General features: G+C 43.7%; 1 pseudogene; it reads right to left on the bottom strand.

Moving 5' to 3' along the window:
* Positions 1-24563: 24563 nt before the first annotated feature.
* On the bottom strand, positions 24564-47248 carry LOC114510250 (annotated as a pseudogene).
* Positions 47249-72089: the final 24841 nt, after the last annotated feature.

Here is a 72089-nt window from a genome sequence, read left to right as displayed (position 1 = left end):
AACCAGAAGGAGGCTGGGCCTTGGCGGTGCCTCAGAGTGGAGCACGAGACTCAGTTTACAGGATCTTCAATTCAAATCGAGAAGTGAGGCTCTTCACCAGACAAATGCTGATAAATTCTGAAGATCATTTCATAATTACCATTCATCTTTGGTTATTTAAAGGAACAACTGTTCATTTTATTTCCTTTATTGTCATTAAATGGATATATGCACATGGAAATGAAATGCCAAACCATCTGAATGGACAACATGTTAAAGTAAAGCCTTCCCTGTGGTCATTACAAGTCCTTCACTTTATCCTGTTCTGTTTGTAGTTGGTGTGATAGTTAAGCCCATCGTTCTAAAGAAAATATCACGTGGTTTGTTGAGAGTGATTTGTTAGGGACTGACTTGTGTCCCCTGCCCCAAAGTCCTATGAATGAAGTCCTTGAAGTCCTTGAAGTCCTTGAAGTCCTTCAAAGTCCTTGAAGTCCTCATTCTCAGCACCTCAGAAAGTGACCAGGCTTGGAAACAGGGTTGTTTAACAACAGGGACGCTGGTGTCACTAGTTAAAATGTAGACATACCCGGGTAGCACAGGCCCCGCCCCCAACTGTGGCAGGTGTCCTTGTGACGGGGCGATCAGGACTCCCACTCCACAGAACACCTGGCACGACTGCAGGGAGGCTCCCCAGGCCAAGGTCCAGCAGAGCTGGGAGAGGGCATGGGACAGGTGCTCCCAGGCATTTTCAGAGGGACAGGCATCATACCAACAACACCTTGGTCTCTGACTTCTGGCCTCCAGAGCTGGGAGACACCAAGCTTCTGCTGTTTAAGCCACTATTAGTGCCACTTTGTTACAGTAGCGCTAGTGAACTAATTCATGATGTTGTATACTTACTGATTTATTCCCTGCTGGACACACAAACTCTTCCGGTGTGGTGTTTCCCAAGCCCTCCCCAAGGCCCCAGAAGGCCCTCCCTGTGGATGGAGAGCACAGCACAGGGCAGGGCGGCTGCCTCCAGATCACATGCCTGCTTTTGGTCAGTTGTTTGGTTTATATTCAGTTGCTTCTAAGTAACTTCCCACTGGAAAGGCTGGAATCTTATTTCAGTAAAAATATTGTAATCTAAGCATAACCTCTGCTATTTACTAGTTAACTTTTCAGTTTATATTTTCTATTGGTTCACACTGTTTCTAAACACTATGTTTAGACCTCTATGCCCTGATCAGTCAATGTGAGACAGTATTTCTGACCTACCCATTGTATGGGCTGAAGAAGACAGCCCCTGCCCACGGCCGGCCCCTTTGACGGCCACGTGCGCCGCATTCTGTGACCTCGGTCAGGTCTCCCCAGCTCCAGAGATCATCCCTTATTACTTAAACCTCATTTCCTCTAAACCAAGTAATGTGATTTAATCACAGAGAAGCAAATATTATTGTATGCCCCTGAACACAGTATTTCAAATATCAAGATCAAATGGAGTATATTTTCTTACACTTTTTCAACTAAGCAGAATTTTTAATTAAACTCATCTTAAAATGTTCACTTTATTGTACATATTCTTTCTCTAAACCTCTCTTTCACAAAATTCACTATGGAGTTTTTATCTTGTTATTAAAAAATTAGTTATGTATTTAATAAAACAGGTAAGACTACTGACTTCATTTAAGTGGGTATATGGTTCTTGTCCTGGGATCTCATGGCTCTTCTTTAATTCCAGTATTTTTCACTGTTCATCTCTTTTCTTCAGTCATATTTCAGCACTCAAGGAATGCATCTGGATCCTTGCATGTTGTCAAGCACATTTATTTTTCTTACAGGAAGGGAATGGGATAACATTTTAGAGGCGAACTTGTTTTTCCCAAGACCTTTGCAGGCATGTTTTCCCTACCATTACTAATGAAAAACCTGATGATCTGTAGATTTTATGCATAGTTTTGGTTTCTTCAAAGTGGCCTTTGAGGCCATGGTTTTGTAACCGGAAAAGACACCGGCGTTCAGGCTGCCTGTCACTACCAAATCCAATAAGCAATGACAGTGATTGAATCTTTTATAGGTGCTTTATTCAGATGGCCAGTGATCCAGAGAAGATGGCGGGTTCATACCCTAACAAACCATCTTCCTCTTTCCCAGCCAGATCTTTTATAAGGGGGTTGGAGGAGGGCAAACAAGGTGTCAGCGGAAAGCCTTTGAAATTCAACAGTTGCCTCCAAGGGGGAAGGGTAGTCGCTTGCTTCTTCCTGGTACAGAAGTCTCCAGATGAGGTAATCCCCAGTCAGTGACCCAGGAGGTCAGCTGCTGAATCCCAGGCAGCAGGATGGGTCTTATCTGTAGTTACTGAAACAAAAACTTAACATACACATCACTTGCTCGATTTATGACTATTTACCTTAAGCTAAATTTTCCCAAGTCTTAAGCCCCTATCAGTTTGATTCCAAAGCATTGATTTGGAAGGTGAATCTAAAAACTACTGGGAGCTGGGGAGGGAGCAGGTTCCTGGGCGGCTGATCCCCACCCTGCAGAGGGTCTCAGGGCTCCAGGTTCATGACAGTCCTTCAGGTAGCTCTGCCTGAGGGGAGAGGACTGGGCCTTTGGCTCTGATGTCTGCCAGGTGTGGGTTGTGGAGCTCACTAGGGGGAGAATGGGAGGTCCTGGTCTGGGCACCAGGAGCTGGGGATGCTCTCTGCAAAGAAAGGCAAGTGCTGGCAGCTGGCAGTGGGACCCAGCTCACAGTCCTCAGCTGTCCACCTGAACACCCACCACCTGCTTGTACCTCCCTTCCCAGGCTTGAAGGCTCCCTGACTTCACCTTTCCCCTGTGTCCCACCATTTCAGGAGGATGAGTCTTTACCTGGGCATCCTTTGTTCTGACACCCCACAGGGCCTTTTAAATATAGTCCAAAGCCTCTCTTTAGCAATCTAAGAATGTCTTCCTTTTTATGTTATTTCTTTCATTCATTACCATTCTCTTCTTTTTCAGAAACTGCTCTTAGACAGATGTTGGTAGATTTCCTGGGCTTTCTCATACACATTCTGATTTTTTTCCTAGAAAATTCTCTTTTTGTTTTCCATGACCCTTTTCTTGCTCGCTGCTTCTTTCTCTCATAGCAAGTTGTTAGGTTTATGGATTCATTTTATTTTTTATAGAAGGACTATATTCCGAGGACACTCTAGAAGCATTTTGTGATTTTCTTGCCCCCTTCTTTGTCCCTATTCTCAAAGTAGTCAATGTGTCACCAAAGAGCAATTTTATTCCTGTATCTACTGATGGAGGAACCACCTCCCTGCTTCAGGGCCTGGGGTGCTTTTCCCTCTCTCTGCAGATGCATCTGTTTGAGTTTAGGCTTCAGTGCTGTCAGGAAGGCTTTACTGCATGGACTGGTCATCATAGATTTTTCATCACTTCACTGTTAAATATTTGCCCTTTTGATAGGGGACTCAAGACTTGGAAAATTTTAGCTGAAGGTAAAAAGCTGTAAGTCTAGCAAGTAATGTGTATGTTAAGCTTTTGTTTCAGAAACTACAGATAAGGCCCACCCTGGCTCCTGGGAAAAGCAGACAACCTCGTGGGGCACTGGCTAGAGATTACAGCCTGGGGACAAGTTAAGAGCATCTGTGCCTTTTGTGTGACCACCACACCCCCCTTGGGAACAGCTAACTGCTGAGGATGGAAATGCTGCAGCTTCGCTCACCTAATCCTCCCTCAATTTCAAAGCCCTCACCACACCTTGTTTGTCCTCCCCCACCCCCTTATAAAAGATCTGGCCAGGAAAGAGAAGGGAAGATGGTTTGTTAGGGTATGAACCTGCCATCTTCTCAGATTGCTGGCCATCTGAATAAAGCGCCCATAAAAGATTCAATTGCTGTCATTGATTATTGGATTTGGTAGTAACAGGCAGCCCAAACGCTGGTGTCTTTTCCGGTTACATATTTTGGTGACTCTGAGCCAGGACAGACTTTGGGACTCTCCGGTAAGTTTGGGTGTTTGGTGGGGAGTCCCATTGGCTGCCTGGACTGAGGGGCCCCAGGGGCTTGGAGTCAGAGAATCCCAAGCAGCTGCCAAGTGATTTCACTTGGGGATTCTCACCCCTTGCTCCCAGCACCTCTCGTTGTTCATCACACTGGACTGAATCGTTGTGCTTTCTGGTTCAGGTTGAAATCCCAGGTCACAACTTAGATCATCTGTTATGTTTGGGTACCGTCTGTTTGGAGCTCCATCTGGTCCGAAAGGGCATCTGTCTGGTCCAAAAGGACTTCTGTGTTTGGAGCTCTGTTGAGCTCTGTCTGGTAATATGGGGGGGAACCCTCCGTTTCGAAAAACAGCCCGCTGGGGTGGGTTCTGGTAAATTGGCCGATGTATACTTATAAACTGATGATGAAAAAGAGAATGGTTCTTTATTGTAACACTGTTTGGCTCACCTATAATCTAGATTCAGGGGAGCGCTGGCCGCTAAATGGGTCTTTGAATTACCATACTATACTACAATTAGAATTGTTTTGTCAAAGATCAGTGAAATTGGATGAATTGCCTTACATAGAAGCCTTTATGAGTCTGCATAATAAAGAAGCAGAATTAAAAGGAAATAAGCTAATGGTTCAGAGAAAAGGGAGTTTCTATGTAAAAGATAGTAGAAGTACAGAGGAGAGAGACCAGGAAGATCTAGATGTTGTGGCTGCTACAAGCATGTTTAGGGTTCCCACAGCCCCTCCTGGTCCAAGGGATCTTCCTCCTTATTCAGCGGAGGAAACTAGGAAAAGTGCGCCTGAACTGGTATCCCCATCTCTAATCCTCCAGGGGACCAAATTCAGCGGAAAGGAAAAACCTGTACCAGAGCAGGGCAATATCTTTTGAGGAGACTTCCAGTAGGAGTAGGGCCAGAAGGCCAGCCTGCTGGATATTATTGGGCACATACTCCATTTTCTACGTTGGATCTGTTAAACTAGAAAAGTTCAAGCCCTTCTTATAGAGATGATCCTATTAAAATGACTGATTTAGTTACATCCATTTTTTGCCAATTGGGTAGATATACAAGCTTTATTAAACATCTTGCTCATGGGGGATGAGAAGAGATTAGCTAAGGCAAGTGAAGAGGCTCAAAGAATACACCAACAAAACCCAGATGGAGCCTTGACTCCACTAGAGCAATACCTCTAACTGAGCCCAACTGGGATCCTAAAGGGGATGGCCTTTCTCTCTTAGAGCATTATAAGAGATGCCTCCTTGAGGGAATGGGGAAAGGCATCCCTGAGCAGAAAATTCTGAGTATGGTGCAGGCCATGAAACAAAAGTCCACAGAGGACCCTTCCCAACACCAGGAAACAGTTGAGATTCCTGGGGATGGCAAGTGACTGCTGCATTTTGAATTCCAAGCTTTGGGATCACTGCTAATCCACTGTGTGAGGCTCTGAAGGGACCAGAATATAGCCCTTTAGAATGGACAAAGGAGCGCACTCAGACTTTTGAGTCCCTGAAAGTGCACCTGGCTTCAACATCAGCCTTGGGGCTTTCAAAACTACTGAAGCCCTTTCAATGATATGTGTGTGAGAAACAGGGCATTGCCCTAGAATTCCTCACCCAAATGCTTAGTGGCATTTGCAGTCCATTGCATAATTGTCAAGGAAATTAAATCACACTCTCCAGGGGTGGCCAGGCTGCTTGAGAGTGGCAGCCACCTGTGAGCTCTTGGAGGAAGCTGAAAAAGTTTGCCTTGGGGCAGCCTATGCCAGTATGTGTCTCGGCAAGTGTTGAACCTGCTGAAGCAAAAGGGAAATATACAGCTCACTGCTGAAAGAATGGGCAGGTACCAAGCCCTTTCTTCTCGACAATCCCAACATCTCCCTCCAAAGTGTAAGTAAAGTAATTCCTGCCTTTCTTCTTCTAGACCCTGACTTGGCTGCACTAATTCATGACTGTGCTGAAATAACTGATGAAGTGTATTCTAGCAGAATTGATTTACAGGACCATCCTTTAGAAGAAGTAGACTGGACTCTATATAGATGGAAGCTGTTATATGGACAAAGAAAGCAGAGAGGCTGGATATGCAGTTGTGACTCTTCAAGGAGTAGTGGAGGCCAAGGCCCTGCCACCCGGAACCTCTGCCCAGAAGGCTGAGCTGATCGCATTGATGAGGGCACTGGAATTATCACAGGGAAAAGAGTAAATGGGTACACAGACTCGAGGTAAGCTTTTTGATTTTGCATGCACATGGTTCCATCTGGGAAGACAAAAGACTGTGAACCTCCAATAAAAAGGAAATTAAGCATGCAGCCAAAATTCTAAAGTTATTAGAAGCTGTCCAGGCATCCTTACAGGTGGTAGTCATGCACTGCCTGGGGCATCAAAGAGAGGGAACTGAAGCAGCTAGAGGAAACAATCTGGCTGATAAAACAGCTAAGGAAGCTGTTAAAGGAATGCCTTTAATACCTTTGATACCCATTCTGGACTTGTCACAATTTGACCCTGAATATTCAACTGCAGACTTAGAAAAGGCTAAGGGCTGGGGTTTTGATGAAGAAACCTGACAGTCTATGGAAAGGGAATAAGAAGGGAGTTATACCACTTCCTGAGCATTTGGTAGAACCAATCATGAAGCATTTGCATGAGGCCACACACTATGGGAGAGACTCATCAACCACCTATGTCAAACTGTGGCTCACAGGTTCTGGAATTTCCAAAGCAATAAGAAAAGTAACTGCTAGATGTGTTGTATGTCAGAAGAACAACCCCAAAACTGAACCCCACCAATAGAAAGAAGGAAAGCAAAATCAAGGACAGTGCCCATTTGAGGACTGGCAAATAGTCTTTACCCAGATGCCAAGGCTCCAAGGGTGGAAATATTTGTTAACCTTTGTGGACACCTTTTCATGATGGGTAGAAGCCTATCCCACTAGATCAGAGAAATCTTCAGAAGTAGTAAAAGCATTACTGAAGTAAATTATCCCTCGCTTTGGTCTCCCTGACAGCACTCAGAGCAATAATGGACCTGCTTTTGTTTCAGAAACCACACAGAAGGTTAGTAAAATCTTAGGAATTAAGTGGAGACTACACAAGGCATGAAGACCCCAGGCTTCTGGGAAAATAGAGAAAATGAACCACACCTTAAAGAAAAATATAGCCAAAGTGTCAAGAAGCTCATCTCCATTGGGATCAAGCTTTACTTATTGCCCTGCTCAGGATAAAGGTGGCTCCTCGAAGTGGGATTCAGTTGAGTCCCTATAGAATTGTGTACAGGTAGCCATTTCAGGTCACAACTGGGTTGAGAGATATGTATATAGATAAAAATCTGAAGGTAAAAAAAATATGTGCAACATTTAAATCAAACCTTAGCTGTGATGAATGACCTTGCCTGTATTAGAGACTTTTCTCCCACAGGTTTGCTGCATTCCTTTGAGCCTGCAGGCAAAATGCTACTCAAGATTTGGATGACAGCATCTCCAAAAACCCAACTAGGAGGAAAGTGGACTGGACCTTGGGACATATTCCTCACTACCCCCACCATGGTGAAACTGACAGAAAAAACCTTGGACTCATCACACCAGGATAAAGAAAGCACCAGAGGAACAATGGGTTGCCGAGCCTCAAGAAAACCTGAAAGTCATCTTTCATAAACAGTGACTTTTGTTCTCTTCATTACCTCCTGTTTGACCCCTTGTTATAGACAACTTATTCCATTCAAACAAGATGAGAATATTTGGGTATATTTAGCAAAATTGTTCTGAATATTTCTAACTTTTATTTTGCAGGAGGAATTTGTTGAAAAAGTTTCACTTCATGTCTTATAAGTGTCTGTACTCCTTTAGAAAGTCTTATAAATTATACTGTGTTTGATGATATTGAAAAGAAAATTACCTACTCTGATATTTATAATTGGGGACTGGTGGTAAATATAAAAGACAAGGAAATGTTTTCATTGAAAGTCGCTAATGTAGCCCCAGCTAGAGAATGTGTAATTTTTGTCAACTGCACTAAAAACTGTCTTGTGCTCTCAGCAGGTGTAAAAATGAATTGTATCACTACCACTAATGTATCTTATGCTTATGCCCATGTTAAGCTACCAACAGGATGGTTCCTGATTTATGGAATGACAGTCTATTCTTATGTTCCAGCAAACAGCTCTGGGGAACCATGCTCTCTGGGAAGACTGGTGGTGTTTATGCCTCAGAAGCCCCACTTAACCCAGGTTCAACGGGATGTCTCCCTTACACCTGACTGCATCAGTGACTTACATCTCTTTAGCCCTGCTGAATATGTGTCTTTAACTATATTTGTGATGCCAACCATAGTAACTCATTTAAATATAGAAATAAGCAGGTTAGCCTGTGCTGTGGTGAAAGCCTTAAATGCCACCTCTCAAGCTATTAGTGCCATTAGTCAAGAATTAGAACAAGTCAGAAAAGTAGTGCTGGATAATTGTGCAGCTGTAGACTGCCTTCTTGTAAGCATAATCATGGATGTGAAAAATTTAAAAGGACTCTGCTGTTTTAACCTGATAGTTCACAGCTTATAGAGCATAAAGTAAAGCAAGTAAATGATGTGGTGTCCAGTATGAAGCAGGGAGAAGGATTCTTTGGCATTGATTGGTCTAAACTAACCTCCTGGCTGCCCAGCATATCTGGTCTTTGAGAAGCTTTTATTATTTTTATCCTTGTCATTTTCTTCAGTATCATAGCTTGTTGTTGTATACAGTCTGTCCCCTTATGTAAGTCCGCAGTTAAGTGTGTTCCTAAAACCCCCACTGAACAATCCAGTGCCCAGCAACAGGCACAGCAACAAAGTGAATACTTCCACATGAAGCTGATCTCATAGAAATGAGATAGTTTAATACTAATGGTGGGAAATGATAGGGGGCTTTAGACTTGGAAAATTTTAGTTTAAGGTAAATAGCCATAAATCTAGCAGGTAATGTGTATGTTAAGCTTTCGTTTCAGAAACTACAGATAAGGCTCATCCTGGCGCCAGGGAAAAGCAGCCGACCTCCTTGGACACTGGCTAGAGATCACCGCCTGGAGACATCCATACCAGGAAGAAGCAGACAACTACCCCTCCCCCTGGAGATAGCCAATTGCCCAGGACAGGAGTGTTGCAGCTGCTGAATCTCAAAGCCCTCACTGCACATTATTTGTCCTTCCCCACCCACCTTATAAAAAGATCTGGCCAGGGAAGAAAGGGGAAGATGGCTTTGTTAGGGTATGAACCCACCATCTTCTCAGATCACTGGCCATCTGAACAAAGTGCCCACAAAAGATTCAATCGCTGTCATTGCTTATTGGATTTGGTAGTGACAGGCAGCCCAAACGCAGGTGTCTTTTCCGGTTACAATTATTCATAATTTATTAACTTTTTCTTAAATGATATTATTGTAATCATAGTGATACTAAACAGGAATAGATGTTGAAATAACCAAAGAGATTTGGAGTCTGGAATATTATTCTTGAACGCAGATAAAAAATTGTAAAATACATTCAAAGTGTAGCCACTTGCGGTCAGTCTCTGGTGGGTCGCAGCGGGAGATCGTGGGAATCAGCGGTGCAGACATTTTGCCCCTCAACCTCCACCAGGGCCCTGCTACCCGCAGCCCTGAGTGCCTCTGCTCTGGCTGGGCCAGGTAGCTCCGATCCCTGCTAGTGGATGTGGCTGGAGCCTGGATGTGAGAGCACACGTGCCCTGCCCTGACCCCACGGTGCCCCCAACCCCACTTTCCACAGCCCCAAAGGCCCGGGACACCAGAAGAGCAAAGTGTACGAGGCATCTGTGCTGGAAAACTGGAACTTAAGTTGGAGGTTGTAGTGCCAGGGAGAGGAGCCAGCTCCTGGGAAGCAAGCCTGGGTTCGGGAAGATGACGCAGGGCGGAGCTTGGCCCAGCCAGCCTCCAGTTGTGCAGAGAGGATGTCAGGATGTCGCGAGGTGCAGTGGGGACTCACTGGAGTGCACTGCACAGTCCCCGCAGCACTGATGGCCCCGCACCCACGGGCACTGAGCTCCCGCACTCCCTCCTTGACCCTCTGCTGCGCTCGCGCACCCTCCTAGCCGTGATCATTTTGCGGGGTCTTTGGGGCAGGTGAGAACTTTCTGCCTGCGGAGGAGAAAGAAGAAACGTTTCATTGTCTGTATCGCTAAGTGGTGATACAGAAGGAAAATACTAACCCACGTTGTTCTCAGTATTAATGCTGCTATTGAATCGGTGCAGGGGTTAAAAAAGTTCAGCCAGGGAGACACTTTCAAGTAGGAATTGAAAGGTTTTCTTAGGCTCCACTGAGGAATAAATGCTAATCAGCCACAAAATTAGGCAGTAAAGAGCTTTATTGGAGTTTGCACTCCCAGGAGAGATTTCTCGGTCCCCACGGTGGGGCCAAGAAAGCCGCGCCAGAGCAGGGAATATGGTGGGGTTTTATCTTGGTTGGCTCTCTTTGTGGGAGCTGGGGATTGGTACCCTTTGACAAAGCAGCAATATATCATTGGTGGTTCTCCTTGCGCCCTGGTTTGACATCAGCCGTCTTTTCCGGGCTATAGTTCAGCCACCGTTTTGCCCTACCCCACCCATCCTGGCATTCTGACCTCCTTGATAGGATAAGGGGTGCCATGTTCCATCCAGCTACTTCCTACTGTCAGGGGGGCATAGAGAGGAGGGGCTAGAAGTTGGCCATTTCTGGTTGTCAGGGAGGGGCAAGTAGGTTTGGGCCTGAAGCAGCATCTGGTTAAAGGTAACCTGGGAGGCTTTGGAATTCTTTCCTGGAGGAATCTCAGGAAACAGGCGCCAAGCATTAATAGTATGCAGATTATTATGACTGGCCCTAGGAACAAGGCCAGGGTGGTAAAGAATAAGGAATGCCACTACGGGGTTATTGTTTTGAGAGAGGTGGGGTCTCAGCATAATTTGTCCCTGAGGTTCTGTAGGGTATTAATATTTTCTTTTACTATGCTGCTCTCATTCACATAGAAGCAGCACTGTTCCTGCAAGAGACATATTCCCCTTTTTCTACTGTTAGTAGGTCTAGGGCTCTGGGGTTCTGGAGGGCAACCTGGGCTACTGAGGTTATCTGTCTCTGCAAAGATACCAGAGAGGTGACAGAGGCATCAAGGCCCTGCTCCAACTCGGCCCATAATTGGCGAGTGGCTTGGAAACTGTGTGCTAACCCAGCGCTGCCTATTCCAGCTGCTGCCAGGATTGTGGTGAAGGTTAGATCTACTAGTATGGGCAAGAAAACAGCTCGTTTTTCTCTATGCCTGGTTAGTTTGTTCCTAAGCTCTCCTTTTCCATGCCACATAAGCTGTGGGGCCAGCATGGTCAAGAAGCAAGGGAAGGCCGAGGAGGAGTTAATGGTCTGCAGCAGCAATCCATTGCACCAGAAAAACGTACCTGGGGGACTGGTGGTGGTTCCCGATATCTGCACAGTCTGGTTTCAGGAGGAAGTACCCGGAGTAGTATAACATACTTCGGGATTGTTCGTTAGGTTTTGAAAGAGAGGTACATTTTTTAGGAGAAAAGGTGTTGGGGATTTTGTAACATTGAGAGGAGTAGGTGTGGGGACTGCTGTAATAAAGGAGCAGTCAAGAAAAGCACACAGGAAACAGTCGGTAACGTTTCCTATGTTAGTGATATTGAAGAATTGGATTCCTTGGCATACGAGGCCTAGCCAAGAGAAGGGGGTATTTTCTTGCTTTTCTTGCTGGATTTTTGTTAGTAGAGACTGTTCCTGTGTTAGTATAGTATCTGTCAGTATGGTTTTATTCCATGGGCCTGGGACAAAGGCTCGGTATATTTCAATTGAACTCTGGGGGGTTGAGTATGAAAAGTCTTGGTATAATTTTCCTTTTTCTCCCTTTTCCCACTTGGAATTCCATGGATCTGTGATAGTTAGGGCCCATGGTTGTTTTTTGGGCCATTCATGATGCCTGCAGGAGTAATAAGGGCAGCCTCCATATGTGTCTGGCCACCACTTGCATCTTTCCTCTGTCTGATCATAGAGGAAACATAGTGGGGGAATCATCTAAGTGTCCGTAACTGTCTAGTCCTCTAAAGCTACTGGCCAGTGCAGAGAGAAGGATGGATGCAGTGCACCCGGAGGGAGGGCAATCCGCAGAAGTGACAATGTGAGAAATTACTTGCCCATTTGAGTGTGTTTCACACACAAAGAACCTCCATACATACTTATTCTGCAGTTTGAGTATGGCCTTTGCCCAAAGTGGGAGAACAAACAGGAGAAGAAAGAGGGTTTGCAGCAACTTCATCTGGGGAGCCTGGTGTTCAAGTAAAGAGGACTTGGGTGTCTCCTATGAGCTGCGCTGACCACTTTTCTGAGGCAGGGGCCAGCTTAAGGTGGGAGAGGTGGACCCACACTGGCTGATCCACTAATTTTGCTGCTGTGAGGGTGGTTAGAATGACAGTATGGGGTCCCATCCACTTGGGCTGGAGTGGTCCAGGTTGGAGCTCCTTGAGTAATACCTGTTCTCCAGGCTGTAGGGGAGTGGCCAGGCCTGTCTCCAGACACCCCCCTACTGGAGGAAGAACTCTGTCAGCGTGTTCACAGAGAAGATGTCGGAGGAGAGAGAGAGAGGGCAGATAGGAGGCCAGAGGGGGAGTGTGTACTGGCAGGTTATTGTTAATTAGGAACAGGTGGCTGTACAGTAATTCTCGTGGGGCTGCCCATATTTGAGTGAGGGCTAGAGGGAGCAGCAAATTTCTAGGAGGGCCAGGAATTTCTAGTTTCTAGGGTAAGTTTGGTTAGGTGGGTTTTCAGGATGCCGTTAGCCCGTTCTACTTTACCGGGGGACTGGGGATGATAAGGAATGTGCAGCTTCCAGGTGATGCCAAGGGAGGTGGAAACCTGCTGGATCATTCGGGAGATGAAACCTGGGCTGTTGTCCAACAGGATAGAGGAGGGCGGTCCAAATCATGAGACAATGTGGTTGAGGAGGAAGTTGGCTACCATATCTGCCGTTTCTCTTGTCGTGGGATGGGCCTCAATCCAACCTGAAAATGTGTCAACAAAAGTTAAAACGTAGTGGAATTTCTTGTGGAGAGGCATGTGAGTGAAGTTGATTTGCCAGTCCTGGCCAGGGAGATGTCCTCTCATCTGGTGAGTTGGAAACTGGTATTTAAGGCCTCCCTGGGTTGACGTTTTAGAGCAGACCCAGCATTCATCATACGCCTGCTTGATGGACTGGAGAAGATTTGGGAAGGAGAAGTGGGGATCTAGGAACTTGAACAGAGCCTTGGGGCCAATGTGCAGTGACTGGTGGATTTCTGAGAGAAGGGGGACAGCCTGCTCCTGGGGAATGGCAATTTTTCCATTGAGGAAGATTTAACCTCCACTGCCAATGTGGCCACCCCGGGCATACAGGGAAGAGTATTCCTGAGGAGTATAGGAAGGAGGTACAGGGGTGGACAGGAAGAGTATGGGGGAGGGAGAAGCTCCAGTGGTCAGTTTTTGTGCTGCAGCATCAGCCCAGGCATTGCCCTGGGAGACAGGGTCTCATGAGGTTTGATGCCCCTTGCAGTGAAAAACAGCTACTTCTACAGGTAATTCTAAAGCTTGGAGGAGTTCAGAGATTAGAGATGCATTAATGATAGGAGAGCCTTTAGATGTGAGAAACCCACATTCCTTCCAGAGAGTAGAGTGACTGTGAACAATGAGAAAGGTGTATTTAGAATCTGTGTAGATGGTTACTCACTTGTTCTTTGCCAGAGAGCGAGTTCGGGTGAGAGCGATGAGTTCTGCTTTTTGTGAGGTGGTACCTTCTGGCAGCAGTTGTGCTGCTAGGGTGGAAGCAAGGGTGACCACTGCGTAGGCTGCCCTTGGCCTTCCGTCGGCCCCACCACAGAACTGCCATCCACGAACAGAGTGAAGTCAGCATTGGGGAGTGAAATGTCAGACACCCTGTCTAGGGGCTGCCTGAGAAATTCAAGAACTTCGGGACAAGAGTGAGTGGGTTCAGATCAATGGTAGGCGCTGGTAAGAGGGTGACTGGGTTGAGCCAAGGGGAGAGGCGAAGGGATAAAGTGGTACTCTCTGTTAGCAGAAGGTGCAGCTCTTGGATGTGTGAAGGGCTCAGTAGTGAGAAAGCCCGGTGTGAGAGCAGATCAGTAAGGCGGTGGGATGAGAAAACAACCACCAGCTGGCAGAGAGTCAGCTTGAGGGCCTCCTTGCTTAACTCTGTGGCACTACCCAGGGCGTGGAGACATGGCTGCCACCCCCGTAAGGTTGGATCTGGCTGCTTGGAGAGGTAAGCAACCGGATGGTAGGAGGGGCCAACAGATTGGGCCAGGACACCAATTGCTATGCCTTGGCATTTGTTGGTGAAAAGGTGAAATGGATGGGTGGGATGGGAAAATTTAGAGAGGGGGCCTGCAGGAGTGTGTCCCGTAACATGGTGAAGGCTTTCTCTACCAGCTTGGAAGAAGTAAGGGGTCCCATAGGAGTTTCTTTTGCAGCGTCGTACAGCGGTTTGGCCAAGAGGGCAAAGCCGGGAACCCAGTGCCTGAAGAACCCCACTAATCCCAAGAAGGAGAGAATCTGATCTCCATTAGTGGGGAGTTGGAACTCACGGAGGAGGTGAGTGCTGTCTGCAGTGAGACTCTGTGTGGTAGGGGTTAGGGACAGACCTAAGTAGGTGATAGTCTGTGTGGAAATCTGAGCCTTGCTGGGGGAAACCCGATATCCTCTGTCTGCTAAAAAGTTAAGGATGAGCGAGGGCTGTGTGTTGTTGGGACTCTTGTAACGAGGGACTGCACAGGAGGAGGTTATCTACATACTGGAGGACAGTGCTTGCGCCTAAGTCACAGGCGGTAAGATCCCAAGCAAGAGCCTGCCCAAAGAGATGGGGGCTGTCTCTAAAGCCTTGGGAAAGGACTGTCCATGTCAGTTGTTGTGAGAGGTTGGTGTCAGGGTCAGTCTAGGTAAAGGCAAAAAGAAAATATGAATCCTGGTGGAGGGGGATAGTAAAGAAGGCATTTTTGAGGTCCAGAACAGAAAAATGGGTGGTGGTAGGTGGGATACCGGAGAGGAGAGTGTAGGGGCTTGGGACCACTGGGTGGATAGGGACTACTGCTTCATTAATGAGCCTTAGGTCTTGGGATAACCGGTATGCTCCTGATGGTTTCTGAACTGGAAGAATTAGGGTGTTACTCGGGGCCAGAATTAAAAGTCCCTGCCCCATAAGGCGGGAGATGATAGGTTTGAGACCTCTGCGATGGGTTTCAGAGATTGGGAACTGGGGTCTAGGAGGAAAGATGGTGGGGTTTTTCAGCATGATGGTGACTGGGGTGTGGTGAGAGGCCACAACAGGCTTGGAGGTGTCCCAAACCTGAGGGTTGACTAGGGTGGGTGAGATTGGAGGTTGGGTTAACGGGGTAGGGTCTTTGAGCAGAGGAAGGAGGAGGGGTTTAGGCTCGCTGTGATCTGTAAGGAGGCCCCTAGGAGCTGCAAGATGTCTTTTCCTAGGAGTGGAATGGGGCAGGAGGGTATGACCAAGGAGTGTGTGAAGGGGACATTATCAAGGCTGCCGTTTAAAGGAAAGGTATGAAGGGGGTGTGATGGAGTTCCGTCAACCCCCATGACCGATATCTGGGAAGGGGTAAGGGGACCAGAATGTGATGGCAAGACTGAATAGGTAGCCCCCGTGTCCACTAGGAATGAGATGGACTTACCCACTACCTGTAATGTTACCCTGGGCTCAGCGAGGGTGATGGGGGTCTTCAAGTCTGGGCGGTGTTTGTTGCCCATGAAGCCAAGGAGCTCTAAGGCCAGAGAGGAGTCCTCACCTTGGCTGCCTGGTCCCCCGTGTGGAGGCACCAGGAATGAGCCTTTAAGAGGACAGGAATCTCTCTAATGGCCAAGCTGCCAGCAGTCGGAGCATGGTTTGGTGGGCAGTCGAGGGTTTGGACATTGGTGGGCCCAATGTCCTTCCTTACTACATTTGAAGCAGGCTCCTGGTGATGTTCCTTTTGGTGGTCCAGACTTCGACTTGGCCCCTGGGTTGTGATGTCCTGGGTCTTTGGCCAGCCTCAGGGCTGCTACTATAGCCTGGGTCTGCAGGGCTACCTTCTGCTGCAGGTGCACTTGGTGAGCAGCCTCAGCATTTTCGTCCCAGTTGTTAAAAACTTTAAATGCCATGTTTACCAGATTTTGGATGGGGGTTTGAGGACTGTCTTCTGCCTTTTTCAGTTTTTTTTTTTTTTCTGAATGTCTGGGGCTGACTGAGAGATAAAATGGGTGGCTAGCATAGTGGCCCCTGCACTGGATGTAGGATTTAAGTGAGTATGGACAACTATAGCCTCAGTGAGGCAGTTAAGGAACAAGGCTGGGTTTTCTTCCAGGCTTTGGGTAATTTCTCTGAGTTTGTCATAGTTAACTGCCTTCTGAGCTGACCGTTGCATTCCTGCTAACAGGCACTTAACCATTTGGTCACGGCGCCATCTGCCTGCCTGTCCCGTCTGATAACCCCAACCCCAGTCGGCTTCTGGCACAGCCTTGGCTCCTACCGGCATAGTAGGGTTTGTAGCATGGGTTTGGTCTGCATGAGCTCTAGCGGCAGTTTGAACACTATCACATTCATCTGTATTTAGAGTAGAGATTAACATGATATGTAAGTCGTGCCATGTGAGATCATAAGCCTGAACTAGGTACTGGAATTCCCTGATAAAATTGGTAGGGTTAGTGGAGAACGAGCCTAGGCATTTTTCAATTGAAGAGAGGTCAGTTAGTGAAAAAGGGACATGGACCCGAACGACACCTTCTGCTCCTGCTACTTCCCAGAGTGGGGGGCAAATATGGGAGTCTAAGGGCTATAGATTCAGGCAGGCATGAGTATGTGAATTAACCGGGGAAGAAAGGTTTTCAGAGGGAAGGGGAGAATCTGGTTGAGAGGGGAGGGCGGGGGCTAGAGTAGCCGTTGGTGGGAGCTGATAAGGAGGGGGGGAAAAGGAGAAGCAAGATTTTGGGGGGAATCTGAAAAGGAGGAGGAAGGTTCTGGGGCAGTAAGCTTAGGAGGCCGTACGGGTTCAGAGTTTTCTTGGGCCAGGAGAACCTGAGCTGTGAAGCACCGGGTACACAGATCAGAGCAGGAGCACAAGGCCCAAAAGCCTTGAATGTAGGGGACCTCAGACCATTGCCAGCCCATCTGCAAAAATTATCTCGGTCAGTAAGGGTAACGAAATCGAAAGTACCTTTAGGAGGCCAGGTTTTGCAATTGTTGAGCTGATATAACAGCCAGGCCATAGTGGACAGAAAAATCAGCTGGTTTTGCTTGAGGCCAGGCACCCTAGAGGTGACTTAGAGTCTGGTTTGGACCCCTTCCCCCCATTTCTGGTCCCAAGGACGGAAGATTGGTGACCGAGAATTGGCGTCCCACAACTCAAGTCACTGACCAAGTTGGACAGAAATGGAGTTCAAGGCCGGGGGATGTCTCCACCCGTTCTTGAATCCTGGAGAGAGAACAGTTTCTCCCCGAAGGGCTACCCCCGACGTAGTGCTACAATTTTCAGTAGGAGAGCAACCTCTCCGGTGCACGGGGACCCGGAGTCGGAGTCCAATGACCAGGAAGCTGAGGGATGGCGGCACATACCCTGGTTCAGTGCTCGGACTGGTGGGGTGGCCATGAGGCCTCCTCGGGGAGTCGGGAGAGGAGCGGTCTTCAGGAGACAACGACTCCTCCCAGGTTTTGGCACCAAATGAAAGGTTTTCTTAGGCTCCGCTGGAGAATAAATGCTAATCAGCCACAAAATTAGGCAGTAGAGAGCTTTATTGGGATTTGTGTGCCCGGGCAAGGTTTCTCGGTCGGCACGGTGGGGCTGAGAAAGCTGCGCCAGAGCAGGGAATGTGATAGGGTTTTATCTTGGTTGGCTCTCTTCGTGGGAGCTGGGGATTGGTACCCTTTGAACAAAGTGGCAACATATCATTGGTGGTTCTCCTTGAGCCCTGGTTTGACGTCAGCTGTCTTTTGGGGGTTGTAGTTCAGCCGCCATTTTGCCTTACCCTGCCCATCCTGACAGGAATGCACTCTCCTTTGCAGATTAGAAATTTGAAATATTGTGAAAACACGGGGGATATTTTGTCAGCCTTGGACCTGACCTAAGGAGGCACATATTTCTTTTTAATTGCATTTTGATATGAAGACGTTAGGAATTTGATATGTTTGATATGAAGACGTTAGGAATTTGTATATATTTTATAATAACCAGCATTTCTTTTGGAGGTTAGCTACTTCTTCTGAGCCCACACTGTTACTCTGAGCCTCCACTCTCTTTTTAAAATTCTAACCTTACTGTCCATTTCCCATTCCATCAGGATTTTATTATGGCCTATGGTATGAAATAAAGTTTACATGGATTTCCAGTTAGATTGCTAACTAATAACAAAAACCTCTTTCTACCACATTCATATCAGATATACCCCTTATCTTAAATCTAATCAATACAGACAATACGATGGGTGCTCCAGTAATTTGTTTACCAAATGTCTTCCTTATCACACTGTATTTAGCAACATTACTGTAATCTCCCTTTATTTTCTAGATGAGAGATGCCATGAATTCCTCTGTTCTTTTACTTATTTGTGTTCTTCCTGATTAAATTGATATTTCACCTGCAATGTAGTTAGCATCAATTTCATGAAAATCACAAGATTTGGGGACTCACAGATAACCAAATTGCGTTTACTAGCCAGGGACAATTGCTTCATGAGGTTGAAAAATAAACCTAAATCAAGAAATTTATCTCCCACATATCTAAAGTAAAGTGTAGGTAAAATCAGTAAACAAAACAAAAGTAGTAGAATGTACCAAGAAAGAGAAGACAAGGGAATTTAATTCTAGGATGGAAGCATATTTTAAATTTAATGGAATTCTAAAATATGAAACTTCTCAACTGTGTATTTTATAAGTCCTGAGTTGGCAGCCCCAGTGAAATGTAACCATGTGGACCTGCACGAATGGATCTAAAAGGAAGAGGAACGTCTGAGGAAACTCAGTCACTAAAAATCTTGGCCTCTGCTGTGAATGAAACTGTCAACAAGGCTCAGTCCTTGGCTCTAAAGAGCTTGTTTACCATATTGGCCTAGTAAGTACCTAACAAAAGGCTCACAACCACAGGGCTAAGGGAGCCCAGCTCCCCATGTAAAGAAAGGAGGGCAAAAAGTTGCCCTGATTCAAGGGCAAATTTTGTTTCTAATATAGGGAAGAGCAATACTTCTGTAATAAAAATTGTATGTGAGTATGTGTATGTGTGTATTTGCACACTACACACACTTCTAACTTAGGGACAGAGACACTTCTCATCTGACACGTACCCATTTGGAGTGACATGTCTCAAGGTTAGTGGGGAAATTAAAATGCCAAAATTAATAGTGTACATTGATGACAACTTCTCAGGCCACATGGAGAACTTGCAAATGAAAACAAAAAGGAAGTGAAAGTGTAAAATGCTTAGAAATGAAAATTACTGTGTTCCCAATTTAATGGCCATGCTTAGAAAGAAGGTCATCAGAGAACTGAGAGTCCAGGTTGTTGACCAGATACCCAGCTCCTCTCGGCTTGTGGATGCCTTCTTCACACGGTGGCCCTGTGGCTCCCCTCACAACCCTGGTGGTGACCAGTGTGGCCCTGATGGACCTCTAGGCTGTTGAGACAGGATAGTGAGAAGATAGAATTCCTTGGTGAGTGAAATAGGGAAACTGAGGCAGAGAGCTGAACACAATGGCTGAGCAATTTACAGCCAGATACAGAGGTACTTCCCTGGAGACAACATCGAGGCCTCAGTTGTGTTTCAGCTCCAGGCCCAAAAAAGCAGCAAAACCAGGTGGGCAATGCCAGGACCAGCTGCAATGACTGAAGACCCCCTGCCCTGTCACTGACGAGTCAGACAAGACCATGATCCTAAAAGGGCACACCCGGAGAACTGATGCACATTTCATTGAGACCTCCATGAGATTCCCACCTGCAAGGCACAGATAAAAGCCTCAAGACAGACAGGGCGCAGGTGCTCTCCCTCCTGGGAGCAATGGGGTCCCACTCCTTTTTCTTTCCTCTCCCCCCTCCCCACTTCTTTCTTTATAGACAGGGTCTCCTCAACTCTGAGGAAATGGGCGTCTGGCAGCTGGTCCCAGGAGATGCACTGAGGGCCAGGCCCCTGTCCTGTAACACTAAGACCCACTTCACAACCACGTCCTGCTCAGCAGGGAGAACTGGGTGCTTCTGAGCCCAGGGAGGAGAAGCTCCGTATCCTTCTGTCTGAGGGGCGGAAAAGACGTCAGATTCCTAGGGCACCCACAGACCTCAGCCAGTCCCACAGGCCCAGGCCGTCCCTGCCCCACACAGGATGCAGCAGCAGGTCTTCCACCTGGGCTCACAGAGCACACCTCTGCTGGTCCATGGCTGCCTGGGGCGCCTGTGTACTGGCCTGCATGGTTAGTGGGGCACCAGGTACCTGTGCCAGGCCAGCATGGGAGAAGCATGAAGGGCTCATGCTGGGTGGCACTTGGAGGGCATAGGCCTCTCCCTGAAGGAGAAGAAACACTGACTGTGCCTGGGAAGTTGTCCGAGTGGCAATCATGAGATGCTCCTCTTCAGTGATAATGTCCTAAGAAAGGCTAAGAACTGAGGATGGAGACCTGAGGTCTCCTTGACACAATTCTCACTGGGAAATGTGCCCTGGCTCTTGGGACTGAGGGCGTGGGAAATGGCTCTTCTTCCTGCTTCAGCCACAGAATTTACTGAATTCAATTCAGCAAATCTTTTGTCAGAGTATTAAGCAAGAAAATGTTACAAAGTTCAGTTCCTGGGAAATCAGTCCCTAAGAGATGCAATTGCCCTGATGTTATTTATTCATTGTTTGTTTATTATTTTCATCTTATCATAGTTATGTATTTACATAACGTACATTTGCCCTAACCTTGTGTTTAAATTTACAAAACACGTTTCCTATTTTTCTGTTATCAAATTTGCATTTTTATTCATGAAAGTCTTATCAAACCTCTTGATTTCGTTTATTCTGGAATTTGAATCCTTACATGTTTTTTATATAAATCTCAGAATAGTACTTGTCTACGAAGCCTCAAAGAACAGTTCCACCACTAGTCAGAAAATACCTACCCAAAGCTGAGAACCTATAGAATTAATGGAAATATGGAATATATTCAGCACGTAGGTGTCAGTTGTAACTGATTTAAATCCAGGCAGCAAGGAGTGGTGGGTAGAAGTTCCCCAGAGGGGTCATCTAGCCTGAGGTGGGAAAGACACACACTATTTATTGGCTGATTCTGGCACCTGGAACTCTTCCTCCCACCCTCTCTTCAGTCCCTGCTTTACTGATGGCATTTACCCCTTGCACAACTTTTCCCCCCCACCCATTTACTGCCCACCTGCACAGGTGCTCTGGTTCTGTTGTGGGTTCAACTTTAAGGTTTCTACTCAGAGTACAAAGCCAAAGGGATAGAGCAAAAGTCAAGTGGAAGCTCTTGACTTTTCAAAACCCTGTAGGCAGGGCTGCTCCAGTGAGTCCTGATGTAGATTAGATATTGGGGCCCTGAGTGAACACCACCGTTACAGTGAAGATGTAGGTGAGGTGCTGAGGTGAAAGGAATCAGCTCAGTTCCATTCACTGTCAGTGTGTGTTGGGTGAATTTCTCAGACGGTAGGGAGAGGTATCAGTTTGGGAGGATTTCTTGCATCTTTGCCCCAGAAGACCTCACCAACGCTTTAGTAGGCTCTCTAGAACTTGTGGGTCATATTTTAATACACTTTTGTCCTGTGTCTTTTTCTTCACTGCCTCCTCAGCAAGAACCAGTCTAATAGAAGGAGAAAAGCTAGTAATTCTGAACTTCAATATACATTTCTTTGATTGTCTATCCTTTCCAACATGTCTGTCACCTTTCCCCCTAAACTCCTCCAAAACCACAAAGATAAAGACAATTGTCATTAAATTATTTTAAGTATATTTTATTGATTATGCCATTACAGTTGTTTCATTTTTTTTCTCCCCTTTATCCTCCTCCACCTGGGGCCCCTATTCTCTCCAGCATCCCCCCTGTTCCCGTAGTTCATGTCCATGGGTTGTACCTATAAGTTCTTTGGCTTCTACATTTCCTACACTGTTCTTAACCTCCCCCTGTATTTTCTACCTACCCTTTATGCTTCTTATTCCCTGTACCTTTTCCCCCATTCTCCTCCTCCCCCACCACTGATAACAGTCCGTGTGATCTCCATTTCTATGATTCTATTCCTATTCTAGTTGTTTGCTTAGTTTGTTTTTGTTTTAGGTTCACTTGTTGATAGTTGTGAGTTTGTTGTCATTTTACTGTTCCTAGTTTTGGTCTTCTTCTTTTTCTTACAAAGTCCCTTTAACATTTCATATAATAAGGACTTTGGGACAATGAACTCCTTTAATTTTACCTGGTCTGGGAAGCACTTTATGTACCCTTCCATTCTAAATGATAGCTTTGCTGGATAGAGCAATCTTGGATGTAGGTTCTTGCTTTTCATGACTTTCAATACTTATTTCTAGCCCCTTCTTAGCTGAAAGGTTTCTTTTGAGAAATCAGCTGATAGTCTTATGGGAACTCCTTTGTAGGTAACTCTCTTCTTTTCTTTTGCTGCTTTTAAGATTCTCTCCTTATCTTTAGTCTTTGGCAATTTAATTATGATGTGCCTTGGTGTGTTCCTCCTTGGGTCCAACTTGCTTGGGATTCTCTTAGCTTCCTGGACTTGTATGTCTATTTCCTTTGCCATTTGGAGGAAGTTTTTTTTCATTATTTTTTCAAATAAGTTTTCAATTTCATGGTCTTCCTCTTCTCCTTCTGTCACTCCAATGATTCAGATGTTGGAATGTTTAAAGTTGTCCCAGAGGTTCCTAAGCCTCTCCTTATTTTGTTGAATTCTTGTTTCTTCATTCTGTTCTGGTTGAATGTTTATTTCTTTCTTTTGCTTCAAATTGTTGATTTGAGTCCCAGTTTCCTTCCCTTCATTGTTGGTTCCCTGTATATTTTCCTTTATTTCACTTTCTATAGCCTTCATTTCTTCCTTTATTTTGTGATTATACACAATCATTTCTGTGAACATCCAGTTTACCAGTGTTTTGAACTCTGCATCTAATAGATTGGCTATCTCTTCATCACTTGGTTCTTTTTCTGGAGTTTTGATTTGTTCTTTAATTTGGGCCATATTTCTTTGTCTCAGCATACCTGTCATGTTGTAAAGGTTGGACCCTTATGCATTTGCAAGGATGGGACAACCCACATCACTGCATTGTGGCACAGTATGTAGGTGAAGGGTCAGAGAGGGAACAGTGTCACTTGTTTGGCTCTTGTCCCAGTTTCAGTCACTTCCCCCACTTCCCACAAGCAAATTGTGCCCTTCTAAATGCTTCCCTGATGCTGAGTCATGGGTATGTGGGCTTGTGTACAATTTAGGATGTGTGTAGGGGGCCCTGTCCCACAGTGTCCCCCAGAGTCATGGATGAAGTTAGGCTACCAATGCAAGATCTACTTGGGGAGAAAAGGCTGGCTAATCTCTCAGAAGAGAAGAGCCCCAAATTCCCTTCTCCTGAGGCTTTCATTGAGAACAATACATGTAGGGGTATACAGCACACATGCATAGCTCATTATTCAGTGTTAGAGGGCCACAGCTAATGCAAAACAGATATTGTTTATAGACAAAAGAAGGAACATGGAGGTCAGCTTTAGGTTAGGGTCTGTTAGACAAACTGACACCAGATGGTCATTAAGACAGGGCTCAGGAGTCTTCTTTTCTGCCTTGAAGTCAAACACCTGGTTATTCATTTCAGGGCTGCAGCAGAGTAAGCTCCAGTGGATACAATGCATTCTTCAGGCCAGATTTCCCCAGGAACCCTCAGTGCTAGCATCAGGTCATGCCTGCCTCCCAGCATTCCCAGCATTCTGGTCAAGACTTACAGGCCCTTATTCAAGGCCTGGCTTGCACAGGGGCTACAATTCCCAATACCACACAAAGTAGTCCCTAAACAGACACCAAAGGCCTCTCAAGGACTCTCTTGTGAGACTGAGAGTTTCTCCCACTGCTGCAATACTCTCAGGTTTTTACAGTCAGAGGTTTTGAGGCTTTTATTTCTCTGGTACTGGAATCCTGGGCTGTGCAGTCTGTCTTGCTCCCTAGTTGTTCCTCCAAGTTTTTCTGCAAGTGAATGTGGGATCACCCGGTCCACTAGCCACACCTTGCCACACATCCTCTCTGCCCTGGCTGCCCATCTCCCCCCTCCTACCAGCCTGGATGAATGTTTGTTATTTAACTCCTTAGTTGTTGGGCTTCCATAGAGTTCAATTTTCTGGCAGTTCTGGTTGTTGTTTTTGTTTTTAAATTGATTGTCTTCTTTCTTTTGGTTGTGTGAGGAAGCAAAACATATCTATGCCATCTTGGCCAGAAGTCCTCATTCAATAATTTATTAAAGAAAGTAGATCATGTTCTTCTGTCTAATCACAGTTTTGTAAATTCATGATTTACTATGTAATTTTTAAATAACACATGATTTTGATTTCATGTGTTTCTCAGCCTGTGCAGAAATGTGAGTGGACACTGGGGCTTAGCAAACAATGCATTGGAATGGAGAGTTACGCATATCACTTTCTTGTTCGTTTCAGACTTTTCTTTGGTGATTGTTTCCTGAGGGGAGGGCATTCCTCAGCTCCGACTCTGACAAACTCCCAGGCCCAGGGGCTGTATATTTATTTCTGTTCTTTCTCGTGGTTATGGATCCTTTGCACAGACTTCCGGACAAGAATTCCCAAGCAGGGACAAGCCAGTTCTTCTTCTTCCGTCTGATCCAGGTGTTCTAGGCTGTGATCAGGCTCCAGAGCAGTTGGCAGAGGAGGGTGCGGTTCCGTGCAGCACCACTGTGTTCTGCTGAGAAGAGCTGGAAGATCTGCTGGAGCGTCACATGGTGGAAACAGGTGCATTGTGTCTTTTGCATTTGGGAGATAGCCCCTCTTTTCCAAGGAAATTTCAAGTCGTTTCTGTCATGTAGGCACAACGGAGGGGGAATCATCTTCAACTGTCTACAAAAATTAGAGATTCTCCAGTTGTTTTGGCTCTGGTTCTAAAGAACAGCCCCGCCAAGGGAACCCGCAGCGATGGAGCAGGGCATCATCACTCCTGCAACTAGCCAGGACTTGATCTCGGCCTTTGAGAATGCCGAATAACTCAGAAGGCGGTGCCAGGGGGCCGTTTGTGGTTCCCTGGAAGTGCGATTCTCCAGCTGGCCACAAGAGGGCGTGCAGGTGCCCTTTTCTCACGCGGGGATTTGGGAAATGCAGACTTCAGAGGCTTGGTTTTCACTGTTGGGTCTCATGACAGATATGCCATCACGTTGTGGCCCCACGGAGCAACTTTGAGCTGCTGTTAATAGTGAGCAAAACACCTTCCTCTGGCGCCCCTGCCTGCTGAACCCGGAGCTCTGCCCAGGCCTTGGGCCGGCTGCACTTCCCTGAGGTATTGAGCAGAGAACCTCGCCTTTTCTGCGCTTTCCTCCGAGTTTTCAGCTTTACTTTGCATAAAAACTCTAGTGAAGTCATCTTTACAAAGAATCTATTTAATGAGAGCTTTGAAGCTGGGAATCAGAGCGTGTTTGGTTCTTTTTACCGATTCGGGACAGTTTCTGCAGGAGATGCCCAAGGACTCAGAGACTGGAGCACAGAAAGGGTGGGGCAGGACTGGATCATGTAGGGGCCACTGTGGAAGGGAGCTGGGATGCAACCGCCGGGGGTGGGTCCACTGGGGGCCGAGCCCAGGAAGAGACCTCTGTACAGGATTTGAGACTTTTACGGTAATTGTTCAACATCATGACATTACACCAGTGGAGTAAAGAAAAACTCAAGAGGGGATCATTAAAAGAGCATTTCCTTCAACTTTTAAAAATATTAAAATATTTTAATATTAAATATCAATATCACATGTAAAATTTTACAAATATTTTAACATTAAAACATCATTTTATTAAACACGTATCAGTATAAAAATAAAAAAATTTATTTTTAACATTCAAACATTTCAAACAGCATGTATTAAACTTCAACTTTATTTAAACTGTATTTTACTTATACCAAAACAGGAATTTAATGTTACTTTTTTGGCTTAATGGAAATGGAACAGACACAGGAATTTCAAGACTGCGTTTTTAATGGACAGTATTGTCAGGTTGGGCAGTCTCTCATGACTCCATGACAATACTGAATTACTTTTCATTAAGGTCACGTTACTGAAACGTCTTCATGGGACCCCACCTGTGGGTGCCAGATACAAGGCACAAGGCAGACCCATTGCCTGCTGCCATAGCACGTCTTCCAGGCTGGTGGTAACTGAGCCCTCTAAAGCCATGCTCATGCATATGACACTGGCAGGGGATCCTGGGGCATGTAAGCCTTGTAGGGTCAGGAAGAGCTTCCAGGGCAAGCCACTGCTGAGCCCACCTCCCCAAGAGCTGCCAGTGTTAGCCAGGTAGGTGCACGGTCATCCTTTCTGGACATGTAAAGGGCAGGTATCCTAGGGTAGCAGGTAAAACACAGGCCTTGTGTTTGGAGACGTGACTGAGTAAAGGCATGCATATGAAGTCATAATCACAGAGATGACATTTAGAACAATTTGGGAGGTTGAGACTGCACGTGCAGAGGACAAAGTGTGGCGGCTGGCTCAGAATTCCGAAGAGCCAGGAGATTCCCTGAGATGAGAGGGGACGGTCGACAAAGGAAGGAGGAGAGGAGGGGCGCAGAAGCAGAAGGTGGTGAGGACAGAGAAGCCAGGGAAAGGTCAGGCTTCGGTGCAGGATGCGGTCAGCGTCAGATGCTCCTGAAATGCCAGCAGGGCCAACGGACGGTCATCGCTGACCTGGGCACCATGCGGTTTGTTGTAAACTCTGCCCGAGCAGTGCAGGAGAGAGAACAGGGAGCCTGAAGGCACCTCGCCGTGAGTGGAGAAATGAGCCGCATGTGAACAAGTAGGGACGGATATTGCAGAGAACATTCAGGACATTTAGGTGTGAACAGAATGTCAGAAGCAAGACAACACAGGTGGTCGCAGGACTGAGTAATGATCATACTTGGGATGAAGAGGATGAAAATGAAGCACATTGAACATTCATCAAAAGCAGCCAGTTCACAGGAAGATGTTCTTCAGGAGAGACGGGAGGCAGCTGGTAGAGCATCAGCACCTCACTAAGGCTGCTCTGCTGTCCTACCAAGGGCTCTTCCTCCAGGGCTGAGCCTTTGAGAACTGTCTCTCTGGGTGGTGTCACAGAGGTTTTGCATGTGGGACTACGCCCCACGGTGAGGCTTGGGATGAGTAAGAGGGCCTTTGGTGCTCGAAGTGCCGTGAGGTCTGAGTGTGAGCAGGGGGTGGGAGTGGAGACCAGTGGGACTTGCAGTGTTCCTCTCAGGCCCATCGGTTTTCTGCAAGTGTACTTATGAATGTTGAGGGTGTCAATGCCCTGTTTCATGAACGATTTAAGTGAACTTTGAATAGTTTTTAAAAAAATATTAAAAGGGATTCTCTACTGAAAAATTAAAAATACAACTATTTGGCATACAAAAAAATGTTCTCATCATATTAATAAGAACCTTTGTATATTCAGTGGCTGTGATTTCATTTTAGTATCATGAATTAGCAAAATCAGACATTAAATTGAGGTGGGGTTTATTTTTTGATGCCTCTCACACCACATGTTAAGTCTGTGTATGCCCAAACATTCACGGTAATCCCAAACATTTATAGGAATACACTGTACTAAGGAACAGATCTTCAGATCAACAAAGTGTAAAATTAAAAGGGTGTTTAAACTGGACTCACCAGCAAGTTCTTTCTTTCTGTATCTATCAGCTTCCGTCTGGTAGGTATTATGTGCCCACTGTTACAATAAGGAATAGGTGGGTCTGCTGCGGAACCAGACAAAATGGATTACTGCCTCAAGAGTGTGTTTCCCTGAGCAGATTAAATTGAAGAACAGTGTTTCTGCCTGCCCTATTCAAGGGTGATGGGACAAGAAGTAAAAACAATTTTGACCCTGGAATGAAGTGGGCCCTGTTTCTTCAGTAACAAGTGGAAACGGAGTCTCAGGAATTAAGGAAACTGTTTCAGCTCTGGTGGTCCTGAACAGCACTGACCCCCCATGGCCTCGGTCGTCTAGCCCAGGGCTGGGCACACTTCCCCTTGTTGACTGGAGCTGATCACAGGAATATTGGGGCAAATAACTGACACCAGGCCATCACTAGGGAACTACCAGTGAAACAGCCCCTAAGGTTTTTTTCAAACACTAAGGTTGATTTGAGTCCTGATTTCCTTCCCTTCACTATTGTTTCCTGTCTATTTTTCTTCATTTCACTTTGCATAGCCTTAACTTCCCTCTCTATTTTGTGACCATATTCAACCAATTCTGCGAGCATCCTCATTACCAGTGCTTTGAACTCTGCATCTTATAGTTTGGCTATCTCTTCATCACTTACTTCAGTTTTTGGAGCTTTGATTTGTTCTTTCATTTGAGCCATATTTTTTTTTGATTCAGTGTCCCTGTTACAGTCTAAGGGGTGGAGTCTTAGGTATTCACCAGGGTGGGGCAACTCACATCTATTGTGGTGCTGTATGTGGGGGAGGGATCTGAGAGAGAACAATGCTACTTGCTGGGCTTTCAGCAATCTTTCAGTCCCTTCCCCTGCTATCCACAAGCATATTTGGCCCTTCTGGTGTTGGTTCCCAGGTGGGTTTATGTATGTTCTAGGACCTTGTGGGTCTGTTCAACAAACTCTCCCATGAGGGTTGGAGTTTCTCCAACCGCTGTATCACCCACAGGTTTTTATAGCTAGAGGTTTTGAGGCTTTATTTCCCCGCAGTGGAGCCCTGGGTTTTGCAGTCTGTCTCATTCCCCCACTGTTCTACCATGTTTGGGTTTATCTGCACCCAAACATGGGAACTCCCGGTCCTCCAACTGCTGCCTTGCCCACCCAGTTATCCAGCCAGCACCTTGCTGCCTGTCCTCTCTGCCCGGGCTGCCCATCTCTACCCTTTCAACTGGTTTGAATAAATGTTTCTCTTCTAACTCCTTGGTTGTCAGACTTCCATATAGTTTGATTTTCTGGCAGCACTGGTTGTTTTTTGTTTTTAGATTTGTTTTTGTCCTTCTTTTGGTTGTGCAAGGAGGCCCCCTGTCTACCTGCAGGGGCCAGAATCTACCACTATCTACCACTATCTGGGCCAGAAGTCTCCAGATGATAAGGTTTTAAACTTGACAGTAAAATTCACTGAATCATGGAGTATCTGCATGCAGGTTTAACCACATCTGAGAAAAGCCTTGTTGTTTGGTTGGTATGGCCAAATTCAAAGACACTATCATCATTTTACTGGAGTCATTTTATTTAATCAAATCGTCTAGTGCCAATAATGATGATGAAAGTGAAGGAGGAGGAGGACAGAGAAAGAAGAAGGAAGATAATGATGAAAACAATAAAAGCTAGCGCCGAGTTCTTATTATGTGCCAGTCACTACTATGAGTGATCTCATGTAGTAGTAATTACTGAAAACCAGTTACAACCCTATGGGGTAGATATTATTATCCTTGATTTATCAGTGAGGAAACAGAAGCAGAGAGAAATTAAATTTAATTACAACTTACTCTAGATCACATAAAATATAAGCAGCAGAGTCAGGATTCAAATCCAGGGGTGTGGTTCTAAACTGATGCTTTTAAAATCAGTTTGCACACTGATTAAACCTGAATGTTATTAATAAGAATACAGAAAGCAAGAGAAGGGAAAAATTAACACATCTTTTATTTAATGAGAAATTCTTATTCACAATGCCATAATTTGCTCATTAACTATAAAACCCTGTAGATTATTTAGAAAAATGTAAATGCTGAATATCTATATAACAGGTTCTTCCAATAGTTTTGTTTTCAATTTTACCTTATAAACATAGACAACCTATAGTTTAGCTCTTAAACACACCAATGCAAGCCTTTGTGTAACTACTTTACATTTTGCCAATGTAAAAGCCACCTGTTCATCTTCTCCCTCAGAAATAAAAAACACTAATACTACTTAAATGTCACTTTCATCTTCAAAACATTTTACTCACAGTCAATAATTAGTTTTCCAACACCCCATGTAAGGCAGGTACTATTATTTCCACTGTATAAATAAGGAAGCCAAGACAGTGATTGCTAGCCCCAGGGAGGATTAAATTTCAGAATCAGAACTCAGGCTATCCAGTCTTTCCAGACCCTTGCTCAATTTAAGCCTCTTTGTAAAGCTGAAAATACTCACAGCTTACCCCATAGTTCCCACAAATAATCAGCAAAACATCCCAAGAGGCCCAGCTTACCTCAGAAGATCTAGAAGGGGAATTATCTCTTTCTGCCACAGTGACAGCAGAAAGCAAGTGTCCTTGGCACAGTCACCTTCACAGCCCCCTTCTCCTTTCGTAGTGCATACTCGACTCCATCAAGAGACCCAGAACAGATGGATGCCATTTCCTAGGGGACAAACAGAAAAAAACAGGTTTTTAAAAGTGCAAGTAACTAGTGTAGACAACAAAAGAAAAGCAATAAAATCCAAAGAGGCATTTTAGAGATGTTAAAGGGCTCTGAGTGGATAGCTCAGCTGGCTAGAGCATCATCCCCATACTCCATGGTTGTGGATTTGATCCCTGGTCAGGGAACATATAAACATTAACCAATGAATGCATATATAAGTAGAATAACAAACTGATGCCTTTTTTTCTGTTTCTCTCTCTCTCCTTTCCTGTTCTAAATCAATAAATTAAATATCTTAAAATCAGGTTGTAGTTGATGAAATCTTTATAAAGATCACTTTGGCAATAAAGCAATGATGGTTGAAGAGGAAACTGGCCAAAAAGGTAATGGTTAATTCTTTGTGGGAGTTGAATGGACTTGGATACTAAAGAGAGATTTGGCCTGTTTGAATGTTCTATAGTGAACACAATTTTTCAAATAAATGAAAGGACATGCAATTACAAAGGAAAGCACAGAGTGTGTAACTCTTTGGCCCAGGCCCCATCTCACCTGTCCTTTCTCTAACAGGCTCTGGAAACAGCAGCCAGGGTGGCAGCTCCTCCCAGTCCCATCCTCCACCATGGGCATTCATTTATCCTCACGTGCTCTTCAACACTTACTCATCTCATTCTCTGTACCATTGTTCCCAGTCTGGGCAAATGACAGTGAACAGTGTCTCACCTCTCTTGGAACTTACATTCTAGTAATGGGAGACAGTCAATGAGCCAAAATAAAATGACAGTTGACAGACACTGGTGTTACACAGAGAAATAACCATGTGGGTCCTTGCTTGTATGGCTCAGTGGCTTGAGTGCAGGCTGTGAAACAAGGGGTGGCCAGTTCAATTCCCAGTCAGGGCACATGCCTGGGTTGTGGGCCAGGTCCCCAGTGGAGGCCACATGAGAGTCAACCACACATTGATGTTTCTCTCCCTTTCTCTCTCCTTTCCCCTCTAAAAATAAATAAATAAAATCTTAAAAAAATATAACCACGCAGGGGCATACCAAGAAAGTGATGGAAAGGAAGAGACAGGCCACTTTACATGGGTGCTCAGAGAAGCTGCTTTGGGAAGATGATGTCTGAGCAGACCTGAAAGGGTGCAGAAAGAAGTGTTGAGAATCTCAGGAAGAATCCCATGTGCATCAGCAGGCATGAACTTGAAGGGACAGAAGGAAGCCAGTGAAGGGAGAGCATCACCTGGAAGGGAAAGTGGTTGACGATCCAAGAGAGAGGGAGAAAGCACAGCATGTAAGGCTCCGTAGGCCCCTTATGTGCTATGGATTTGATTCTATGGTAGTATGAGAATACTGTTCTGGAGAGTTTTAAACAGAGAGCCACATGCTCCCATTTCTGTGTTCATAAGGTCCCATGGCTACTATAGGAAGGATGGTGTCCTAGGAGGGCAGAGTGGACACAGAACAGCAGCACCCCAGGAAGATGAGGATGGCCCTGGGCCTGGAGCAGCACTGTGGAGGTAAGAATGGCTGGGTTCTGAGCACAGTCTGAAGGCAGAGTCAGATGGACCTCCTGAAGGACTGGATGGGAACTATGAGAGAAACATGGACAGAAAAGTAACTTATCAGGTATCTGTGTCACAGTGCAGTCTAGCAAGAAATACGGATACACTGACAAAGGGAATTTTTAATCTTTGAAGGGCAAGGGGCTTGCCAAGAAGGAGTCCATACAAGAAATGTTTGGTTGAAAATTTTATATAACCACACTTAACCCAGAATTCAACAATATCTAACCCCAGATGGTTTGGAAGCTACTTCTGTCAGCACACATCAAATGCTAGTAATCCATCATATAAGCCTGGTCTGTTTTTTGAGGTCTGTTTTCCACCATGCTTTCTCTTTTTTTATGTTGTTTGGAAAAAACTAAAATCACGAATGAACGCTTTGAGAAGGTCTATTATCTGTAACGTTCAATAGACTCCTTATCTATTTTAAACTATGGAATTAAATCAAGAAATAAGATACCCATACATATATGTAATGGGGTTTTATTCAGCTTGCTTTAGTCTATGCTTAGAAATTGGGCATATCATCTTTGGCTCCTGCCTACATCATCCTGGGGCTATGTTCTATGATGGCTCAGCAGCAACTTTTCTTCGGAAATTCTCAGCCAATAAATGGTCTTTATTGAGTTGGCCTCCTTCTTTCTGGATCCACTTACTGTTTAGGTCCCTTCAAACATCACACAAAAATAATCATGTGGAGACAATATACCTTCTTAGAAATTACACTAAGATTTCATTTAATTTACCTTTTTCTGAGCCATATGATTTTGGTAGGCCAACTTCCTTTCCTTGGAATATGAAGAGCTGAGACTACATTACTTTTAAGATGCATCACCAACTTTCAAGTTCTAGGTAGTCTGTCTCCTTTTAGCCTGATTGTGATGCTTTGCCAGAGGGGAAAGACTGAGACTCTGCTCCACTGTCAACAACAGAAGGGCAGCTGAAGTCACTCAGCAGCTCAAGCTCACTGTCCCAGTCTGAATGACCTGGATTATCCCCCAAGACCTATATTCAAAATAATACAAACAAAGTTACTGCAGAGGAACTGAAAACTGCAATTCATTTCCATGAACTTAATCCCTGACCATCATCAACACCAAGAAACCACTCGAGAAAACTGCCCTGTTTGCTGGTCTCTGAGACCCAGACAACTTCATCTGAGCCACAGGCTCTGGGGCAGCTCCCCAGAATTGCTCAGAGAAGGGCTGCAGATGAGGGTGAACTCTGAAACCCAGGCTTCCTTCTCCCTGGAACAACCACCTCTCTTGTTGCTCTAGTATCTACACCAACAGAAACACCAATGTCAACGACGAGTCCATGCACACTGCCCGCCCCTCTTTACCTCATCTACCTGGGGCACCTTTGCTGATTCCATGTCTCCTGCTTGGACTCTCCTTCCTGCTCCTCCTCTTCAATTCCACAGTGACACTGTCATGCCATCTTTCCATCAGCTCTTCTTTGTGAGTTCGCATGCCCTTGAACTCCTGTGGCACTTCTTATCCTTCCAGCCTCTGCCAAAACTTTATCTCTATGCTTTAAACCTCAATTTCTATTCAGAACAGAAATAAAATAGCAGCAAGAAAAAAGGGGGGGGGGACTAGAATTAGCTTTATAACCTCATCTCACACCAACCAGTCTTCCTAAGTCCAGATGGCAAAGGCATTCTCTCACCCACCAGTCTAATGGTAGAAACAGAGGATTCTCAATGTACACAGTAGAGCAAGTCCCTGCAAGATCAGAAAGTAACAGACTCATAACTATGACCAAGAACTAGATTTCTCTTCAAGTTTCAAACTTCCACAATTTTCTATAGTTATTCCAAAATAAATATAACTCTCTTTCAATATGCTTGTACTTTTTAACAATGGGAAGGACGATACCATAACTCAGGGTGAAGCAGCCCAAAGTCCCTATATTTGTAAACACATAAAAAAAAGTAAAGGAACACTGTCACTTTGCACTGGGGTCACTGTCTTCTTCTGAAAGAGAGATTTGAAATCTCCTTCTGGAATGCAGGTCTAGTCGTCCTCTCCAGCATCAACTACAGCAGCAGTTTTCGAATTCTCCTCAGGCAGTGCCAATTGTATCTGTGTGAGGTGGATCCAAGGCTTAATTCCCATGAGTTTTAAACTTTGTTTTAAAAGATTTTATTTATTTATTTTTAGATAGGGAAGGGAGGGAGAGAGAGAGAGAGAGAGAGAGAGAGAGAGAGAGAGAGAGAGAGAGAGAGAGAGGGAGAGAAACATCAATGTGCAGTTGCTGGGGGTCATGGCCTGCAACCAAGGCATGTACCCTGACTGGGAATTGAAGCTGCAACACTTTGGTTCGCAGCCTGCGCTCAATCCACTGAGCTATGCCAGCCAGGGCCTAATTCCCATGAGTTTTAGAAAAGAGTTTGTTGTCAGTAGGATGTCTTAGGGACCAGTCTATTGTTTGGCTAGCTGCTGTTCAGGGCCTTGAGTCTTCTAAATCTTTAGTAAGACTCGGTCTCCTGGCTAGAATAGATGAAGGGGCTCATCAGATGGATAGATGGACCTGCAATGAGCACACTTGTGCAAAAATGATTAGTGCTTGCCGTAAATGTTGCACTTATTGCTTAATTTTTGACTCATGCTCCCAATATAAAGGGGGCATTCCTAAAAGGGTGGTTTGGAAGGGTCTCCCATAAACTATTTCTAAAAGAATTAACTTAAGCCATTTCTGGGTACTACCCTAATTCAGAGCAAAGCAATTGGGCAGTGGGTCTTTGAGGGGGAGACTCATCCCTTGTCATACAGGGGTGGGGTTGTTGACTCTGTGGTCTCTATTTCAGGGGCAGCTCATGAAGGGGGTGGTGGTGAGGAAGCTCCTCCTGACACCAACTCTGGGTCTCCTGGGTTTATAACATTGATGAGGTTATCTCCTCATTCTCCCCTTTTTCCCCTGTGTCTTGCTATCAGGAAGAGGTTTCAAGGCCCCTTCCCTTCTCTGCATCATCAAACAGACCCCTGTCTCTGGTGCAGTCCTATTATGCAATGACATAAATGTCTTGACATAATGGATTTTGCCCCATTTGTGTAACTGTTGGCAATACGGCTCCAGCTGCATAGTGGTACAGTAATCTAGGGAACCATTGGTGGCCCACCTTTCCCCACAAACCAAAACATACATAGGTCACACAGTACTACAATTATGAACCAGTACCTCCTTTGACATTGCTCCAGTCCACTAACATTGTACCTAGTGGGCTCTCTCCAGGAGCCAACACAGAACAGCTGTTATTGGCCCGGATATACAGGCTTAAAGCTATGACTGAAAGAATGCAGGCAAACTGTGAATATATAAATAAACTTGAACTCACAACTCTGTCTCTCAAGCAGGTTTTGGGGACCTTATCTTCTGCCAACTGATGTTATAAACTGTGGCCCCCAAGCAATGGCCTCCCCAAAGCATGGCCAGTCATCATACAGACCCCAGTTTATAGCCCCCAAAGTTTGGTAATCCTTCCTTCTTCTCAGAGCCTATCCCCTTCCCAGACCCATTGCCTTTCCACCTGCTAAGTGTTTTTAATCAGCTGATGCCTTTAGTGGGTGTGCAGAGGATTTCCCAGCAATTGGGAAAACCCACAGTCCTACTCCTTGGGGGGCTGATCTGCCACCAGCAGCTGGGGTCCCATCTGGGTCACCATTTTCTGTTACTTGATTCAAACAGTAAGGTGTGGGGGAGTCCTACCACTTGCCATCTACCAGGCAAATCTCCAAAGATGGAGTTCAGTGGAAAAGAAAGCAATCTTTTATTTAATGGCAAGTTTCTGCCTAAAATAGCTGGGTAAAAAAAGTAAGAGGAAAGACAAAGTCAGCATGACATCAAAAATAGCTATTTAAATATTTGTCATTAAAACTACTATGGAGGTTCAAGAAGTGAAAACAACAGAAGAACAAAAATCTGTTCACAGTGCTGACTATTATCACCAAGGTCTTTGGAAATAACAGCAAAGTTCTGCCTCAAAGCCTGCCTGCTCTAAGACACCCAAAGAAAAGTCACCCTATCATCTTCTGCCAGCTCAGTTCAGGGTTGCCCCAGGAACCTCTTTTCCCATTTAGAAATATCATAAATATTGGTGGCTTAGCTGGTCTCCAGTCGCTGGCCAGCTTTAGATATCTTTCAGAGTCTGTGCCCTCAGGCCTCCACTCACCAGCCCATGCTGGCCTCCTTTGGTAGGCCTGCTGGTGACAGTTGACATGCCCCCATGCCCAGGGGAGGGGAAAGAACCAACTGCCTTTTTGCTTTCCAGCACACTCATTTTCAAAAGTCCTCTCCCAGAATCCCATGAATACCAAAAGCCAAAGGGAGTATTCAGTCTTCCAACCAATGAGGACCAGTGTTGGACATATCTGCCTTTGCCCCTCTTCTGGCCACCATGTTTAGCAAGGGGGCAATGTCTCCAGTCATGCATAGCTCAAATCCCTTCTCCATTTTCGGGGGTGTGTGTGTCCCCATTACAAACTGAGGAGGAAAGGATGTTCGAACCCACCAAAAAGTGCTTTGGGCTTTTTGGTGGTTATTCAAGGCTTTCCAGCATAAGAAAATCTTTCAATATCCTACTTTTGATCATGGAAAAGGACGAGGAGTCCCAGGAACCATTCTGTTATGTGTGCTCTAAAACATATGGACTAATTCCTAACTTGAGCACTGGTTTCATGAAAAGCTACTTTATTAATTGCTGCTGAGCACATGAGAGTGGGCTTTCCATTCTCAGGGAGGGGAAGCTTTCATGGATCCATGGGGGAGAAGTTTCTGTACGTCTATGATAATATCTGTGCTATTATCAAAGGATTTTTATGTTCTGTTCAATATATTTATGACCTGTTAAGACCAGTGAGTCCTGTTAGAGCTTACTCACAGCTCAACAATACAATAGCTAAGCACTGCCCTGGGTTTAGAAACTTTTTGATGTTTCTGGTGTTATGTGCTAATCTTTGAGAATTTCCCTCCAGATGTGACTGTTGATTTAGTGAAGACTAAGGTCAATTTTCCAGAATCCTCACTCATCTAGATTTGTACATTAATATGAAACCAAATTGTTATTATTTCTTCCTAAATCTACGTTTCATTTTCTTTCATCTACAAGAGGCCACAAACTGCCATGGTTTGTTTGGGGTTTGCCTTCTTGTAACACTTTCCACCTTTGGCCTCTTGAGTCTCCACTATGACACAGCTCTGATCTGAATCACTGGACTGCTTTCTCATTTCCAGCCTCTTGTAGTGGGTGGGCCCAGGACATGTCCTTAAAATGGTGGCCTCCTCCTGTCTCTCAACAGCTGTCTAACTTGCTGACTCATGCATTTAAGCTCTGGAGCTCTGGGTGGGGGACTGAGACTCATTTTTAATTTGTGTGAATCTTGACCTTTAGCATAAAACCCGAGTGTATGTTTGATGAGTGACTGGCAGTTCTGTGGCATATGTTATGCTGCAGGAGAAGCCCTTGTCTGAAGCTGGACACCAGCCTCCAGAGCTCTATATCACCAGAGGGCAACACCTGCAACCAGACTGCAACCTCCAGAGCCCTGCACCACCTAAGGTCAACAGCTGCAGCCTGAACTGGAGCATCCAGAGCCCTCAATGTACCACCCAGTCACATTCTGCTGCTTCCCAGCCCCATGGTACTCATGAAAGGCTGGAGGAGGAAGAGGGGCAGTTCTTGTTCAGGGATTTGCTCCTCATATCGAATGCAAAACAGGTCTACATCACACATGCTCCTGATTCCCACAGAGTTACATTTTCATTAACCCTCATTGTAAAAAAGTATTCATTACATGAATCCCATTAGACTTTCAGCTGCAACAATTCCCTGAATCTGTGAAGTCATGGGAATTTTGCACTAGAATGTTCGCACCCACCAAAAAGTGCTTCAGACTTATGATCTCATTTTAGTTTTGGTGCTTCTACATGTGGTTCTGAAGAGTAGGCAGTTCCAGAGTGTGAACCCATGTTGGCTGGGCACCATCATAGGGCCTGTGACTATGGAATCCAGAGCCCACCAGACCATTCGAGTTGTGAATTAAACAAGAGATATGATGGTCCCCAAGTCAGAGGTCAAAGGCAGATTCGCCAAAAATGGTCAGAAATCAATTTCCCTGCTGACAAAGTCGATCACTTCCTTTGTCTCCAGGGATAACTGAGAAGTACATCCATCACTTACTTATAATCCCTCCTGGCCACTGGTCTGGGATAGATGAATGAATGAGTTGACTGGTTTTTACACTGGGTGTAGCCAGTAGACTAACCAGTTTTCCAGTTTTAGCCACAATCTAAAGGAAAATGGTATGCACTGAATCATAAGAAAAAAAGTTAAAAAAACCTATGACTTAAAGAACAGAAACTTTTTACAAGTTCAGGTGGAAAATGTATTTTAAATCCCTCTAATTCAACCATATTTTGGGTCTCTCTTTAAAAAAAGGTTGTATAAATATTTTTAAAATCATGTATCTTTGTTCAGCCCCTCAAATACTTTTTGATATAAGCAAGACACAACCAAATAATAAATAGAAAGATAATATACAAAAATAACAAATATAATGTAATAAATATATATGAAGTTAATTAGTGGTCTCAAAAAAGGTCTAAAATATACAGTATGGTCAAACCCAATACTCAGTGTTCACAACAATGGTGTTGGCCACCATCTACAAAGTGTGCTCAGGGCCTCATGCCTGGCCCACGTCATCGCTGGCTGTGCTGGGCACAGAGTGGGATGAGGGAGGAGGCCCTCGGCCCTGAAGAGTGAGGACTGGCATCTTACCATGACCACAGATCCTCCTGTAACATTTAAGATACAAGCTAACAGAAACCTTTTTCATTTCTTCCTAGTTATAAAAAAATCTTCAAGATAAAAATTAAAGTCACACTGAACACCATGTGGGTTACCAACTGCACAGAGCAAGTGAGAAAAGCCACATATGCCAAGAGGTCCTTCGTCTTGGGCTGGCCCACAGGGAACCTGCTGGCTGCCTTTGAGCCAAATACTTTGGGTAAGTATTTACAGCTTAAGTAAATACAGCATGTAAATCCTGTATTTACATGCATTTAAAATGGAACCCATTTTAATCTGTTTCTATATTAAGCCAAGGATTCACTTTGTAAGCTCCCATAATGACATCTGTCTATCTCATATTTTCCCCAGAAGCTTCTTGTGTGCAAAAGAACTCAGATTGCTAAAGGGTGGCCCCTATTGGAGTGAATTCCTCAGTTTGGATCAGTGGTTTGCAAATGGGCTCTACAAGCCATGTGGGAGGAAGGACAAGGGTCTGGAGCCACTCTCCAACATCCTGCCCCCTACTCCTCAGGGAGCATGTATTTTTAAATCACTGGAAACTCTCTCTTGAGAAAGCACTATCGAGTAATCCAAGTACATTGGAAACATTGTTTATATACTTTCAAATTAATTCACTTAAAATAGTATTTAATATACAAATGCAAGTCAACATGTTATCAGACACTGGGTGCCTGAATTGCCATATATAAATGATCACATTTGGTGTCTCTAGAGAGGTGACAATCTAAAACACACAGGTATGATTCACAGAGCACAGGTGGGTCTTGCAAGACACGTCTTAGGCCAGCACAAGGATGAGGAACATGGCTCTGACCCAGGACATCCCGAGTCTCCCACATGTTCATCAAATGCTCTCGAGGCTCTTGTGTTTTCATCTCCTTGCCCCGCATTGGAAAGATCTCACCTCCCACATCACCATAATGGGGATGCAAGTAAAATGTCCCCAAGTTGTCAGTTTTCTAAATTCTATTATGCAGTGGTTGATTAACAAAAAAGAAAAAACACGTTAAAGTTTATTGGGAAGAAACACGTATTTACATCTTTCTCAGCATGTCTTCTTTTGTATGACATATTTCTCTAAAGATCAGTGGGGATGGGTGAGGCGGGGGGAAGAGGTGGGGGGAAAATGGAGACAACTGTACTTGAACACCAGTAAAAAAAAAAAGTGAAAAAAAAAGAAAGGAAAAGGATTATCAGTCTCCCTTCCTGATGTCTTCTCCATGCTGCGGGTGGAAGGAGGTACGCTCAGTTGGGAATATAGAAAGCTGTCAAAGAGAGTTTCCAGAAACCATCTCTGTTTCATGAGGGGAAATGTGGAAGTCAGGTTCACGCATGTGAAATGGGTGGGGAGGCTGGGGAGAGAAGGACAGGCATTTAGGACTTTGCCGGCACCCAGTGCTTTGCTCCTCACTGTGGTGACTCCTTTGCAGATGGCAGAGGAATCAGAAGCTGTGTCTGTGTACAGGTGCAGGAGCTGAGGGGGCCTTCCACTGTCCTGATGGAATGGGCCCCAAAATGGTGAGGGACAGTGGGCTGGGAGCAGTGTCACTGGTGAGAACATATAATGTGGCAGCCACTGTGGAAAAGTTTGGTGGCCCCGCCATAAGTTCAAAGTAGAACTGATGCAGGACACCCGATGTTCCTACAAGGATATACCCAAGAAAAATGACACACACAAAAAAATATTACACACAAATGTTCACAGCAGCACTGTCCACTACAACCGAAGAGGGCCACAATCCACGTATTGGTCAGCGGATGACCAGACAAACACAATGTACTGTAGGGGCAAAGGACAGGGGAATGGGAAGTGACCGCCTGACAGATACAAGGCCTGCTTTGGGGGCAATGAAAATGTTCCCAGGCTAGACAGTGGTGATGGTTGTACAGCACTGTGAGTGTACTGAGTAATGATCCATTTTCTGTTATGTGTCATTTACTATCACAAAAAAGCTTGTAAGTCATAAGTCTGTGTCTTCTTGAAACTTAACACATTTTCACCTTTGGATATTAATGTTGCAGGAACTTTAGCAAAAAAAAATGACTAATCTTTAGCACTTTAGCAACAGGGAGATTGATCTTAATCAGAGGGTCAAAGTTGTAATAAGTTTTTTAGGAACTAATTTAATGCATATCAACCTGCTATATGTATAAGGAAATAAAATATTGTGTGTTTTTATCCTTCCAAAATGTACTCTTGTTTCTTAGCCAAGATAGTGCCATGCTAATGCCAAAGTTCTGAAGTGGGACTTCATTGGAACCATCACGCTCTCCACGTTTGAGCAGCCCTTCCAGATGCAGGAACACTCTGAGACATAACCGGCCCTTTCTCAGCTCTGGACCCTGAAGCTCAGGGTAGTTCAGAGGACGTCCAGCTGGCCCACCACCACCCAGTCTGCATCACCTCATGCAACCAAGTGTTTAGATTTCAAAAAGCAAGTTCTCTTGCACTTTACCATCTACTTCCCCTCACTGTGTCACTGCCCGAGAACAAGCTCTGTCCATGGACAGTCCTTATAAGGAGGGACGACTTACACACCCGTCCACGTTGCTAACAACTGGCTGCTGCCACCTTTATCTGGAGTGACTGTAATGCATGTTAATTTACATATTTTACATGGCTTCATCTTTTCTCCTATTTTTCATCTGCAGGTCAGAAAATCTTCAGCAAAAGTGGCAATCTTTCCTTGAAAGGTAGATACTTTGTTGGAATACATACTTTAAATCTTTAACCCTTACTGAAAGAACACAAATCTCTGCAAAGCAGTGCCCCTAAACCATCCCCCCTCTTCTCGGTATAAGCCCATAGACTACTCTATTTGTACAGAATTCTCTGCTCCCATTGACTCTGGCTGCTCCTGCATGTAATGTGCTCAGACTGACAAGCACGCTCACTTATTTCTGAGGAAGTTCTGGTTTCTCTCTTACCTTTCCCTTCTCCCCCACCTCTGCAGTAGAGCCAAAGTTATTCCCAACACATGCACTCCATTTCGCTACTGGCAGGTTACACCACTGATGGATTCTCACAGCAACTGCTGCTTCCTATCCTTGAACCCCAGAGTGCAGGGCCCTCCCATCTAGGCAGGGAGGCTTTCAGGACTGGACTTGCTGCTCAGCACTCATGTGATCAGGACAACCGGTTATTTTGGGGTCATGTCTTATTTTCCTGAAATAGTTTTGCACATTTTCTTCCAACCCATGTTTTCATTGCTGAGTTTATTTATGTGCCATTAAAAGAACTGCAAAGCGTAACAAAAATATTAGCAACACAGATTAATTTAAAAATGAGTGAAGAGCTAATCCATCCTACTCCGTTTTGGGTCCATACTGAATTGGATTAGGTACATCAACCAAGGACAAGGACAAGACAACACTCTCCTGACAATCCAAACCTGTGCACATGTAAGTGCTGTTAAGAGCAAACATCAAACCCAAGTTCCATATTTAGGAAGAATGAAGGAGAGATGAGAGAGAGAGAGAGAGAGAGAGAGAGAGAGAGAGAGAGAGAGAGAGAGAGGAGCAATAGAGAGAACATCTTTAAAGCACCACGGGGAAAATGTGTTTTCCTGAATACATGTGTGACCATGTGTGCACATGAGTGAATCCTAGGTGATAGGAGGAAGATGATCTGTGGCAGCCACAGCACTTAAGCATGGAAAGAATGTTGTCTGGCCAGCATCTACCATGTTCCTTCGATCCTTCTAATACCAACTATAGTGGTTCACCATAGTCACTTTCACAAGCAGATCCTTCCTACTAGAACGAAACATTTTTCCAATTGTTGCTACTTAGATACTGAGTGATTTGGGTTGTTTCCACAGGTTTTTGTTTTCTACAATGCCATTGAAAAAAAGATAACCTTACAGACCAGATACACTAGAGAGTGCTTATTAGTATCTCATAAAATAACTTTTTACTTTACAAAAGATTTCATGGGAGAATTTTAAAGTTGTATTGAAGAGTTTTTAGAATATAAAAAGATAGCAGAACTATTTGTGACTTCTAATTAAATCCCAAGCTAAAACCCTGTTGCACCCAGGATGCTGATGCCCAGTCCCCAGCAACATGGGGAGGCAGGCTGCACCCAGGATGCTGATGTCAACCCACAACACCTGGGGAGCCAGTTTTTCCTAATGCTCTGGGAGTGGTTTCCCACCACATATGTACAATTTCACACTTGGCTTCTGGGTTCCCAGCACCAGGCAGCCTCCCTTGATTACTGCCTGGCAGGACCCCCTCACTGGGGATATAGAGTGGGCAGTGTCAGGGAAAGTTGCCTCCCTTCCCCTGCCTCAGGAGTAGGCTTGAAATCCCCAGAAGGTGAGGGAACATCTGTTAAACAGTCAGGAGCTTGAAAGGATAGCAATTCTTGACAGATATATTTCATTTTTAAAAAAATATTAAGAGTGAACGTTGACTAATATGTTTACTTTGGTCCTTGTGATTCTGAGTAATAGGGAGATAAATGTTTAAAAGGATGAATATCAGGTTCAAAGGGGTCAAGTAATTTGCCTAACATGTACAGATTTAGTCGGTGTCAAAAGAGAAATTAGAAAACCTGAAACACTCTCAGACAGAAACAGTAAAACTCAACATGGTGCAGCGTATGGGCAGGCCTGTGCCTTCCAAGCCAAGTAAGACATTTTAATGTGCTTTCTCTGTGCTTTTTAAATTCTTCCGCCTGGGCTCCTGCCTTTGGCAGGGTCCCTGCAGCAAGGGGGCCCACGATGCTCACTCAGGCCACATGGCCTTCTTTATCCAGATGCCTCAGGAGAAAGGCACCCCAGGGTGGTACCCACACTCATGGAAAGGTAGGTTTGATCATGCCCATCACCATCAGCCTAAATCCACATCTGCATTTTTCTGCTTAGGTCATGAACATCCCCGCATTGCAGAGGCTGCCCTCCTTCCTAAGGGACCTGAAGACACCCTCTCCCCTCCTACCCTGGGGTCCCCAGAACTGCAAGGCCAGTTCACCCTCATGCTCAGTCACCCAGCCAGGCACCAGCAGGGAGAGGTGAGCAAGGACTTCATTCCTTAAACACACTCAGGCCCCAGAGCCCATACTCCGTGTGGAGGTGGGAGGGGGATGTGCCAGCCAGTAGGGACCAGGACCCACTCAGACCCCAGCTTAGAGGAACTACACAGGTCTGAAATGCAGACCCTAGTCAGTCCCAGCAAGAAGCAACCCTGTGCCTGATGAAGTCTCTTGGCTGAGTTACTGTTTGCAGGATGTGGGGAAGAACCACATGTTAACATACAAGGGAGCCATCTGCCAAATTCAGAATATGGGAAATTCCACCCCCAAATGCCTCAGTTTCTCCCTGTTCTATTCTCACAACCAACAAGCTGAAAGTGGAAATGGTGAAGATAAGGTTGAGTGAATTAAACTACATTAGTGATGACCTTACTTCTTCCAGGCCAGAAGCAACCTAAGATGAGGTCACTCAGCACCTCTCTCTTCTGGTGCGGCCATCAGACTGGTCAGGAAAACCAGGGTCCGACCTCACTGCCTGCAAAGCCAGGATGGCTCTTAGGAGTTTCTCTCATGGACCTGTGTGAGGGTGGTACCCTGCCTGGCCCTCTTCTGGTAGGTCTCATTTTGGTCTTCAGTAGCACCCCCTGAGTGGACAGGGGAGGACGCTGGAAGGTGAAGTGCTCTCCCCCAAGTCTATCCCCTAGTAGTTTTCCTTAGACAGCCCCTGGCTTTGCCTAAGAAGCTAGGTAGACATTACTTTGAAGAATAAAATCTGACTGCAGAGTCATAAGGCAGATACAACAGGAAAGGACATTCTTGTCCGTTCCCCTGGACTCTGCAGAGAAGCCCTGGCTGAGGCTCAGACCAGGCAGGATAGGTCTGTGTGCAGGAAGCTGAGTCCACCCCAGCTTCACACTGTGGCATCTCCTCCTTGAGAGCCACACTCCTCTCATATCACCATTAATATTTATATCTTCAGCTGAGTCTACTCAACCTCATAACTCAAAGATCTCACATGGAGTTGATTTGTTTTTTAAGGGCTTATGTATAAAGTCTCCCCCTCAGGCCAATAAGAATCCTTTGATCCTTACAGAATATGTCCAGAAAAAGACCCAGCATTTGACTTTATCACAAATTGAATTCTTACTGTTAACACTTATTGAGTGTCCCAGGTGCCCCCCAAGCATGATATTAATGTCGAAATCCTTTGCTAGACATGCAGAAGTTTGTCCTGTAAGGCCAATTAGCTGTGACCAAAGGCTTGTGTCTTTCTCAGCAGATTTGGGGGAGCTACAGTGATCATTACACACTTCACAAATTCAAAAGAGAAGCCATAGTGAAGAATGTGCCCTGCCCAGGGTCACACAGCAAACGAGAAGAGTAACAGGTTTCAAATCCATGGATTCCTGACTCCAGCCCCATGACCCCCTCCAGTGCCAGCAAATGACAGTGAAATGCAGCAAAGGAAATGAAGGTCTGGTGGGAGGGAACACAGTCAGATGAGGACAGGAGTCATGGGTTGTGAGCCGTAGAGGAAAGGGGCACCTCCAGTCACTCAGTGGGGAAGAGCGACTCCAATGAGAAAGGACAAGTGAGGCTGGAGAGGCTGAGTGAGCAAAGAAAGGCCTTTGAAGCAGAGAAGTCAGATTTAAAAGTATAAATTCCCTGAAAAGAAAAATCAGACTAACACAAGTGTTCAAATTGTTTCAGTGTATAGATGGAGAGTGGGCTGTTGAGTAGAAAAATATATTAAGAGACACGGGAAAAAACTCCCATTTTTCTTTAGTCCCTGACTTCCAGCACAGGTACCTCACTTGCCCAGGTCAGCCTGTCAAGGAGAAAAGGTTGTGCTCGGGGTTTATGGATACTAAACACTACCTACTTTTATTTCCTACAGGACATGTATTCCATTGTAAATAAAAAGGGCCACTCACCAGAAACATCTTTTGAAAATTGGCCAATGTAAAGCTTTGCAGAGTCATGAAGGAAAATCTGAATTCAGGGCACAAAAGTGACTGGAAATCCGTCCTTATGGCAGCATCTGTCCCAACGATGTGTAGACAAGGATTGTGTCCCAAGGATTGTGTAGACAATCCTAGCATTGTCTACACACAGCAGATCTCTGAAACCAGAAGACTGCCTTCCTCCACCACGACTGCCCAAGAACCGAGACAGGTGTAACAGAGTGAGAAGCCAAAACCCTGGAAAGCTCTGCACCATGCCAACGGTGCAGGAGTCCGTGTGGGGAGGAAAGTCCACATGTTAGACACGCTTTCCTTTACGCCACACCCCAGGGGCCCCCTTCACTCCTGGACACTCCATGGAAAGTAACAACAACAATAATAATAATTTAAAAATATATACATACAGAATGTTTAGTAAAACAAACATTCTGGTTTTGATGAAATCCTTATCATCATCCTAATGAAGGCACAGTTACCAAAAGAAAATTCATACTACCTGTTTGGGAACAGTTGTACAATTTACCACAGTTAGCTCAGTGAGGCCACTGGAAGGCCTGTTCACCTCAGCGTCATCATGCCTGTCCCTCGGTGCTGTAGCTGGGAAGCCCTGTGGGGACATGCCCAGCCCAGGGCTCTATCTCATCCTTCCAAGCTGATGCCCTTTGTCAATCAACTTTATGCTTAATCCCCTACCAACACTTATGGTTACATGGTAACCTGCTCCTACCACATGCCACTTCTTATAAATCCGACATGTAAAGTCCAGGCAGCAGCCAAAGTTACTTTGGAATTCCAAAAATTTAATAGACTTATACCCCCCAAAAAGACATAAATTGTGAAATGATACTGCAAGACCACAAGTACCCAGTTACATTTCCATAAGAGGACTAAGAGACCATGGAAAGGATGTGATCAGTCTGTGCTGGTCCTTGTGAACAGTGCAGAACAGCACTGTGGTGATGGAGGAAGGACTACAAACAGGTTGTTAAAATGGGTTCAGACCCTTGGCTTCATGGGGGTATTTTCTCATCCTCCATTAATGGTCACTTCTCTGATAAATCCTGACAGGTCAGACAGGACTGAGGGTTGCTCCTGTACACTGGGACCACAGTGAAGCTTGAGAGGTGGGCACCAGCCAAAGGAGTGCTGCCCTCTAAAGGCCCGCACATGGAGTTGCCTTTGCAGTGAGCAGGGTGGCCCATGGGCAACTGCCTATTTCCATGCTGGAAGTACAGACTAGTAAGAGGTGGCCCTTCTAGGGTACAGTACAAGGCATCCTAAGATTTCTTAACGTCTGATCTTGGTGGGGTCACACTACCAACCTTCCAGGCCTTGAAAATGCCATGTTGAGCTGTCTAGACTGTTGGGCTACAGCCAGAAAGGAACACATCATCAGGACCACCGTGAGTGTGCTGTGGGCGAGTCTATGAACCAAGGTCCCACAGTGAATGCCCTTGGCATCTTCCATGGAGGCCATGTTCTGGTGGCACCACACTCAGCCTCAGCAGTGGGTCCACAGCACAGGGTGCAGGCAGAAGGCAGGAGACACAGGCTGGAGAGCAGGCAGTTTGGTCACATCTGGCAAAGGCATTCCTGCGCCTGCTGAAATTCCCAAAGTCTGTCAAGCTGGATGCTTTCTCCCAGCAAATACACTGGGATGAGTCCCTAGGAAATAGTGACAAACCCCACCTCCCATGGGTGCACATCCTTCATGGACAGGTAGGAGAGGACTAGCATTTTGTCCACATGCTTCCCTGCCCTATCCCCAGTCCTCAAAACACAGCCCGCCACCAAGAGCTGCTCGGTAAGTATCAGGAGGGACCCCTCACTGGCTTATCATCATTGGAGTTGCCGCAAGGCTTTCCTGACTGAGCTGCTGCTAAGAGAAGTCTGGGGCAATGTACTGAGGCCAAAAGATGCAAGGTGTGCCTTGAAGCCAGCAAGGCCATGTGAGAACTTCCCCTCAGTCTTGGACAAAACAGTTAAAGCTTCCTAAATTCCAAAGACCCAATTCTGTGGTATTAAGACACATTCTTCAGCCCTCTACAGTGACCAAGTTTCCAGCCTCCAGTAGGAAGCTTCCATTTATTTATCTCCAGCAGGGATACTCACAGGCCTGAAGCTATGATCCCCCTGAATTTTGATGAACTTTCTCTTGGAGAATATAGCTACCTCTTCTACTCCAGGGGTGGCCAGAAGTAGCGTGTTGTTACACCCTGGGGACTGGGAATAGTTCCCACATCTGATGCTTTCAAGTCCACAGAACAGGACTTTATACAGTGAGGCAAAAGGAAGAATGAAGCCATTCTGATTAGTTTCCTCCCCAGAAGCACCTACACCTCAAGTCAGAGGGCCCAGTACTGTTCATAGGCAAGAGCCTTTGACTGTGTGCATGTGTGTGCATGTGTCACAGAACCTCTCTTGCTAGGGATGAAGAGCACTGTGTCTAACATGCACAAGCACAACAGGGACCAGGGTTTCTTTTCAGCAAACTGAGAGGATTTGGCATGAATTACCACCAGGACTTGTTGGCCTGGACCAGCTCGCTCACTTGTATGCAGGGAAGAAGAGCCTGATGATGAAAGGGCTCATCTTCATTCCCACCACATCCCAGACTCTGATTTTGAGCTTCAAAGTTTAGGTGGAGATACCCCAGTACCTATCTTGTGGTGTGCCCACCAGTGTGGAGCTGGGTCTGTGTCCTTTGTGGGGTCACTGTTGGAGGGGCTGTGAAGGAAAGTAGGGACTGAAACTGAGTTTTTCAGCTAAACATTTTCTCTGATGTCCCCAATTACTGGTCTATGAGAAGAGTGTGTTCTGTCCTTAGGCTTCCGCAGTAATTGCCTGGAGCCAATGCCTCTCTCTTGTGCTACCTCTTTGGGCTGCTATCCAGCCTGCAACTGCACTGTTCTGCCACCGGCATGATAGCCCACTACCTGGTCCAGTGTCTAGCCCCAGCATTCTCAGGCTGCCCAAGGCCCAAGGCTCCAATGGATCAACTCCTTACCTGACCAAAAAGATAAGGAGACCTCTCACCTGGATGCCCTGGGGGCAGAGTTCCCACTTGGAGCCCAAATTGGTGATATTCACTCTGACAGACCAGGGTTTTGAAGTACACTCTTCAGTTCCAGGTGTCTGGAATGGCAGAGTCATTTGATCTGCCCCAAAGACTTCAGGAAGGTGGGTGGTTTAAGGGCAAAGGGACAGCCCTTGAGTCCCATCTCAGTTCCCACCCAGGAGAAGATGTGCTAGAAGACTGAACAACATCGAGATAAGATTGGCATGGAACCACAGAAATGCCCTGGGCTTTGGAGCTCGACAAACCAGCTGCAACTCTTGGCCCAGTCACCGAGGGATGTGTGATCTTGAGCCTAGTGTCCAAGGGCTGGTGTCACCAGGGCACAGTGTTGATGGCACCAGCTGCTCTGGTTTTTTCCTGGCATGACTTGGTGGCGGGGAGATGTGTGCCCCATGGTTTCACTCCCACAAGCCTTCCAGCCAGTGTGGCCTATTGAGGGAGACACTGGGTTCCCATTCTCCTCTGTTATGGGGGAGGAGATGTTGGTAGGAGCCCAGAGGACCTCATGGGGCCACAACAGGCCTCAGACGATGCCAGCTCTCCCCCAAGCTCCCTGCTGAGAGCACATGCAGGGCAGGCAATATGTCAGGACCCACTGGCGTTACACAGACGGACATGTCTGTCCTCAGAAAAATCCCTAGAAACCTGAGCTTTCCGAGTTTCAGAAACTTCTTCATTTAAGAAGCGAATTTCAAAGGTCTTGTCTATTGGATGCTTTATAAATTTGAATAAGATGTATTTAGTCACTTAACCTCAATAAAACTGGGAGAAATTGAAAATTAAAAAGATAAAAATAAATAAATATAACTTAATAAGACAGTATATATTTGACCCCAAACATCCTATGTGGATTACACAAAAATTAGTTTTAGAGAGAGATGTAACCATTGACAAAAAAAGGTTAGATGTTGAACTAGGCCAGAAATCATAGCTTTATTTAGTCTAATGATTGAAAGTATTTTAAAATATGTTCTCAGACATGTTTTGAAAGTACTCTGAAAGTTATTTCTCTGAGAAAAATGGTTTAAATATTTTTTATCAACTCAAGTTTTTCTTGAATTTTTTCCTATTCTGTTAGATCAAGGATTCACAGATGATCCTACAATTTTTTTTTTGAAAATGGTCTGAAGAGCTTCAGAGAAGACATCACATCTCTGTGGGACAGCCCCACTGGCTGTGACAACAGTGAGGAGGCTCCATGTGCTCTGATCAAGGGAACTGTCCCTGGGGAGACACAGACAGCCAGGGTTCCTGGAGTCAAGGCCAGGGTTCACAGAAAGCAGTCAGATGGTGCCACTTGGAGCCCAGAGCTCACCCCCAGGTCAGGGACATCCAGCTGCTCCTTCATCTGCAGGCTGGTACACAGGATACAAAGAGTCCCATTGTTCCAGGTCCACAGGGAGTACAACGTGACACCTCTGTGCACAACCTAGCTGCTCGAGCTAACAGTTTTTTAAGATTAGTGTGTCCAGAGTCACTACTGACCTTTCCCATATTTCCTAATACTATTCAACCAAAAAGTCCTCAGATCTTGTTCAGATTTAAGTGAATTTTATGGCAGCAGAATGTACATGAGGCACCTTAAACTAAGAGGTCCCTGAGACCATTTGTTTTTAGTTGGAACACTGCATGAATACTGAGCATCTTCCAAGAGCCTAGCTCATCCCACCTGAGGTTTCATTTTCCTTGATCTCATTCATTCATAGTTGAGAAAATCTTCCCACCCAATGTACTTATGTCTTTTACTTCCTACCATGTTATAGGACATATATATTTTGAATTGTATTTCATTGCAATAAAAGTCCTTCCATAAGTTAGTGGCTGACACACCACTTTATCTGCTCACGATTCATATTCACATTTTGGTGGAGGCTCCTTTGGGCAGTTCTGGTCTCAACTGGGGTCACTCGTGTCCCCTGTGGTCATCTGCCAGCTCACCTGGAGTGCCCTTGTGTGTCTGTCAGCTGGTGCTGGCTCTAGGTTGGTCCCCCTGTTTTCAACAAGCTGGCCCAGCCTTCATCATATGGTAGAAAGAGAGTTTCCAGCAGCAAGAGAGATGCTGTAAGTCAGTGTGGGAGGGAACTGTGAAGAGATTCCAAAGACACAGAGCTATAGACAAGTGGGAGGTCACTATTGATGGAGAGCCTTTACTGCTGTTTGCCACACATGACAACCAAAGGTCTTGGCAGTAGCACCCTACACACATCCTGTCACTCAACAGTTCAAACCCTCCACTCCTCAGACCAGCATTGCCCAAAGCACAGTACAAGCATGGTAGGAAATAACTTTGAAATAATAACTGCTGTTTTCTCAGGTACTCCTTGCTGCTACACTGCTTCCTGTTCCAAGCTGTTTTAAAAGACACCTAAAGCATTTCCTCAAGGAAAAGCCAGTACAGCAGAATATGAGGAAAAGGCACTGTCTGATGCTTTTGAGTTTCAAAAGTTTAATTTCCTAGGAAACAAAAAGAATTCATGGCATCAAGATTTAGTTGGAAATCTCACAGGAAAAGCCCCAAACCCTTAGGGGTATGGGACATTTCTTCCTTCCATTTCTTAAAGAGAGGACAAACGAAAGCAGGAAGCCCTCTAAGGGCTAAGGTGGGGACCTGGAGGTTCACAGACTCCTCATTCCTCTTCACAGAACAGATCAGTGACCTTATTCCCATCACTCCCAGAATCATAGAGAGGTAACGAAGACAGCTGACTGCATTCAAATGAGACCTGTCTTAGCAATAGCTGTAGAGACCCATTTCCCAGGACCAGATTGCAATGAAAGCATCTGAGACATTCTGCAATGAAAACAACATATAAATGACACAGAGAAGCAGGTAAGTGCCAACCCACCATTCCCCTACCTCCTAACTCCTAACTGGAAGACCCCAGAACACAGACACACTCATGGGGGAAATGGAGAGATCCTGAACTGCTGCTATTCTGAGAATAAAGGCTCAAATTAGAAATCAAAAGAATTCTTTAAAACTATAGAACAGTATATTTCTTACCTATATTGGTCACATATCTACAAATCTTTTGTGCATATAATATTATAAGCATTCCCGATGATATGGGGTTTGTTCAAATAGAAAATTATAGTAAGACAGAACCAAGCAAAAGGCATCATAAGGTGTCCAAAGTGGCACAATCAACATTATACATATTTTTTAAATTGTGTAAAATTATTTTTTCCTTCATATAATTTCTATTCATTCCATGAGGGGTTAGTAATACTAGGGTTATATGCCTAGGCCATAATAGATTCTCCTTATAAATGTGGGCATCCAACTATTGGTTCATTGATTCAATTAGAAGTAGATTTATTGCCCAAAGTATATGTTCTTAATGGAGGGTTATTTAGCCTAAAACAATCTCATGGTTACCAGTTTCTCTGCAGTTATCCTTAAATGTTGCCATGGAGCCTGAGGCCACAACAGCATATGTGTTGTGCCTTAGGTACACCATGGTGCCCTGTGCATTTACAAAAGCATCATCAAACAATTCTAGGTTAGTTTGTACCAAACACTTTTATATTAATGCAGTTATAATCAAACTTTTTAATCCACATGGTAACATTATTTTCCTATTTTTCTGCATCTGGCAGTATAGAACCACTTAATGTGGTAATAGATACCTACAATTCCGATCACAAATATCTAAAACATTCAATATTGTGTCCTTCATACCACTCCACATGTTACTTAGAAGATGGGAAATTGAATGTGCAGTTATTGCAAAAGGATTAAAATCAGCCCATGAGCCTGAGCACATTTCAAAATGCAGGGTTCTTTTAATGAGTCCCCATGATGAACATTTATGATCGAATTCCAGAGAAGTTCCTTCAACAGACAATCCCGATTGACTGTATATACTGCCTTTTCTAATGACTTTTCATGTACCTTGAGGCACTGTATATGTTTAGTAATATCATTTGTCTTTCTTTTTAGTATGTGCATATTTTGGTATAATTCATATAATTATTCATGTAATATTACCTGTGTGGTTTTTTCTTTGGTGGTAGGTATCTCTGGCTTAATGCAAGTTTTTCATATGATAGGATGGTTGTGTTGGAGATGCTGAAGTTGATAGTACAAGGTCTGTCCAGAAAAAGTCCAACCATTGTCAATGTAACAAGAACAGTTTGTGCAACATCAATGTAACCTGGCAGCCAAGGAGAGTGGAATAGAATGTTCATGCATGAACAATGACAACTTCATTGTACTAGTCAGTGGGGGTGGTAGACACGTTGAGTGAGCATGTGCACTGTGTGGCTGTCACATTCAAAATGACTGAGTAAATAGAGCAATGAATCTGCATCAAATTTTGTAGTAAGCTTGAACATTACTCCACAAAAACCGTTCAGATGATTCAGAAAGCCACAGTTATATGGGCAACTGGTGGCTGGCAGTTTCATCACAACAGCATGCCCACTCAAGTAACACATCTCAAGCAGAGTTTTTGGCAAAATATATGCCTGGGTTCCCAGAAGCTTTCCTTTTTACATACAACCTCTTGATGCTGTTAAGTAAGATACAATAAAAGCCAACTTAGCTGTTGAATAAAGTTCTCATCTCCTAGTTCAGCAAGGCCTTGATACCCACTGCATATTGAAGTGATGAGCAATTCCAATATACGCACAAAGGAGGTCAAGGGTGCTCAGAACCAGTATAGCAAAGATCCTTAGTAGGCCCATCTTGGCTCTGCAAATTAATTTATGAGCTCATTTGTATGTACTTTCTGTCTTCTTCTTGTAATTCCACAAAAATATCTCTCAATTATGTCCACTCTTAAGTGTATGTTCCTCTTTAATTTTTCCTCTACCAGTGTCCCTGTGATTCATTAGCCTGTCTAGTACATTATTTCCATCTTCTTGTCCTAACTCTTCCTATCTTCTAATTATCTGCATCCTCATTTGTCTACCATATTCTTGTATTATTATATCTCTTTCTCTTAGGTATTGTTCCATTCTCTTATTTCTTTGTTCCATTTCTCTTTCATGTTCAGAGAAGTCTATAAATCCTGATGTGTAGGGGCTTGCGCTTTGTATCTAAGTATCATTTCTCTTCTATGCTTATACCAAACTCCTAATTCCACTAGTGGTTCTGAAATTTTCACCCAGCATTTGGTTGCTACTCTCTGTGCCCTTCACAGCAGTGCTCTTGTTTGGACACTACCCCCAGGTTGCATTCAATCCAGATCATTTTTGTGCTGCCTTTGGCGTTTCCCTTTAGAAATCCCAGCATTGGACAAGGTAAAATATGTCCAGTCAAACATGCCATGGATTGTGGGTATGTCTGTTTTTGTATAACTTTTTCAAATGTGGGTGCTCTTGGCTGGGGCCATTGTGAATTTAAATTATTGCAGATGCAGCATTTGTAACCACAGTGCTGATGGCCTTTCCTTAATAGTAGATTAAACATTGTTGGGCCCAACATATGCTGGAACCCCAAGGGTATAAATCAGGCCAGATAGTCCTCTGCCATGTCACACAAATAAGATGTACTCTGTTAGAACATGGATGGGTCGAGCTATAGCAACTCCTGTTATAAGTTTTACAAACAGGTATATTTCAAGTATTCTTATAAATAAGCAAGTTATAACTAGAAGAACAAGGGTGCAGACAATAAGATATACAATCCAAGGAAATTATCTATCAGGTTTAAATTTGCTCTGTCTTGTGAAGCTGAAGTTGTCCTCACCTTGCAATGATCCAGTTTTTCCTTCTCTATCAGCAATTATTTCCTATAGATATAATTTCCCATATGATCTCTTATAGTTACTTTATGTGGGAATTTGTTCTTCCTCCTTCATTTGTCTACATTAATATAAGTACGGGGTTCTATCAGGACATCATGTGCTATAGGTTTCCCTAGCCTTTCTCTCTGATTCAAATTAAATGCTGGCCAATCCAAGATTTCCCGAAGTGTAACCTTATTATCTTTTGTTTTTTACTTTCTTTTTATTAGTCCATTGGAACTCTCTATATTTCTTGCTGCTGCAGGGTTATAAGCCAGATGAAAATTCCACTGTATCTCTAGTTTTTGTACTAATTTTTGGACCTTACTAGCTGTGAGATATATTTCTTGATCTCTTTCTGATTCTAGGTGCTCCATAATAGCCACATCATCAAGCTAATGCTTGAACTGTTGCCTTGGCACCTGGATTCCCAGGTGGCGCAGGCTTGTGGTATACCTATGCTTGAATGTATACCTACCATGGTGCAGGCATATTTCTTCTGAAATCCTCCCTTCATGAGGCCAATGAAATCAATTTGGCATACAAAGGTAAAGACATCAGATCTGTATGTATCCGGTGGTAATTCCTTCTATATGGTTCACTAAATTGTCTGTGCTCCTCACACTTTTGCAAGGCTCTTCTAATTCTCTGCCAAGGAAGCCTAAAGTTCCTTTTCTTACACCAGCTATAAAATGCATGTGTTCCTAAGTGTCCCAATTCTTTGTGAAGTTCCAGGATTACTCTTGGTGGATTTCTCCACATGTCATCTCTTTGTTCTTAATAGAATATTTACCATCGTCTTTACATGTAATTGATGGCTGGGTAAACTTCATAGTCCTTAAATTTACAAGGTAATTTTCTCTGTCTTTGGAGATGTTCCTTTTTAGGTAGTTCTCCTTTTGTTAGTTTATCTGCTATATTACTGAAGATTGTTTCTTTTGAGTCATCTTTTTGATGAGCAGAGACATGTGTCATGTATATTGAATATATTAATTTTCTTACTGGATGCATATAATTCTTTCTAGTAGTCTCTGGACCAGACATCCTTTCCATTAATTTTGAAATCTGTTTGGCTCACTTTTTAAAAATTTTTATTTTTTATAATATATTATCACATTACATAACCAGGAGTGCATAGACAGTTAGCTTTTTTAAAAGATTTTATTTATTATTTTTAGAGAGGGAAGGGAGAGAGAGAGCGAGAGAGAGAGAGAAACATCAATGTGCGGTGCTGGAGGTCATGGCCTGCAACCTAGGCATGTACCCTGACTAGGAATCAAACCTGCGACACTTTGGTTCACAGCCCACACTCAATCCACTGAGCTACGCCAGCCAGGGCTTGGCCCACTTTTGAGACCAGATAATTATGCTATTTGCTACTGCCCATGAATCTGTAAAGATATAAATTGTTTTCTTGCCTTCTATTAATGAGTGTCTCACCGCCAACACTACTGCTCTGAGTTCAGCATGTTGACTCACCAGATAGTCTCAGAGTTTCGTGGTCCAGAGGTCAGAAAGCTATGGCTGTCCATTTAGCATGTCCACTTTCAGTGGTCAAGGAGCCATCTATAATCCATGGATTAGACAGAAAGTCAGACTAGGAGGGGCTCCATTTCCCTGCAGGGGCATGGACTTGCTCCTCCCTCAGAATAATTTCCGGCAAGTCTGTCTCTGCTGGGAGAGTCTCCTTTGTGAGAAGACCTGGTTGTCCTGGAGCAGCCACACCCCTACTCTGGATGCACCACTTCCGTGTCAGAACCTTCTGGCTCAGCGTCACTCCTGCCACTTCTTCAGGACTGAGTCTTGCTCAGGCCATACCTGGGATTTGAGATCTGATGATAATAGCAGTGTTACCAGTGAGAGGCTCAGTTGCTTTGAGTGGCTTTTATGACTTCCAAAAAGAAGCCACACCAGTTTTTCAAAATTGGCACATTTGCTTGAGGCACATGGGAAATGTCTGGTCCAGAAACCAGGTGATTTATATAATATATCTTGGCTATTCTTGGTCCATAAGGCCCAAGTGCCATAGTCATTGGTCTAATCTGATTTGGTCGCCTTTACTAGGATAACTTAATTATTGGAATGTCAATATATATTCCTTTAGTAATTTGAAAGCCTATTTTGGGGTTTGCCTCATTCAAAGTCAGAGGCTTTCCTGGTGACATCATGCATCGGTCTGAGTATGTGTCCCCTATAAGGAATATGTTGTCTCCAACAGCCAAGACACCAAATTAAATGCTGTGCTTCAGTCTTATCAGTAGGATCCCTTAATGCCTGTATTTTTATCTATTGCTGAGTTTGGAACTTCTTTTCCTTGAGATGACCACTGTATTCCCAAAAGTTTTGCTGATGTATTAGGCCCATGGGTATTTTCCTTGTTAACAGTTCACCCTTTGGCCCTAAATTCTTCAATTATTTATCTTTTTCCTCTTTTAAGAGTTCTGGGTCATTATGCATTATGATGATATCATCTATATAGTATATAATTAATGATTCATATTTTGTTGTATCTATTTGTGAGGTCAGTAATGTGTGAGCTATAACTGGACTATTGAAGTATCCTTGCGACAGTCTTTTAAATTGGTATTGTGTACCTCCCCAGCTCAATGTAGTATATTCTCTAGACTGTGGGGCTATGGGAATAGAGAGGAACTATCTGACATATCAAGAGTAATAAAACATTTTGAATTCCTGGCTGTTATTCTGTTAAAAACTTCCTCAGCATCTGGCCAAACTTAATCCATTTTGGGTGGGATTTTGTTAAGATTCCTGTAATCTACAGTTAATCTGTATTAGCCATTTGGTTTAAGCACTGGCAATACTGGGCTGTTATCAAGATGAGATCTCCCCTTTTCCATGATATTTTCCCTTAAAAGTTGTATTTTTTATCTTATTTCTTTGTGTACTCCCTTAAGGGGATATTGTTTAGTATGTGAAGCTTTGGAGGGTTTAGGAAGCTTAATTGGCTCCATTTTTACCTGCGCTAGGTTTACTTTATGTAATTTAAGGGTTTTGCATGGAATAAAATCTCCTAATAAAACTGATAAATTGTCCATTCCTAATATATTTTTAGCATAAGGTGGATGCATCAAGTGAGCATACACTGCTAGCCCTTTGTGCTGGTGGATTTTTCCTTCCAGTGCCAGGGCAGTAATAAAACTTCCACACAGGGTTCATCTGAAAAGTAGCACATATGCATTTCCACACTGCATTCTCTTTCCAAATAGCACTATGAACAAAATGTTGTTATTCTATTGATATGAAACTGGGGGTTCAAACTTACTTCACTTGCTAAAGGACAAACAGTATATATTGGGGTAAGCCCTAGATCACAGCTTTTTTCCACTGCATTATCTATCCTGTTAAACATTCATCATTGCTGTTCTGAGAAATAGAGATCATTGTGTTTCTCAAGTAAATTATGGACCAGCAGCAGTGAACTACTTGTTTTAGAGGAAGAGGTTCTGACAAAGAGAAAAAACAGTTATTATGGCATTACTTTGAAAGACTCTTAGTTGCCAGAGAAAGGGTAATATTTACATGAATCTCAATGATGTAAAATGTTGCATTAAAAAAACTGGAGGAAGAAAGAAATGGTGTTTTTCAGTTATGATAATAAAGGAAGTAATTTTCTTTTGTGCCTGGTAATTCCACTACAAACAGAACTGAAACTCCAAGTTAACTGGGTCTTTGGTGGAGTGGAGGAGGGTGAGGAGATTCATTTGCAGAGTTTGAGGATCAGCTTGATTTTCCCTTCTTTCAGAGTTCAAAAGATTTCTTGCTACTTTAGAAGAAAAAGCTGTATTCCATGAGGGCTGAGATGGAAGACACTGTGAGCAGAGGAGCTGCCTCTTCAGTACTTCACACTTGGGTATCCTGTCTCTAACTAGATACTCTTTTAATTGATTCTTCAAAATCTTAATTCCAATCATTAAGCCATTTAGACCTCAGAAGAATGTTAACAGAGCCCAGTTAGGAGCAACAGATTTTGAAATCCTTGCAAATGACTCAAGTGGCAAAGTAATGAAGGAACTGGCAGAGAAAAGAAGAAACTTTTCCTGGCCCTCTAAATTTAATCTGCAATGCCTCAAATGAGTTAATTTATCTTGCACAGACCAAATAAGAGGCTTTTGAAATCTCAGAACTTTCTCTTCTTTATCTCTGTAAATCCATCCTTTGTGTTGGGTGCAAAGTCTGTTCATTCCATTCAGTCAGCAACAGTACAGGGCCCACTGCATCCGCCCTGCTGACGGTCAATCCAGAGGCAGTTCCCACTTCTCCAGACACTACAAAAGGTCCATAGTTTAGCTCAGTTTAAGATGGTGGGTCACTAGTTTTTCTACATTAAGTTTTTAGAACTATTTAAAAAAAATAATGGTCTTGAGAAATTACTTAGTGATATTAATCTGTATAGCAAAATAATGTGAATAATTCAAACAAAATTACTAAATTTTTCCCCAAAATGTATTTAGGAGTTTAAATTATGTGGGAAAATGATCTCAAGTTTCTTGAGAACCCAAGCCCATCAAGCATAATAAAGTAAGTTCTGGATACTTACAGAAAAAAAAAAAAAAACACACAACCATGACCAAAGTAGGTAACACAGCTCCAGCTGCATTTTTCTTGCATAGTCTGTTTCTAAGAGAAGATCATTAGTTCTATGGATCATAAAGGCTGCAGATCTTGGAGCAGTACAGAAATTGAAAATTGGGTCATATATTTATGTTTTAAATGGCAATTATTGCTTTCTCAGTTTTGTCCCTTTCCTTCCTCAGCTGACAGCATGTTCTCAGAGTCTTCATCTTTCCCCACATGTATTAAATACCAAGCACATAGAGCAAGAGTCAGGAAAGAAATGAACGTTCCTTGAATACCAGCCACTTCCTTTCAGGTTGCCTTGGTTTTTTTACTTCAGCACTTTCCTCACTGATTGAAATGACTTCCTCTCAATAAGTAGTTCCAGGTGGAGTTTCCCTCTCAAGGGTAACGTTCCTTGAAAGCTGAGCTCTTCTCGGTCCTGTGCGTGTCTAGATCTTGAGCATCAAGGAGTGTGCTTGGCACACAGTATGTGTTCATTTTTTTAAAAATATGTTTAAGGTACAGGACTAGACATGCTGTGAACATTACCTCATATAAGTCTCAAAGTGATCTTGAAATGTAAATAATATTATCCCCCTTTTACAGTGAAAATCAAGGAATGAAATGACTTGTCAAAAATCAAGCAATTAGGAAGAAGGGATCTGAAGTTAGGTCTGCTGTGCATTCTGTTTAGGGGCCATGTTATAAGACATGTTTCCTGAAGTGGGCTGTAGTTGTAAACAAGGTGATTAATATGGGTACTAAACAAAGTGTCATTAAGTAACACAGCATTGGATCATAAGAAAGTTATTCCCTAAAATTTCCTTTGATTAATCATATATGAAAGATCAAGTCTCAGATTAGTGCCAGTGTGTCTTCGGTTCTTCTCCAATAATTGCTACCATCTCTTTCCACAATTCAGTAAAGGTCAGGTAAGAACATAAAGCCAGAGTTTTGTTTTCACTGATTCAATTTTTATCACACCATATTTAAGGCAAGTGATCCTGGTTTCCCATTTGAAATAGTTATGTAGTTCTTTCATAAATAAAATTTTAGATAAAAGCCCTGAATTTATTTAAAGAAAAGAATAATTAGACAACAGTACAGATGACGTATTTGGCAAAAACTGGAGAAGTGGTGTGCAATGGCTGGGCTCCCATGTCCTGCACTGAAGCAGTGCAAAGGCCCTGGGGAGAAACAAGCAACATAAGGCACTGCTGTGACCAGGAAATTCAGACACAGAAAATAATCACCCCCAAACTGCTTCAGCGATGGTGCACCTGAGGACAAAAGTGAAAGACATCTAACTCTCAGCATAATTGGGGAAAATGCCACCGTGACTCAAATTCTGGGACTAGAATTCAGTTATAGCCCCTAACTGGTGGTGCCTAAAATATGGTGGGAGAGCTTTACAATAATCAAAATACAAGTTAGGAAAAAACAAAAAAAAAGCCGGAAGAAGGAAAACTGTGAACGATGTGGAAATCCCTCTTACTGTTATCATGAAATGTGTTAATAATAATTATACTTTTAAAAATTATATCAATTATGAAAATATGATAAATGCATTCACAATTGCAATTAATAATTTTGTCATGCATGCTCAAAATAAAAGTAAATATCCTGCTAATCAAACACATAGGAATAAGTGCAAAGAAAGCTCCAAGGGGGTGGCAAACATGGCCACTGAACTGACAGCCATTTGGCAATAACATGGATAAAACACAGAGCCATGGCAAAGCCTACACAGCTCTGACACTGCACAAAGGCAGAGCCTTGTGAGGCTGTGGTGCTGCCTGTCCTCACATGCATGCATTGGGGTAAACTGTTCACAGTGAAGGGACTGGCCTTCCTCTCCATTTCTTTATGATAACCTCTGTTTATAGGGGTGTCACAGTATACTTACAAGGCCCCAGAGCCCCAGCTTTCTGTAGGGCTGCTGGAAAAGTCCAGCATGCATTCTGACTCCCATTTATTTGAGAAACTGCTTACTTTCTCAGTCTCAATTTCTTCAACTGTAAACCGAGGAAAGAGTAATGCTTATGTCATTAGGTTATTCTGAAGATTGTGTGAAATAAAGCACAAGACTGTTCAGTGAGTTATCCAGCACATAACAAGCCCTCAGTTATCCTTAGCTACATCTTAGCCTGTTTCAAGAAGCAGCAGCGTTCTCCCCTCTGGGCTTTTACAGAGACTATGGGTGACAGGGTGCTTCTAACTTGACTTTGTCCTGCTTCACGTCAGCTGCACACATGTGACTCTGAGCTGTTTCCCCAGCTTCCATAAGGTCCTATTCTGTTCTCTCCCCGCTGCCCATCCCTGCTGAATGAACCTGAAGCACACCCCTCCCTCTATGACAGTCTCTTTCCCTCTGCTAGGGCACAACAACAACAAAAAGGCTGCCTTAAAACTCTAACAGGGACTTTTTGATTCCTCCTCATTGTGGGGATTGACTTTCTACCATCTCCTTGGAAGAGCACCTCTGGAACAGCCCTTTCCCCAGCCCTGTTTTTTTTTTCTTCAGCATGATCTACTGGCAGAGGTGATACTGAGCACAGCATTTGTTTTCATCTCAGCCACTGACTGTACACAGCTCTCTGGAAACTTTTACATTCTTGCCTCTGACATTGTTAGGTATATTCCCAAAGAAAACATTCTACTAATTAACTCAACTTGTGCTAATTTTTGCATACCTTTCTCTTTATAGCCAAGTGCTGGGATAAAGGGGATGTGTAAGTTCAGTGAAAATAAAAGAGTATAAGACCCTCATTCATCAATGCATGTTTATGTATAATTCTTTGGAACATCTATTTGGAGGAAGAATATTCTCTACTCTTCTATTTTCATCTGGGAATACTGACTGAGTGTGAAGGAGCCCCCTATCCATTGCTCTGCTCCATAGGTTGACCAGAGCTGACCAATCCAACACCCTGCTGGATTCCCAAGAGCCACTGGAATTGAGAGACCACAGAACTCTGCTCCCCAGAGCCCTGGGTTTCCCTCAGATTTTACCCTTCCTGCAGCTTGACTATTCAAATCTCCTTGGACTCAACATATTTGAGTATCCTTAGTGTATAAATTCCCTCTTCCAGCTTAAACAAACACAGTGGTTATCTGTTGTATATAACCTAAAGAATACTAATTAAAAAATTTTTTAAAGACTCTAAGTTTGTCAGCAATATATCATAGGCTTTTGTATGTCATTAACCATATTAAATATGGTATTAGGAAGATAGAATGTTTTCTCACTATAAAATCCCTGCTACTTGTATCAACAACCAACAGGTAGGGTTACCTCTTTTAAAAAATCAATAGAGAGGAGGAAGGTGGCGACAAAGTAGGAGTGAGCAGATTCCAATTCCCCCTACACATGAGAGAAAAACCTAGCCGATCTATGGAGGAACAAACAGCCAACAGTACCACAGCATATATGAAAATAGGAGATCAAAAATTGTAGCAGACATTGAAAAACAAGATGGTTGCTTCAGGACAATAAGGGCCCAGGGATCAGCACGGGGACCAGGGAAGCTGCAACCCCAGGCCTGGCACTTGCCGGATCTGACACAGAACTCTTGGGAGAGAGCTGGGTCAACTGCTTCCTCCCTGGCCAAACAAGGTTTGAGTAGCACTGGGAGACACCTAGTTGCTTGAAGTTGCAGAAGAGGGAATAAGGGCTAAGTGGCAAACACACAGGTTGTGAGCACCCATGCATAGCCCTGGGAAGAGTGTACGCCCGAACCCGTGTGACCAAAGGCAGACTGGCTGTACACCCGCACCCGCAACCCAGGGAGAGGGTGCTTTGTGGAAGATCCAGAGCCCACACTCATAAACCTGGGGAAAGCACACTTTCAGCAGGAGACCTGGAGCCCACAACTGTAAACCCAGGAAGAGTGCATGCTTAGGAAGGCCCGATCCCACACACAAGGCCCTGTGGAGATGTGCCAGACTAGCTCTGGGGAGAATAGTGCCAGGCTGACTCAGTGCTGAACAGGAAGGAAAAAAAGAAAAACCAATAGCCCCTCAGACTGCTGCAGCAAGTAAAACCAGAAAAACTGGTTTGGCCAGTTTGAAAAGAGCAAGAGGTTTTTTTTGTTGTTTGTTTGATTTTTTTTCAAGTATTTTTAAAAATTTTTAATTCTTCTTATTTTTATATCTCTTGATTCCTTTTGCTTCTCTTTCCTTCTATCTTATTTTATTCCTTCTTCCTTTCTTTCCAATTTCTTTCTTCCTTCTTTCTTCTGCCTTTTTTTCATTTTCTTTTTTCTTTTAAAATATCCATAAGTGAGTAAAAAAAAAACCCAGAACAATGAAAAGACCATAGCTGGACCCAAAGAGGGGGCATCTAAACATCTGAGGCAGAGAGACAAATTTCACTTTGCTATGGCAGAGAACCTGCAAGTTATTGCATACTTATATTATTATTTTTTTATTATTCTTACATCTTCCATTTGAATAGTATTTTTGTACTCCTTTCTGTTTAGTCTTCTTTGCTTGGCTGGTTATATTGTATCATTGGATAGGTTTCCCCTGTTCTCTCATTCATAGTGTATTGCTAATTTACTGTCCTTCACTTTACTTGTGTTCCGTTAGCACATTATTCAAGGCCCTATACTCCCTATTCTTGTTACCTAGATCTCATAGATTCTGTTATATGATTGTTGCTCTAATATTATTGTAAATAACAGCTTTCCCATACAATTGTAAATACTATACAACACCCCTCCCAGATCTTAGCCCACTTCACTATTTCCTGAACTCTATTACCATAGTGGTTAATTCTGTTCTCTCACACACTACAACTATTTACTATCCTTTATTCTTACCTTCCTTCTGAGTCTGACCTCCCACAGCCTCACTGCTTTCTAGATCCAACGCACAACCCTTTGCTCCCCAACAACAGTCTTATCATCTTTCCATCCTTTCTAAAAAGTGGCTAGTTGGGTGGAAGATCACGGTTAACACTATACAAAGCCAAAGGATCTATCTCTTCTCTACTGGTTGCTACTATAAATATCATAGAATACTCTCTTGCTGTCTTAAACCATCTTGCCTTACCCCTCCAACTAATCACAAAAAACAGTAGGTGGAAGCTGTGCACACCAGGATACCTGAAGGAGCTGCACCACTGAATCTCACAGATATTCTACCATAGAAGTTCACACTATAAATCTAGGCAGCCACAACAGATCAATTTAAGAAGCTGATGCTAACAAGATGAGTCTCACAAACAATGGGAAGACAAATAAACAATCCCCAAATAAAAGGAAAGGAGGAAGCCTCAGAAAAAATGCTAAATCAAATAGAGGCAATTCAACTATCAGATATTGACTTCAAAGCAATTGTTATCAGGCAGCTCAAGGAGCTCACACTGAGCTACCAGAAACTACAAGGAAACTACAATGAACTCACTGCAAACTATATCAACATGAAAAAGGAAATATAAACTATCAACAAGAGCCAAGAGGAAATGAAGAATACAATTTCTGAGCTGAAGAACACAGGAGAAGGCATGAAAAGCAGGATCAATGAAGCAGAAGATCAGATCAGCAAATTGTAGGACAAAGTCGAAAAAAAAAACACCCAGAAGGAACAAGAAAAGGAAAAGAGACTCAGAAAGAATGAAGAGGGATTAAGAGAAATGCAAGACAATATAAAATGTAATAATATCCATATAATAGGGACACCAGAATGAGAAGAAGAGGAGAAAGGGATAGAAAACATGTTTGAAAAAGTAATGGTAGAAAACTTCCCTAATTTGATGAGAGAAAAAGTCACAAAAATCCAGTAAACACAGACCAGGAAACCAGTCAAGAGGAACCCGAAGAGGCCCACTTGAAGAAACATCATAATTAAAATGGCAACATTCCAAGACAAAGAGAGAATCTTAAAGACAGCAAGGGAGAAATAGGAAGTAACATACAAAGGAGCCCCACTAAAGCTAGCAGCTGACTTCTCAATGGAAACACTGCAAGCCAGAAGAGAATGGCAAGAAATATTCCAAGTAATGAGAACCAGAGGCCTGCAACCAAGGCTACTTTATCCAGCAAGGCTCTCAATCAAGATAGAAGGCCAAATAAGAGCTTCCCAGACAAAAGAAGTCTAAAAGAATATACTTCCACAAAACCAGCACTGCAAGAGATGCTAAAGGGACTGCTTTAAGGAAAGGAAGGAAAAGAGAGGGAGAGAGAGGAATACAGGTATGAAAATGGCAATGAATAAGTACCTATCAATAATAACCTTAAACGTAAATGGATTAAATGCTCCAATCAAAAGACACAGAATAGCTGAATGGATAAGAAAGCATGACTCACACATATGCTGCCTACAAGAGACCCACTTCAGGACAAAAGACCTACACAGACTGAAAGTGAAGGGTTGGAAATAAATTTTCCAAGCACAGGATGGGAAAAAAAAGCTGGGGTGGCAATACTCATATCAGACAAAATGGACTTCCAAAAAAGGGCCATAAATAGAGACCCAGAAGGTCACTTCAAAATACTCAAGGGAAGAATCCACCAAGAAGACATTAACATTGTAAATATATATGCACCCAACATAGGATCGCCCAAATACATAAAGAACATCTTAGAGGACTTCAAGAAAGATATTGACAGCAACACAATTACAGTAGGGAATTTTAACACCCCACTGTCAAAAATGGAATGATCTTCCAAACAAAATATCAACAAAGATATTGTGGCATTGAACAGTGCCCTAGAAGAAATGGACTTAACTGATATATATAGAACCTTTCATCCCAAAGAAGCAAAACACACACTTTTCAAATGCACATGGGACATTTTCAAAGATAGACCACATGATAGGATGCAAAACAAGCCTGAAAAAATTCAGGAAAATTAAAATTATACCAAGGTGTTTTCTCTGACAACAAGACACTAAAACTATAAACCAGCTCCAAGGGAAAAAAAGCCAAAACACTCAAAATCATGGAGATTGAATAGCATGCTATTAAATAATGAATGAATCAAGAATGAAATTAGGGAAGAAATCAAAAAGTTTCTGAAAACAAATGAAAATGAACTCACAACAACCTAAAACTTATGGGACACAGCCAAGGCAGTCCTGAGAAGGAAGTTCATAGCAATACAGGCATACCTAAAAAAGATAGAAACATTTCAAACAAACAACCTAACCCTACATCTACAAGACCTCAAGGAACAACAACAAAGACAGCCCAGAGTAAGTAGAAGGAAGGAAATAACCAAGATCAGAGCAGAATTAAATGACATAAAGACTAAAAGCACAATTCTAAGAATCAATGAAATCCAGGAGCTGGTTCTTTGAAAAGATAAACAAAACTTACAAGCCTTTAAGCAGGCTCATCAAAAAAAAAAAAAAAAAAAAAAAAAAGAGAGAGAAGACCCAAATATATTCAATCAGAAATGAAAGAGGAGAGATTACAACTGATACTACAGAAATACAAAGGATTGTAAGAAATTACTATGAAGAACTGTATGCCAAGAAATTTGAAAACCTAGGTGAAATGGACAAACTTCTAGAAAAATGTAATATTCCAAAAGTCAATGAATAAGAAGCAGAAAGCCTGAACAGACCAATAACAGCAGATGAAATTGAAACAGTAATCAAAAAACTCCAACACACAAAAGCCCTGGACCATATGGTTTCACAGGAGAATTCTATAAAATATTTAAGGAAGTGCTAACCCCTATCCTTCACAGATTATTGAAAAAATTCAAAATGGTGGAAAACTCCAAAACTCTTTTTATGAAGCCAGCATCATCCTAAACTCCAAACCAGGTAAAGATACAACAAAGAAAGACAACATCAGGTCAATATCGCTCATGAACATAGATGCTAAAATCCTCAACAAAATACTGGCAAACTGCATCCAACAATACATTAAAAAGATCATACACCATGACCAAGTGGGGTTCATTCCAGGAATGCAAGGATGGTACAATATTCCCAAATCAGTAAATTTAATACATCATATACACAAAAGGAAAGACAAAAATCACATGATCATATCAATAGATGCAGAAAAAGCATTTGATAAGGTACAGCACCCATTTATGATAAAAACACTCAGTAAAGTGGGAATAGAGGGAGCATTCCTCAACATAATAAAGGCCATATATGAGAGACCTACAGCCAACATCACACTCAATAGGCAAAAACTAAAATCTTTTCCACTAAGATCAGGAACAAGACAAGGTTGTCCACTTTCACTATTTCTATTCAATATCCTATTGGAAGTTTTAGCCACAGTGATCAGACAGGAAAAGGAAATAAAAGGCATCCAAATAGGAAAGGAGGAAACAAAACTGTCATTGTTTGCAGATGACATGATAGTGTACATAGAAAATCCTATAGACTTAGCCAAAAAACTGCTCCACCTAATAAATAAATTTGGCCAAACAGCGAGATACAAAGTGACTATCCAGAAATAAAAGGCATTTTTGTATACCAACAATGAAACAGCAGAAGCAAAAATCAAGAAAAAAATCCCGTTTGATATAGCAAAAAGATAAATAAAATACCTAGGAATAAACCTAACCAAGGAGGTAAAAGACCTGTATTCAGAAAACTACAGAACACTGAAGAAAGAAATCAAGGAAGACACAAACAAATGGAAACATATACTGTGTTCATGGGTCAGAGAAATTAGCGTCATGAAAATGTCCATACTACCAAAGCAATTTACAGATTCAGTGCAATACCTATTAAAGTAGCAATGGCATATTTCACAGACATAGAACAAACACTTCAAAAATTTATATGGAACCATAAACAACCCCAAATAGCTGCTGCAATTTTGAGAAAGAAGAGCAAAGTAGGAGGGATCACAATGCCTGATACCAAACTATATAACAAGGCCACTGTAATCAAAACAGCCTGGTACTGGCATAAAAACAGGCACATGGATCAGTGGAACAGAACAGAGAGCCCAGAAATAAACCCAAGTCTCTATGGTCAATTAATATTTGACAAAGGGGGAAGCAACATAAAATGGAGTAAAAATAGCCTCTTCAACAAATGGTGTTGGGAAAACCAGACAGCTATGTGAAAAAAAAAGAAAGAAAGAAACTAGAGCACCAACTTACTCCACACACAAAAATAAATTTAAGTTAGATAAAAGATTTAAATGTCAGATATGACCCCATTAAAGTCCTAGAGGAGAACATAGGCAGGAAAATCTCCGATATTTCATGGAGCAACATTTTTACTAATATGTCCCCTAGAGCAAGGGACATTAAGGAAAGAATAAACAGATGGGATCTCATCAAAATAAAAAGCTTCTGTACAGCTAAAGAAAACAGTATTAAAATAAAAAGAGAACCAACTCTATGGGAAAACATATTTGCCAATGATACCTCAGACAAGGGTTTAATCTGTAAAATATATAAAGAACTTACACGATTCCTCTCTAAGAAGACAAGCAATCCAATTAAAAAATGGGTAAAGGACTTGAACAGACACTTCTCCAAGGAGGACATACAGAGGATCCAGGGACACATGAAAAGATGCTCAGTATCTCTAGCTATCAGAGAGATGCAAATTAGAACCACAGTCAGATATCTCTTCACACTGGTCAGAATGGCCATCATAAACAAAGCAACAAACAAGTTTTGGAGAGGTTGTAAAGAAAAGGGGAACCTAGTGCACTGTTGGTGGGATTGCAGACTGGTACCACCATTATGGAAAACAGAATGGGATTTTCTCAGAAAACTAAAAATGGAACTGCCTTTTGACCCAGCGATTCCACTGCTTGGATTATACCCTAAGAGATCTGAAACACCAATCCAAAAGGACCTATGCACCCCAATGTTTATAGCAGCACAATTTACAATATCCAAGTGCTGGAAGCAACCTAGGTGCCCATTCGTAAATCAATGGATCAAAAAACTATGGTACACTTACACAATGGAATTCTATGCAGCAGAAAGAAAGAAGGAGCTCCTACCCTTTGCAAAAGCATGGATGGAATTGGAAAGTATTATGCTAAGGGAAATAAGCCAGGTGGTGAAAGACAAATACCATATGATCTCACCTTTAACAGGAACCTAAACAACAAAACAAACAAACAAGCAAACTATAACCAAAGACACTGAAATAGAGAACATGCTGACAGTGTCTAGAGGGGAGAGGGGAGGGAATTTCAGCGGAAAAGGGAAAGGGTTTACAGGAACAAGTATAAAGACACATGGACAAAAAATGAAGGGGGTGGAAATGGGAGAGAGGTGGGGAGGGCTGGGGGATGGGCTGGGATGGGAGTAAAAGATAGAAAACTGTACTTGAACAACAATTAAAATGAATAAAATAAAATAAAATAAATAACAATAAAATAATAAAATAAAAAATGAAGCCGTGAAAATCCAGTATTGTGTACACCAACCTACCCTAGATGTACTATATTCCCTGCTATTAATAAAATGTAGACTCTTGTTTTATACACTGGAATTTAAAATCAGTTTCCCAAGCCTGTTCAAGCCAGACATTTCTGTTGGACCCTTGGTGATGGTCAGAGAGCTTTAAAGTGATGTGTGACTTTCTCATGGCCTGTGAGTCATGGGTCCCAGGAATGGTGGATGTTTGCATCCTTGACCTGTGGAGATGTTTGCTGTCACCACAACGTCAGCTTGGGAACAGCATGCCGTGGCGTTCGGTGGCATGCTCTGGCATGGCCGAGCCAAGCTGAAGGAGAATTGCTGGCTCTCTGGAGAGTGGGTTGGAATGGACATCAGTGCAGACAGGCCCCATGTGGATGATACCATCCAGCAGTATCCATCTCTGCTGCAGATGCTTGTCAAAATACAAGAAAGACATACACAGAGACAAGCAGTTTCTGTGGGGAAGTAAAAATGGACTGGCCACTCTCTCTAGTGGGGAGAGCACCATGGCCACTCTCTCTAGTGGAGAGCACACAGTCTCCATTCCCAAGCAAATTTTTATTGAGAATACAGACTTAGTTTGTGGATTCACAGTCTGGCAGAAAAGATCAAAAGAAGTAGGTGACTTACAAAGGTGCAGACAGAACCCCTGCTGTGATTCTGGGCAGAGGTTTGGGGTTTTAACATTTGAAAGGAGTAACAGAACTCAAAGGGCATTTTTGGTTTCCTGTCTATGCCTTTAGATTCTAATCTAATAATATCCTCCAGCAAACAGATCTCACAAGATCTTGCATATTCTATGTCCCAGGCCTGATTACCCCGGGGGTTCGCCGTTTCTGGTCTGGGCTGCACCGCCCCTGCAATTTCCCCAGGCCTGAGAAGGGCAGAAGACAGAGGCAGCCAGGAAACTTGGATTTCTCATATCTAAGAACAAAGACTTAGGCTTTGACAAAGCCGAGGGGGCAGGGGTTGATGTCCATCACCCCTTCATTTCCACAGCCCCGAATCTCTTCCCTTAGGGCATTCCCATGTGATCGCGCCTGTCTTAGATTCATTCTCTTTCTTAGAGAATTGTTACCCATTGTTGATTGCTGATCATGCAATGAGAGCCAGGCATTAGAACAGGCAGCGTTCATGCCAGGGAAATAAGTTTTGTCTCCTTAGTGGCTTCTGGTCTGGAGGTCTTTCACTCAGCCTAAGTCACGGAGGGTTACAGCTTCCTGAGACCAGGCAGGGTCGTCTCCAACAGCCCCAGCTCCTGCAGCATTGGGAACATCCTTTGTGGAGGGAAACAAAACTTCCCGTTATATGAATAATGATGCCCTAAGGAAAGAATATGTGTTCTCTGCCAAGTACAATGTATGGAAGGGGACAGCTATATTCCACTGTGAGTTTAAGAGTGGCTGTCCCACCTCCTCACTTCTGAGCTGACCCCTCGCTCTGATGTGGGGTTGCTGTAAACAAGGAGACCCTTTACACATCCAAATCCTCCACCCACTGTGGCCTACCTATTAGCCTATGGAACTGGCTTAATTCCATGCACATTTTCTGGTGAAGGTTGAGCTTGGGAGTGGAGTCTGAGTTTGGAGTAGGACAAGGGTGACATTCATTCAAAGTTTAAACACAGCTGGTGTCTGTAAGTCTGAGGCAAAAGTGTAGGTAAGCAGAAAGGGCAAGTGCCCTCACTGGTAAGGAAAGCTCTAGATTGCTCCATAAGATTTTGTAATTTGACCTTTTTACTTCCCAAAAGATGGAGGCAAAGTGGAGTAGTGATGTCCCAAATATTCACAGGAAACCTAAGGGTTTGCAGGGGGCAGGGTGGTGGTCAAGAAAAAAGCATCAAAGGCAGGAGACCTAGTTCTGATGATTAAGATCCCCCCTCCACACCAGGATAAAGCCTCTTTTCATTAGGTGACTCTTGGGCCCATCTGGCTAAGTGCTGGTGGGGTGGACGATCCAGGAGTGGGGAAGAGGGGTCCTGCAGGGGCTGATCATCACCCCCTAGCCCCGCAGGTAATCCCAGTGATACTCCTCACAGCTCTGCTCCATCTGCAAGACCAGGATGCTGCCACAGCTGGTATTGCTTCATGGGAGCTGGGGCTCAGCATGGCCTGATTTTTCAGGAGAAACCAGAAATCCATTATTTTTGCTTAAACTTGCCCAATTCTTAAACAACACAACAAATTTGGTGATTTTTTAAATAACAGTACCAAACAAGAGAGATCTGAAGGCACATGCCAAGTTGGCCAGTTCCTCAGCCCAGGCTAAGGGTTTCGCCCTCCTAGGAGTTTGGGTGTGTGTTTTTAAATCACTGCAAGATCTTTCTTGAAGATGCACTATCAAGTAATCCAAGTAAACTGGAAACATTCTTTTTGTACTCTCCAATTAATACACTTGAAATTGTATTTCACATACAAATGCAAGTCATCATGTCATCAAACATGGGGTGCCTGAACTGCCAAACACAGATGACTTCACTTGGTGTCTCTACAGTGATTTAAAAACATACACAAACTCCCTGGGGAGTAGGGGGCAGGATGTTGGAGAGGGCCTGCA

This window comes from Phyllostomus discolor, chromosome 13, assembly GCF_004126475.2.
Source record: "Phyllostomus discolor isolate MPI-MPIP mPhyDis1 chromosome 13, mPhyDis1.pri.v3, whole genome shotgun sequence".
NCBI classification, from domain to species: Eukaryota; Metazoa; Chordata; class Mammalia; order Chiroptera; family Phyllostomidae; genus Phyllostomus; species Phyllostomus discolor.
Note: the sequence above shows the minus strand (reverse complement) of the source record. Positions and strands in the feature narration are given on the sequence as shown.